Source organism: Puccinia triticina, chromosome 4A, assembly GCF_026914185.1.
Source record: "Puccinia triticina chromosome 4A, complete sequence".
NCBI classification, from domain to species: Eukaryota; Fungi; Basidiomycota; class Pucciniomycetes; order Pucciniales; family Pucciniaceae; genus Puccinia; species Puccinia triticina.
In genome coordinates this window covers 5,800,863-5,872,951 of record NC_070561.1, presented here as the reverse complement: position 1 = coordinate 5,872,951, position 72,089 = coordinate 5,800,863, and the positions used below count along the sequence as shown (strand labels likewise).

The window sequence follows — 72,089 nt, the reverse complement described above, 5'->3', positions numbered from 1 at the left end:
CATAGTGGCGGAGCTTGGCGGAAGCACTATTCATTGGCAGAGCTTGGCAGAGGCACTATTCATAGTGCGGAGCTTGGCAGAGGCACTGTTCATAGTGCAGAGCTTGGCGCAGGCACTATTCATAGTGCGGAGCTTGGCGGAGGCACTATGAACAGTACATGAAATATGTGATTGGGCCGCAGTGGTAACACCCTATTTTGTTGTGCGCAACTTTTCCTGCCAAAAAAATTGCATTCAACATGGTGCACGCCACTTTTTGACTAGATGCACGCCAAAAAAGTGGCGTGCAAAGCCTGTACGCCAAAAAAAATGGCGTGGAAGGTTTGTGCACGCCAAAATTCTCCCAAAGAAGAGTATTTTTGGTGTGCAGGGCTACGCACGCCAAACAAATGGCGTGCACTGCTCCTGTACGCCATTTATTTTGGCGTACAGGCATGCACGCCACTTTTTTGGCATGCATCTAGTCAAAAAGTGGCGTGCATTTAGATTGACCCTTTATTTATAAAAATATTTGTAAAATGTTGAGTAAAAGGAAAATAACTATCACATCCCAGCACACCACCGGGATTTATCCCAACCTATTACTTGGTGCCAAAAACATAACTGTTTCAAGTATTGATTGAGGCTAGCAAGCCTGATAAAGGCTGAGAGAACATGAAAAAAGAACGGTGCACATACCCTTATCACATTGCATCAGAGATGACAATTGCACATGGACTTGTTGTTTTGTGATCTGCTCCGAGCCTGGGGAAATCGCCTTTTTTGAAGTTTTTGAGAAATAAAATCAGAACAAATATGAAGAGTAGATGGTCCCAAATTGTATCAGAAGAAAGAAAAAATGTAAGCCTATCATTCATTAAATTTTTGAATTGCTAGCTAATCATCTAGGTTGAGTTCTGGGCAATCAAAGTTGAGTACCACCAAAACTCAGACTATTGTCACACAAGAATTCCTAATAGGGTGTAAGTCCCTCCCGCAAAGCCTCAGGCAGGGGAGGGACTTAGTTAAGTTTCCAGAGGTGCACTAATGGAGGGGACTTACTTCTATTGCTCCTTTGCCCCACGACTGAACACCTTAAAAAAAGAAAGATAACCAGAAGCAACCTTGATCCTCAAACAAGAATCCTGGTGCGTCTTGATCCACATCAAGCCAGGGGATTTGTTCTTGCAAGATGAGCGTCAACATGATTGAGCTTTGGCTCTATGTGAGTAAAAAAAATAAAAAAAAATAGGAATTATAACCGCCAAACGCCTCAAAAACACAGTCTCAGACTGTAAATCTTGAGGTCTCTGGTTTGATCCCGGCCTGAGGGATCAAATATGGAGCTACACTTGAAGCTATGCCGGTTGCAGCGCTGGGAGGGGAAAAGTGTTGATGTGAATGCCCTCTTGGATGGTCCAAAGAAGCAAGGTGTTGTATTTGAGTGATAGATTTTGGTGGGGTGGTTTTGAGAGTTCTCCGTGGTTTATATCCCTGGCGGCGGTTGTGTTTTATATTGAACGGATTCTTGGAAGGAACTTGGGACTCTTTGGACTCCAAAAAACTGATCTATAAAATTGATAACCCCCTGAATTTTGATCAGAACAGGATGCTTTGGCCTCCCACCCTCCAATTTTGCCTGGAACTTGGATTCCTGGAGGCCTGTTGCAGACAGATCATCATCTCCCCGCACGCCGTGCGCGCGTGCCCACCATAGACAACAGAGAAGAAAGCAAAAGAAAAACAGAACACAAGAATGAAACAGGAACAAGAGCAAGTGACAACCGGACACAAGGATGAATCAAAAGAAAATGAGAACTACATGAGAACAAGTAAGAGGTAAGAAAGAAGAGGAAAAGAGGAAAGGGAGACAAATCATAAATAAACCCACAGAATTCTGTGTTGGGACCAAGAAAGAGAAGGAGTGAGAAGGGAAGGGAAAGGGAAGTGAGAGTGGGGAGAAAGTGAGAAGGAGGGGGATCTTCAGGCTGAGCTTGAATTTTTGATCCTGAAACGTGTACTAGTGTGGCCACCACACCGTTCATTGAGAATAGTTCTACACCCTCTCAATGACCAGTTAACTGGTCATCAAGAGGAGTTCTACACCCTCTTAATTACAAGTCAACCGGTGATTGAGAAGGATCTTATACCCTCTCAATGACTGGTTGACCGGTCATCAAGGGGGGCTCTACACCCTCTCAATGGCCGGTTGACCGGTCATCAAGAAGGACCTTATACCCTCTCAATGGCCATTTGGCTGGTCATCAAGAGGGACCCTATACCCTCTTGATGGCTGGTTGACCGGTCATTGAGAGGGACCTTATATGTTCTTGATGACCGGTTGAATGGTCATTGAGAGGGACCTTATACCTTCTCAACTTCCAGTTGACCGGTCATTGAGGGGGACCTTATACCTTCTCAATTTCAGGTTGACTGTTCATTGAGAAGAGTTCTACACCCTCTCACCCTCTTGATGACTGGTCAACCAGTCATTGAGAGGGACCTTATACCCTCACAATGGCCAGTTGACGGGTCATCAAGAATTATACCCTCTTGATGGCCTGTTGACTGTTCATCAAGAGGGACCTTATACCTTATTGATGACTGGTTTACAGGGCATCAAGAGAGACCTTATACCTTCTTGATGACCGGTTGACCAGTCATCAAGAGGGACCTTATATCTTCTTGATGAACGGTCAACCCGGTCATCAAGAAGGACCTTATAACCTCTTGGTGGCTGATTGACTGGTCATCAAGAGGGACCCTACAACCTTGACCCATTGTTGAAAAGGAGTGATTGCTCCCCGTTGACTGTTGTATGTTGTTTTTGACCATCCATTGTTGTCTCCTGGGAGGGACTGCTCCCAGTCAACGCTGTTGTACTATTGCTCTTGGTCAACTGTTGAATAATGTTGTCAACTGGGAGGTCCTCCAGGCACAGTTTAGCATATGATGTCTTAGGCAACCCTGTATGTTGTGGGAGCCCAAGCAACCACCCAGTATTCCCCTTGTCCCAACTGAGGACCCATGGGGGAAATTGCTCAGCATGAAGAACTTGGATGCAATGATCTGGTGTGGCTTAGCACCAAACATTACCAGACCATGCTGAGCTAGTTGCATGGAATGACAAGGGAATAAACCAGGTTGAACTCAAACTAATATTATAGTAATTGCATGTCAACTGACACCGGTTTCTTGAGTTTTTTTTTCATAGTGCCCTCCAATTGATGACCACTCATCCCAATCATTGATTGGAGGGTGTGCGCTCCACTTTATGACTGGGATGACTGGTCAGGTCCTCCACTCAATGACCTCTCATCCAAGCCATTGGGTAGAGTACTTCCTCAAATTGATGACCGCTCATCCCGGTCATCAATTGGGGGGTGTACTCCACTCAATGACCGGTCAACTCAATGACCAGGATGAGAGATCATTGAGTGAAGTACACCCTCCAATTGATGACCAATCAACACTGGTCATCAATTGGAGGGTATATTCTAATGGATCACTGGTGTTGACTGGTCATCAAGCGGAGTATGTATACCCTCCAAGGATTGACCAATCAACACTGCACCCTCCAATTGATTACCGGTGTTGAACGGTCATTGAGAAGAGTATGTATACCCTCAAATGAATGTTGAGTGGAGTATTTATACCCTCCAATTGATGATTGGTGTTGACCGGTCATCAAGTGGAGTATTGAGGTTGCTGGGAGGTGTGAGGAGGGAGGAGTAATGTGTAAGTTGTGCAAGAAAACGGTTTCTGTGGTACATCAATTTAGGGGAACTTGTTTCTCAAGAAGTAAAAAAAATAATAGCAAAGTGCTTTTTTGATTCCCGCGGGAATCCATTCCAAAAAAACCCAAAACCTATGGTACACACACTGATTTCTTGTTTTGTAATAGGGGGGTTCACCATTGAAATTTACAAAACTTCAGGAGACATTTTAAGTTGTTTATGATCATATTTTTATGAATTTGATAACCTGCACTGATTGATCAGTAACACCTGCTGCTGTTGTGGAACTACTGAACAAACAGAATAGAGCTTAGAGGGGAAATACACAACTACACTAGTAATAATTTAGGTTGAAGCTATGGGTGCTGATGAGGCTGCCCTCCTATCTAATGCTGGAGTTGGTGAGAGTTACACTAAGAAAAAGAAGAAAGAAAAGGGTGTGGCTTGAGTTCTACTAATCCTTAGTGAGGTCTAGAATACTGAGTTTATGTATATCAATCAATGTCTAGTTGAAATACCACAAGATTGAGGATGAGGTGAGAGGGCATGAGGGTTATGAGCAAAATATGCAAAGGATGAGAGGTTGAGAGCAAAGTATGCAATGGGGTTCAATTCTGAGTTCAATATGGGAGGTGATAGAAAAATATGCAAGTGATGATAGTCTAGTAAAGAGTACAATCTGAGGAGAAGGGTTAGAGCAAAATATGCAAGTGATGAGAGGATAAGTGCAAAGTATGCAAGTGATGAGAGATATACTATGGGGGGGGGGGGGGGGGTAATCCAAAATAAACCAGCATGAGGGGGAAGTACATTGGCTGAGGGGAGTTTATCCCACTTTCTTAAATTCACACAATCCTGGACCTCAAGATCTAAGTTTTGGCGTATTCAATTTCACCAAAAAAATCCAATTGCTTCACAAACAATTTTTCTACACATTTTGAAATCCCCACAGACCTTGCAGCCCTATGGATGACCCTCCAGTTGTGCCGCAGCAACAAGCAAAAGTGGGCTGGTTGTTAATGTTGACGCTATCAATGCTTGATGTTCATTGCTCCTCCTCAACCCACTCTTAACACTTCCACACTCCAAATGTACCCCCCCTCAAACTCCACACCCTAACTACAAGATTTTTTGAAGGAAAAAAGAAAAAAAATTGAGAAAAAAAACTGGACGGGGAAATGTGAGAGATAAAATAAAAAATAACAAGACTGAGAGAGATAGATTAAAAAAATTTAAGGGAACATTTTTTTCATGGAAATTGAGTGGATTGTTGCCTTGACGGGTTTGGTCATGAAATCGGCTATGTTGGAGTCGGTTGAAACCCAATTGAGATTGATTTGATGTTCCCGGACTGCGTCGTTAACAAAGAAGAAATTGCGTTCAAGACTTTTCATTTGGCCTTTCAATGTGTTGTTGTCCAAAATTAATACTGCCGCTTTGTTGTCACATTTGATTGACAGCTTAGGATTCACGTCAAGTGATTTGATGATAGGTAAAAGAAAAAGGAGGAAATCGACCGATTGTCCCAGAGAGATGAATTCTGTTGTGCAAGTTGAAGTCGCCACCACCTTCTGTTGCCGCGATCTCCATGCAACCGGAGAGCCAAAGAGTGTGATTATAAAACAAGAAGTCAAATGTTGAAATTCGCCTCCACCCAAGTGACCATCTCATTGCCCGTTGCCAATAATGTCAACCTTTTTGATCGTGTCGTGTAGATGTATTGGACTAGATGTGATAGCGCGGTCCAGTGTGATTCATTCGGATTGTTGCTGAATCTCGCAAGGTAATTTACCGCAAAGCTTACATCGGGTCGAGTGCCCAAGGCCAAATAATTTATGGACCCAATCAGAGACTGGTAGAGCGTTGCCGATACCGGTTCCCCCCATGATGTCAATAGATTATCACCCGTTAGTGGAGTGTGAGTTGTGATCAAATTTGGATTTACTTCTTGTTTGTATTTTTCCACAAGTTGATCGATAAGCGCATGTTGACTGAGACAGATCGTGTTACCCTTGTATTTGATTTTAATACCCACAAGTTTGTCAGGTCTCGTATCCCATTTGAGTCTGAGATTCTTGTCCATGTTCTGCCAAAGTAGCTCAATGTCTTGTTTGGTGTTCCCAAAGACAATCCCATCATCGACGTGTATCCAGACAATGATTATTAAGCTTCCTTTCTTTTATCTATACAGACACTCCTCCACTTCATCACACTCAAACCCCCATCCATGTAGCAGATTCTTGAAATGTTTCCACCAGCATCGGCTGGCTTGTCAAATACCGTACAAAGCCTTCTTGAGTTTGAGAACCTTTCCTTTGAGATGTGGAAATAATTACACAGGGGGATCCACGTAAATTGTCTCTTCAATCGGACTGTGCACCAAAGCGCCGGTGATGTCGAAGGAATTTATGATCAATTTATTCCTTATTGCTAGAGCCAGGAGAATCTGGAGAGTTGAGAGTGAAGCGGTTGGAGCAAATGCGGACCGGACGTCCTTTCCAAGACGTTGCTTGAAACCCCTTACAACAAAGCAAGCTTTCAGTTTGTTGATCAAATTGTCCGCATTGCGTTTGATGTCAAAGACGAACTGCGTTCCAATGAAATGCTTGTCTTCCTTATCCAAGATGTTGAAAGTGTCAATATCCGTGAGTTGATCCCACTTGACAATGCATGCTTTTTTCCATTTGGCACCCGCCGGCGACCGAAGCGCACTTCTTAGTGTGGTTGGAATGTTGGCATCAGCTGTTGCCTGGAGAAGATTGAGTTGATTGTCCTGATCCTCACATATTTCCTTGGTACGTTCTTTGCCCAGTGTCAGAACTCTACAGGCAATCGGATTGTTAGCTAAAGATGTGGGAGTGGGGAAAAAAACTTTTCCTTGAAAGTCTAGAAATGTGGCACACTCAGAGTTGATTATCTTCTGAGTAATCAGATTCCAGAAAAACCACCCCCGCTCATCGTCTTGATAACCTACTAGGTAGCCTGTTCAGCCGCGCTGATTTAGTTTGCGGCGCCTGTCTTTCAGAATTTGAATACTGGCCCTTGATCCAAAGGGATAGAATGTGTCCGCGCATGGCTGTCAAAGGGACCACTGCTCGAGAGGAGTTGTCTTACAGCGTTGATTAGGAATTCGGTCAACTAGATAACACGCGCATCGGTACGCATGCGACCAGAGTTTGGACGGGAGTTCAGAGTGGGCCAACGTGGTCCATGCAATTTCTCCCAATGTTTGGTTCAATCTTTCAGCTTCCCCATTTTGTTCCAGTGTGTATGGTGACGTGAAGATTAGCTGACATCTGATCGACTCAAGATAATCTGACAGTGGTTTTGCGGTGTATTCCTTCACATTATTGGCGCAAATTAATTTTGGTGCTGTGTTGAAATGTGTGACTATCTTTTTCACTAGTGCAATGGTTATCTGTGGTACTTCGGATCGGGATTTCATAGGGTAGACAAAAGAATATGTGGTGGCATGATTGCGGATGGTGAGAAGAAAACAATTGCTGGAAACGTCGGGATCAAATGGACCCATGACATTGGACACAAGCAGATCAAGACGGTTTTTGCAAGGAATAACTTCAGGTAATGAGTGAAGCCAATGTTTGCTCTTAGTGTGCTTGCAGGTTTCGCAAACAAACAGTGTCCAGTTTTTCAAATCAAAGGATGGCACAAACCGCTTGAGAAATTCTTTTATAATGGAGTCTGAGACGTGGCCTAATTGACAGTGCCATTTGTAAGCCGGAGAAATGATTTTGTCAGACAATCTAGTGGCCACTGCGCGGATTGTCGATGGAAAAAATTGAAAAGATTCTGGGGTGATTATCCAGGAACGCTGACGGAACGTTGCAGTGATTGATGCAAAGTCAGAAATTAAGAGGATGTCGTGATTGGGAAGAAAGAATGGTTGAAAACAGGACTCGACCAATTGGCCAAGGCTAAGAAGAGTGCCGGTCATTTCTGGGCTGTACAGAACCTTTGGAATTGTGAGGGTGCCATCCCCATTGACCATCTTGAGGGATCCACTGTGTGTCGCCAACATGTAACCGGTGGAGGACGCCAGATTCATTCTCATGGGAGGCTTGATTGGATAGAGAGAAGAAAACATAAGGAAAGATCCGCTCACGTGGTGGGTCGCCCCAGAATCCAAAACAGTGCCTGTGTCAGCCGCACCATTCGCATCCGCGCCCACTGCCAAACAAACTGCCACATTCTGATTTGGGATGGTGGTTGGGTTGTTCAGTGGTGCAGCTTGACGGACGTAACCGGAGACGGGGCAACCAGGTAGAATGGTGTTGGGGGGCGGCAACTTGGCATCTCTGCGTAGAACTGGACATGAGGAATGCCAGTGCCCCTGCACACTGCAATATGAACAGGGTTTCCCAAAGAAAACCAAAGAGTTGGTGGGACATTGGTTACCCTTGCAAATGTTGTTAATAGCTGCCGCAACATCGTCAACCGTGGGATTGCCAGGTGTACTCACATTTTGCTGCTGGGGTGCCAATTGATTGGAGGGAGGTCCTTGCTGATTGTGTGGACAGCTTCCCAATTGTTGTTGAGGCGGTTGTCGTGAGTTTGTCCAGGATTGATTGGTAGGCAGTTGTTGACTAGGGAAGGATCAAAAGACCAAGACGGTAGACTGTTGTGCAGAGTCAAAACGGAGACTCTCATCGTAAGCCAAAGTGATGATTGTCTTCACCTTGCGTGCAGTAACCTCTTTCTTGGAACCAAGTTGAAGAGAAATGTTCTGAAACATTTGCAATCAAGAAATCAACGGGGGCACCGGGGAAACTGCTTGGATAAGACTTTGAACGTTGTGGTAAGCCAATCCTGATCTACCCAGAAAACCAGCAACCATCAATCACAAGGCTGTCACACCTCAAGAATAAATCCTATACCTCTGGCCCCCTTGTCAGCAAAGCCCAAGCCCCTCAACATCCCCACTCAATGGTCATACCCTGGATAATAGTATTCCCTCTTCCCACACTCTCCCTCTCTTGGATAAACCCTCTCCCTAGTCTCAAACATCTACCCAGATCACATGTTACCCCCTTCCTCTAGTGTTTCCTTAGAACCATGTGCTCAAAGATGTATAAGCACCCTTGAACCCTTCACCCTCCAAACCCAACATGATACACATTATACTAGACATAGCCCCAAACCCCACATAGATTATTACTTTCTGAAACACTTCATGAAACAACTGACTCCTCCTATCTTAGATCCTTAGATTACTTCTTCCTGAAACACTTCTTGAAACTCATAACTCCTCCTATCTTAGATCATAGAATATTCTACCCCTTTTATGTCTCACATATCCCCTCCTCCAACTAGGAAGATTGCACCATAGCCCCCAGAAGATGGCATCATCCCCACCCACTATTACACCATCATGTGACTCCTTGAACCACTAATCTGACCACATGGCTGTTTCATCCTATAGAAGTAGAATGTTCTATGCTTCCCTGTAGGTTATTCTTGTTTCCTCATGGCTCCTCTTTCTCCTGTATATAAACTGGGTTGTTTTCCTCTTCATTTCTTCCCCATCAGATCCTGTCAAAGTAATTCAGATCACTGGTCACCTATCATTAGCCTTGCTCATGCCAATAAATCAGATTGGACAAGCATGTTATCTGTGTAAAAAATATTAGATTATTAGAAAAGTAACCCTCAAGACATACCTCAAGAATCCTCTATAGCCACACCTTTCCATAAGAGTCCACACTCTTATATCTTTTCTTGTTCCCAGAGAGGCAGCCCATGAAAGCACCATTCCCTCTCCAGCTCTATTCATCCCAAGAGTAGTTCCACAACATCGCAAATGTGTCGAATAGTTTGTTGAAAAATCCTTGGACCTGGGATGAATCAATTGTGGGGCCCGTGATACAGAACTCGAGTAATTTGTCAATGAGTGTTATGAGCCGTAGCGCTGGCTCCGCAGCGCAGACTCACATGTACATAGACTACATGTACATGTCATGGACCATACTCAAGGTTTGAGAGGCTGGAGATCCAAGCCTCTTCCTCATCCTACAATCTACCATCTTGGATCCAGAACCCCCAGAACCCCAGAACCCAGACCCCATCTTCCTTTCCACAGAACAGACCTTAACATATTGCAGGATCTACTTAACGTAGACGAAGACCAAGAACCCAACAGACCAACAAGAACCAGATCGCTCCGACTCCAAAACCTTGAACATCCCGACTCCAAAACCTTGAATATCCCGCAATCCACTCCTAGAAACCTTGAATATCCTGCTCCGACATCACACAGCAATACGATGGATGGCTCCGAAGCCGCCAAACTCCAACAACAACTGGCGGACATTACTAAGAAGGCCAACAACAAGGAGGAAAAACGCCGCCAGGCCGAGGTCAAGTTGGAGGACGCACTCCGCACTCCAAATCCACCCCCCCCCCCAACCGCAACCAAGACCCCCAAGATCGCTCAACCCAACAAGTTCAATGGAGAACGCGGAGCGGTGGCGGAGACGTTTGCCCGCCAGGTTGGCATCTATATAGCTGTGAACAAGCACTTGTTCCCAACCGACACAACACGAATCCTTTTTGTGTCCTCGTACATGACTGGACCCGCGCGCGTGTGGGCAGCCCCGTTCCTTGACCAGGCAGCAGTGGAACCACCCACCCCGACCTAGGCGGAGTTCACGGCGGCCTTCCGGGGCATGTTTTTCAACCCGGAAAAGAAGGCAAAGGCGGAATGAGCCCTCTGAGCGCTGAATCAGACCGGTTCTGTGGCAGACTACACCCACATCTTCGTCCAGCACGCCTCCGCAGCGGGATGGGAAATCCCCACCCTCCTCAGCCAGTACCGCCAAGGTCTGAAGCGGGACATCCAGATGGCGCTCATCGTTTCCCGCACCGCATTCACACCCGTTAATGAGGTTGCTACCTTGGCCCTGGAGCTTGACACGGCGATGAGCGGAGCGGAGGCCGGAACAGCGCTGGCTAAACAGAAGATCGACCCCGACGCCATGGACCTATTGGCGTTATATGGACGACTATCCAACTCCAAGAAGGCCCGGATGATGCGGGAAGGACTCTGTTTCAGATGCGGAGCGCAGGGCCACATCTCCTGCGACTGTCAGACCAAGAAGGAGAAAGGCCGCGGAAACGCCAAGATTGCGGCAATGGAGGATCAGATCCAACAATTAGTGGAAGGGATGGCAACAATAGGCGGAGGCGGACCAGCGGATAAAGGCGGAAAAGGCCGGGCCAACTTGTCAAAAAATGGAGGTGCTCAGGAATGAAGGTTGTGCCTTTCCTGAGCGCGGCGGAGTTGTCTTGTGGTATTGGTGCTAGTCAAACTTTAACCAGAAATGAAATTGATCCCAGATGTTTCATCTCTTGCACCATCACAACTCCCAGAGCCACACCCCTGAACCCCTTACCCCCTGCCTCCTTGTTGATTGATTCCGGAGCAACCCATGATGTGTTGAGCAAGTCCTATGCCGCCGCGGCGGGATTACTCCGCAACACCACTGCCTCAAGGCGGACAGTGTTGGGAGTCGATGGATCCACATCCCGAGCGGCATATGAGATTGACCTGACCCTGAATGAAGAACCCCGCCCTTCAAAATTCATCATCACCCGACTGAAGGACACGTACAAAGGCATCCTTGGGATGCCATGGATCCACAAACACGGACACCAAATTGACTGGACCACCCGCACACTCCGCTCCAACCACTCCAACAGTGCAGCTGCCTCCGCAGCTTCGTCCCCTCCAAAAACATCCTCAACAGAGGGCCAAGGGCCCATGATGGGGAAAGCTAGGATTTGTGACAAGCGTGTGTGTGTTTTACCGCCCCTGCAATGTGAGTTTGTTAGAATACCCTCTTCCATACTCCCTGAAACGGCTGGCAAGCTTTTTCTCCCTGTAAAAAGTACTCCGCACCCCGACTGGAATCCCGCCCCCCCGCAGCTGGAATGGAACCCCGCCAACCCCGCCAACAATTTTGCTGCCGCTTTGGCGGTATCGTCCACTCCGCAAACATCCTCAACAGAGGGCCAAGGGCCCATGATGGGGAAAGCTAGGATTTGTGACAAGGGGGTGTGTATTTTACCGCCCCCGCAATGTGAGTCCAATAAAGTTTCTCTGCAATCATTTTCCAAAGCAGCTGGCAAGCCCCTTTCTCTCCTAGAACTGTACACTGCAGAGATTAGCACCGCCAAGACATCGTGGTCGACCTCCGCCCGGCTAACAGCGGCGGGAAAGGCCGCTATTGCAACACGGACCGTTGAGGAACTTGTCCCGCAAAGCTACCATCGATTCATTGACATGTTCCGGAAATACAGCGCTAAGAGCCTACCGCCACAAAGAAAGTATGACTTCTGTGTTGACCTAGTCCCCAGAGCCACACCACAAGCAAGCCAAATCATTCCGCTTTCACCGGCGGAGAACCAGGCACTCGACACACCGATTGCGGAAGGACTGGCCAGCGGAACAATCTGGCGGACCACGTCACCATGGGCGGCCCCAGTTCTATTCACCGGAAAGAAGGACGGAAACCTTTGCCCCTGTTTTGACTACCGAAAACTCAACGCACTGACAGTGAAGAACCGCTACCCCCTTTCGCTGACCATGGACCTGGTTGAAAGCCTGCTAGACGCCGACACCTTCACAAAGCTGGACCTTCGCAACGCCTACCGAAACCTCCGAGTGGCGGAGGGAGATGAGGATAAGCTAGCGTTCATCTGCAAGGCGGGACAATTCGCTCCGCTCACCATGCCGTTTGGACCCACAGGAGCGCTGGGATACTTTCAATACTTCATGCAGGACATTCTCCTTGGACGAATTGGAAAGGAAACCGCCGCATACCTGGATGACATTATGGTATACACACAGAAAGGCTCCGATCACACGGCAGCGGTCAACAGAATCCTGGAGACCCTGAGCAAGAATCAATTATGGCTGAAACCGGAGAAATGTGAATTTTCGAAACCGGAGGTGGAATATCTTGGACTCTTAATTGCGTGTAACCGGATTAGAATGGACCCCGCAAAAGTGAAGGCGGTGACGGAGTGGCCCGCACCGCGTAACGTTACAGAACTTCAGCGGTTCATCGGATTCTCCAACTTTTACCGCCGGTTCATTGACCACTTCTCGGGGAAGACCAGACCTCTACACGACCTGACCAAAGCAAAAACCCCCTTTGTCTGGGACGACCAATGTAACTCCGCTTTCAAATGCCTAAAGACCGCCTTCACCTCCGCTCCAATACTTAAGATTGCGGACCCGTACAAGCCGTTTATCCTGGAATGTGACTGCTCTGACTTCGCGCTTGGAGCAGTCTTGTCTCAAGTCTGCAACAAAGACAAAGAACTCCACCCCGTTGTTTACCTATCCCGATCATTGGTGCAGGAGGAGAAGAACTACGAGATCTTTGACAAGGAACTATTGGCCATTGTTGCCGCTTTCAAAGAGTGGCGGCAGCACCTGGAAGGAAACCCGCACCGCCTGACCGCCATTGTTTACACGGACCACCGGAACCTAGAAAGCTTCATGACCACCAATGAGCTCACTTGGAGACAGGCGCGGTGGGCGGAGACCATGGGTTGCTTTGATTTTGAAATCATCTTCCGCCCGGGCCGCCAAGCCACCAAACCCGATTCCCTCTCAAGAAGACCACACCTAGCCCCCGCCCCTGGTGAAAAACTGACCTTTGGACAGCTGCTGAAGCCCAATAACATCACGGAGCGGACTTTTGCAGAGATATTGGAGTTTGAATCCTGGTTTGAGGACGAATCAATTGACTTGGCGGAGGCGGAGCACTGGTTTTAGGTAGACGTACTGGGGATAGACGCGGAGCATGGAGCGGAAAATGGAGTGGCAATGGCTGATGCGGAGATCATTGCAAGAATCAGAGAATTGACCCCACTCAATGCCCAACTGACCGGATGGATAGAATCCTTGAAAACCCCCACAGGTAACTGGAACAGATACACGGAGACTGATGGCATCTTGTAAAACAAAGGGCGGATAGTGGTACCGGCGGACCCAGCACTGCGGACCAAGATCCTGAAGAGCCGACACGACACCAAAGCGGTGGGCCACCCAGGCCGATCCCGCACCCTTGCCCTGGTCCAACGGAGTTTTGTGTGGAACGGCCAGAAGAAGTTTGTCAACCAATACGTGGATGGATGTGATTCTTGTCAAAGAGTTAAAGCCTCAACGCAACAGCCATTTGGGACACTGGAGCCGCTGCCAATTCCGGCGGGGCCGTGGACGGACATCAGCTATGACCTCATCACAGACCTACCTGAATCCCGCTCCCACGACAGCATACTGACTGTTGTTGACTGTCTGAAAAAGATGGCACACTTTATCCCCTGCAGGAAGTCCATGAATGCGGAGCAGTTAGCGGACCTGATGGCGGAGCACGTTTGGAAACTCCACGGCACTCTGAAGACTATTGTTTCCAACCGAGAGAGCATTTTCGTATCCTAAATCACCCAGGAATTGGACAACAGACTTGGCATCCGCCTCCAACCATCTACGGCGTACCATCCAAGGACAGACGGACAGTCTGAAATCGCAAACAAAGCAGTGAAGCAATATCTCCGCCATTTTGTGAGCTATTGACAGGACGATTGGGCTCCGCTCCTGGCAACGGCGGAATTTGCTTACAACAACAACAATCACACGTCAACAGGGGTGTCACCATTTAAGGCAAATTACGGTTTCAACCCATTGTACAGCGGAATTCCATTGGCGGGACAGTGTGTACCGGCAGTGGCAGAGCGACTTCGCCAGCTTGCGGAGGTACAGGACAAACTGAAGCACTGTCTAGAAGCGGCGCAGGAGGCCATGAAAAGCCAGTTTGACTGCGGAGTGCGGAAAACACCGGAATGGAACAGTGGAGACAAGGTTTGGCTAGATGGGTGCAATATCTCGACAACACACCCCAGCCCCAAATTGGAACACCGCTGGCTTGGACCATTCCCAATAGCTAGCAGAATTTCAACCTCCGCTTACAAACTGACCCTTCCGCTTTCCATGCAGGGATTCCACCCAGTTTTCTACGTGTCAGTACTCCGCAAACACAAGCCCAACAAGATTGCCCACCGACAGCGGCGGACCCCGGAGCCAGTAACAGTCAACGGCGGAGATGAGTGGGAGGTTGACGGAATACTGGACAGCCAGCGGAGAGGGCGGACGACTCAATACCTTGTCAGCTGGCGCGGATTTGGACCGGCGGAAAATTCTTGGGAGCCAGAGGCGAACTTGAAGAACAGCGGAGACCTATTGGCGGAGTTTAACTCAAAATTTCCGGAGGCGGCGGCCAGGCATCAGAGGACGCGGAGAAGAAAGTGAGAGGGCAAGCTTTTTCCCACTGGGTTTTTTAATGCTGCCCGGGGACAGAATGCAGAGCCAAAAGAGGAGGATTTTTTTTTTCTCATTGACCAACCAGAAAAGGGGGTGGCTTGGGCATTAAAGGGGGGATAATGTTATGAGCCGTAGTGCGGGCTCCGCAGCGCAGACTCACATGTACATAGACTACACGTACATGTCACAGACCATACTCAAGGTTCAAGAGGCTGGAGACCCAAGCCTCTTCCTCATCCTGCAATCTACCATCCTGGATCCAGAACCCCCAGAACCCCAGAACCTAGACCCCATCTTCCTCTCCACAGAACAGACCTTAACAATGAGCTCCATTTGACAAAAACGGATCGTACCTTGAAAGTTTGTTTGAAGAGCATCAAACGCTTCAGTACCGGTGGTGAACCATCTGTGATTGACTGCAGCTCATCGTGGATTGTGATCTGAATGAGATAGAGAATACTGGTATTTTCTTGACCCTTCACTTTAGCGTAGTTGGCCGGATCATCAAAGAGGTTCGGTATGCTGAGCGTAAGTAACAAGACCCGGTTGAGACTTCTTTTCCACTTTGTGAAGTTGGAACCATCAGCCGCCAGGGTTTCAACATCCTGCTTGTAGATGCCTGGTTGTTGCAAAAATTTTGTCCTTGGGGTTGCCTTGGAACTTGTTTGTGACATGGAGAGACTTGGGGTTTTTGGAGTCAGAGATATTTGCAGGGTGCTAGATAAATCTTCCGTCAACAATTCGTCCGACGGGGAATTTTCTGGTGAAGTACCTCGCGGTACTTTGACTTTAGGACGATATTTGGGTTCCGGAAGAGTGGTTGTGATAGACAGTCCAAGAGGATTATGAACCACACAATAGTTGGAAGTTGATGGGGCCAATGATAATAGTCCGTTGTCAATGTGCCGGGTTAATGTCTTGGAGAATATGTATGAGATTGCCAATATGAAGGAAGAAGGAGGCCGATTGTGTTCTAAAGGGTCCGGCTTTTTTTTGACCGGAGATGGGGGTAACGGTGGTAGCTTGAGTAGTGCCTTATATGCCTTGGTTTGTTTCGGACGTTTTGCTCTTGTTGGTGGAGGTAAAGGTCCCGCTAGTTCAGGTCAATCTTGCCTAGTTGTCACCATCAACTGGTTCAAATGCAGCCAAAATTCTAGTGGTTAAGGCTAGTGTTGTTGATGGAGCGTTCAACTCTTAATCTGTTGACGCTATCAATGCTTGATGTTCATTGCTCCTCCTCAACCCACTCTTACCACCTCCACACTCCAAATGTGGAGTTTGCACACCCCTCACCACAACAGTTAAAAGTGTCAAGAGAGGGCCTACCCAAGCAGTCAGGGGGCTCTGAGGGAGGGGGTGGGACAAAACCAGATCCCCTCAGCAGTTCACACCACTTCACCCCTTGTTTACATATCCCACTTCCAAAGCTCTTCTGCCCTCAATTCAACTCCGTCTCCCCCACGCTTTGCCACCATTCCATCACCAGGTCAACCATCTCATGCCAACCGTACACAACTCCGCTGCCAAACTTGTGATCAGTAAACTTCACAGCAACCATCACTCAAGCCAGGTCAATATTTTTCCAACCCGATACGCCCCACTAGCCACACTCACCGGGTGTACAACTACCAACCACCACATTCACCACGGCAAGCCTGTTTGAAAGGTTAGGCCCTTTCAAACAGGCTTGCCTTGAGGTTGTGTTTTCTTATTACATTGCGGCAGCCAGAGAGACTGCAGGTCAGTTCTCTACTGAACCAGGGAAGAGAGGGGGACCAGACTACATAGCTCCTTGTGACATGTTTTGGTTCCTTGTAAACCCCAAAGGAGGAGGGGGGTTTACACTGGACCAGGTTCAAAGCATTTGACACAGTCCCATTGATTTCACACAATCAGCTAAACTTGCCTTTATTTTTGGTTTGCCCATGCCCTTCGAACTGTGACACTCTCCTTACACACGCTTCATCACAACACTATAAGCCAACCCATTGCACATAAATCTGCTCAACACTCCCCAGTAATCGTCGCCTCCATCCACCCCAACTATCCACTCCCACAACACAGCTTTCACCAACTTCATCTCACCGTCCGTTCAACTTTCCACACCGCATCCCCAACACTTCATCATGTCCATCAATTGTACTCCTAACCATCCTGCAAGTATGACCAGCCTATTTGAGCCTTTAAGCAAAGTGAGCACAATCTTACCACCCCCTCGCTGATTGCTGACTATTCCGCCAGTCTGTCCCCAAAGCCATCCGGGCAAACCAGTACGGCAATGTCACCAGCCTCAGCTATCTTCAGTGCGCAGGGCCTTTCAACACAAAGTCCAAAGACTTTGAAATAAGTTTGACCACCAATACAGCCCTCCACAACGTACTCAATCCTACAACAATCTACTATCTCAGCGCCAAATTTGTACCTCTTAGCAACGGTTCTACCCCTAAGCTGACTTATCTTCAAGAGATGGTAGCTCCCGTTATGCCTATTTCCAAAAACACCCTTAAAATTACCAACTGCGCAAACGTTAATTCCCTTGGCCTTGTCACGGAACGCCAAGAATTTGTTTCTGGGAGCAGAGAAGGCACATCAAACCTTGAAGTCATTGTTTTGCACAGTGATTGGGACCCTCAAGTCAGTCCCCCTCTACCTCATTGTTACCCATAATTCTCACTATGTTTACTTTCAGGAGCGCGCCCATAAACGCTTCTCAATGAAGTACATTGTACCCGGCTCCAAGTTAAAATTCAAAACATTCAACTTATTTGTCGTTGGCCGCAAGGTCAAAATCACTGGACGCTTGGTTGACTTTGAAATGGATACCCATATGGCAGTTGTTTCTTTGTCATGATTCATTGCCGTTCAACTCACCTCCCCCTTTCCAGGTTGCACACGTTGCTGTCACATCCGGCCATCAAATTGGCATGGCATTTAACCTCACATCAACCAGTGGCACAAACCTCTCAACCGTAAAAACAGGTCGCAGTCCGTAAGCATTCACACCACTTTACAACCCAAGTTTTCCTTCAACTCACACTCTCCCTGCAGTACCAAATTCACTCCTAAAAAGATTCTTGGCAATGAGCCACAAACACCAGGAAACTCGAAGAATGCCGAACCACCTTCCACCGCTTCACCACCAAAAGTTAAAGCCAAAAGCAAGGCAACATCACCTGACCCCTCCCAAGATGGAGAAACAGCATCTGAAGATGAGTTTGACAACAAGAGCAAAGAGGAGGTCATCCTTAAACGCCAAGGCCGCCCTTGCAAAGACATTCTCAAAGATGCCACCAAGCGCATGAAGCGCTCCTGATTTGGTTAACACTCCACGTTGTTAATCCTTCTCACATTTTCTGTATGCATTGATTGTGCTCAGCTCTTTTTTCTACTCAGCTTTGTTCTTTCACTTCCTTTCATCTGTAAGGGTTTCACCAAGGCTCCACCCTTACATAAGCTAAGTTGTAGTAGAAGCATCATTATCCATGCTTATACATAGAGCCCTGTTTTATATAGCTTTCATTTGACCTCTTCTCTTCTCCCCCCAAGCTGTTATTCACTCTCCTCTTCCTCTTATCAGCTGATCTCAGGAAATTACATTCTTTTTATAGACTTCTGGCCTTTGGCCCTCCGTCCCTCCGTTCCTTCCAGTGAGGGTTCACAGAACACTTACATCATCCCTCACCTTGCCACATCACACAGAACAACCTTTTTCAACGCCAGCATTGATGCAATTATTTTGTAACTCAAAGCCCCCAACTTCAACAAATCACAGCTGTGTCTTTTCAGTTGCCCCATGCTTTCTTGACCTCTCTACTACTCATTCAATTACATGATATTCTGTTGATATTGAAACACATTCCTCAAACAGATGAACTGCTACATTCATGTTCTGACTTCCCACTGCTTGTTAGCAAAAATGAAACTCACAACAACTCAACAGACCCAATTTCATTCATTTAGCCTCGTTCGAATACCCCTGTGCCACTAATGATTCCACATAACTCCAAAGGGATGTCACACACATCCCCCTTATCTTGCTTGTCCCCATTGCATGAACTCAATCCACCACAACCTCAGCTATAGCAATCCCAGCTTCCACCTTATTTAGCCTCCACTCTTATCTACCCTATCATCCAACACGCTTGGGTGATCAACCATCAGACAATCTAATCCTTCATGTAATATGTCAAAGCGTTTGACCGCCGATTGCCATCACAATGCGCAATTTGCTTCATATACCAATTGAGTGAAACTGTGCCTTTTTTTCCACTCACATCATTGCTTGCATCAATTCATTTTAACCGTCAAATTGAATTCTATTTCAAGCTATCCAAGGCACATCCGTTGAAATTTATTGCTTAACTTGAGGACTGCACACTCACTATCACATCAATTAACTCTCCTTTTGCTCACACAGCTACAACCCACCACGATCATCCAATTGCCTCCCATCCCCTTCTAACCATCCCACAAAACACACAATAAGCTTAGCTCCTGCTTCCGTTTCAAGTCAAATTTAACCCAAAACATAGTCAAAATCACCCCTCCCTCCCTAACTCGTCTGCATCACAGCTTTGAACTCCTTACCTTCCACTCATCACACCACGTCCGTCCCAATCCAAGACCATTCTTCACATTTGGCCTATTCTCTATCTCACCAACCCCTGCGCAAAAGATTCACATCTCCCGTGAGTGTTCTTGCTAATCATCTCTATCCACTCAATCTACTCATTTTCCAGTTGCTCATTGACCACTCATCATGCTTCAAAGGTACTTCTCACCTTACTTTTTGTCAGGATGCCTTCAATTAAAAACATCACTTTTGTGGATACCCCTGGCCGCGTTGTTACTCCAATTGCATCAAATATCGAAGCAAGAATTTCCGCTTTGACCAACTTCAAAATTCCTCACCGCTTGGGCTCATGCACGGTTCAATGTGTCAAATGTTGCGCCCTACATTTTTGCAAAGAGGGCGCTGTTGTTGACTCATCCAAAATGCAAATCAGTTTTTTGACTTGTTGCCAAAAGGAGAAAGTTTCATTGCCTTCCTTTGCCCCCAATGCACTACCATTCCCACCCAAACTCAAAGTTATCTTTGACGGCACAAGCCCAGGTGCGTTGAAATGTTACAGTGGCGGCAAGTTATATTTGACATGTGCGCTTGGATTCAGGCAATTTTGTTCAACTTATACGCATGTACAACAACACTGTATCATTCACCTCACTTGGCGCCAAAATCGACTCCTCTGTGCAAGGACCATTTGGAATCAATGTATTCCGAATGTCCGGCGGGTTGGTTCACCTCATCTTAAGCAACACTGCAAGAGCTACACTTTGCTACAAAAAGCGGTGCTTTTGCGTAGCAAAGCGGAAACACGCTACTCTGGATCCAGAATAGCGTTAGCGCTAGCAGAAAATTGCTACTTTGAGCGGTAGCAAAGCGCCAGAACCGCTACTGCAGTTTTGGCCTGCGCGTAGCAAAGCGCTTTTTTTTGCCGCTTTGCTACAGTATAGCGCAGCGGAAAAATTGATGTTTTTTGGGGCTTTTTGGCGCTAATAGCGCTTTTTAGCGCCAAAAGTGTAGCGAACCGGGTCGCTTTTGTGTCAAAAGGGTAGCGGGCATCTCTGCCTTTGGGTGGAAAATGCCAGAAATAGTACACAAACATCAATCCTCCATCATTTTATGATGTGCAGTATTGATGTATGAATGGTGCTATGGTAGCGCAGCAAAATCGCTACAGTAGCGTTTTTCCGCCACTATAGCAAGAAGCATAGCGAATTGCCACTACTCTGCGCTAAAAAAAGCGCACTATTTTCTTTAATTTTTTCCCCTTAAAAAATGTAGCAAATAGCAAAGCACCAAGTCCACTACAAAAAGCTTAGCAAAGCGGGGCTAAAACCGCTACGCTTTTGCTACTCTGCTGCTTTTTGTAGCGTAGCTCTTGCACTGTTGTCTCAAGCGTGGAACCTCTCAATAGCAATAACCCCAGGTTCTCTCAGATCTTTGTAGTTGGTGATCGCGGGACTAATGAAGCAGCTTTGAGGATCCAGAAAGCTCAAGGCTTAGGAGGCAATGCGGGTTGCGGGCATGGGATGCTTCTCTCTACAGTGCAAAAACTAATAGATTTTCTATACCATCATAAATCATACGCCATTGTTTTCAAGCCCGCCCGCAATTTACTCTGACAAACAAACTCCCTCATCTTCAAATTGCAAGGAGTTCCTTGCGCCGGATGCGATCCCAAGCGCTACAACCAACCAACTTGCGACAAAGTTGCAGTCATTGTCCGTGGCGCGGGAGAAATTGTTGAAGAACACCAGATTGTCCTTCACCGGGCTAATGGTCAACTCCAAGCAATATCCGATATATTGCATTCATTGTATTCCCCCTTCAGTACCCACTCTTCTTTCCACAGGGGGAACAACAGTGGGACAACTTGTATCAAGCCGTAACGTCCCGTGGTAAGCATCCAACTTTATCGTTCAATGCCAAAACTGACTCCATTACAGTTCAAGGTCCTGTGGTAGGCCCGTTGGAATGTTTTTCATTCCTCTTCTTAGAACACCCCGGCCACTTCTCCGCTATCCTCGCCAGCCGTGCTCTCCTCCAAGAACTTGTTTGCAATATGTACATCTGCGTTGAAAGATCACGCACTACTTTCATTGAATCAAACAAAAGCAAATTGAAAGCCAACAAGTATAACACACTCGTGAGAGGATTGGAAAACAGCAACGTGGTGACTGGGAGGAAAGTTATACTCCCATTGACTTTCATCAGGAGCCCTTGCAGCATGTCAGATTTGTACCACGATGCAATGGCTATTGTGCGGCAATACGGCCCCCTTCCTTGTTCATTACCATGACCGCAAATCCTAACTGGCCATAAATTGTTGCAATCATCACTGCGGGAGAATCAGCCATAGAACACTCAACCATTGTATCTTGTGTATTTCACCTCAAAATGAAGGCTTTAATGTTCCAATTGCTTAAAATGGGGTGGTTGGGAAAGGTAGTTGCATTTGTTTCCGTCATCAAATTCCAAAAGCGAGGTTTACCTCACCTTCACTTCATGATAACCCTTGACTCCCGAAGAAGTTGATTGGTTTGTCTCCGCAGAGATACCTGACAAATTTTACAAGCCACGTCTCTATCAGCTGGTGACTCAATTCATGCTCCACGGCCTGTGCGCCGGCCAATACTGTTGGACTGGCAAGCACTGCAAATCTGGCTATTCAAAAACCTTTACACCCTGCATGGTCATCATTGACGGTGCTTACCCCGCTTACTTGAGGCGCAATGACAGAGCAACATTCACTAAACACACAACTACATTCACAAACGCAAATGTTGTCCCTTATAACAAATTTCTGACCCTCATGTTCGAATGCCATATCAACTTTGAAATTCCTGTCAACACAACGGCAATTGTGAGCCTGTGTCTCTTATGTGACAGCAGGACACAAGGAAATGAAGGAGGAATAGTTTGGATTTCTTGGGATAAAGAAATACAAACTGAGAGAGAGGAAGAGAAAGAGAGAGAAAAAGAAGATCAGGCCTAGACTTTAAGTCTTTATAAATTGATCTGGGCTATTCTTAACCTGGAAAAGTTGAATGCCAGCTGTGCCAGGCCAAAAAGAGTGCAACAGCCTCCACTCACAACAAGGAAACGTTGGTGCGATTCAGAAGTAGGGTTACTACTCTGCTCTGGTTTTATAGGTCTTAACCAGAGTGTAAGGGGTGAGAATCCCCTTCACTGGTTGAGACAGATGAACCGGAGAGGAGCGCTTGAAGGGCACTGAAGATGAATTCTAGGACCAAACAAAGGGGGGAGTTTGAATTGCACTGGTTCAGAGAAACTGCTAGTCAGTTCTCTCTACTAGAAGGATGAGAAGAGAGAAACACAAGAGAAGAAAGAAAGAGACTTACCTGGTTCAGAGAGACTGCTAGTCAGTTCTCTGCTGAACCAGGGAAGGAATTGAACCAGGCTATATCTGACTATGTGACATGTGGGAGTCATCTGTGACTCCTTGTGAACCCCAAGGGAGGAGGGGGGTTTACACAGAGATAACCTTTTGATCTTTTATGATTGAAAGAGTTGAAGAAGTGAAGAAACAATCAAGAGAAACAGAGTTTCACTCTGGATAAGCAAGTTTCAGTGAAAGATTTTACTTACTGTCAATATCCTAGGCGCCTGTGACGGTAGGAATACTGGGAGTGTGGTGTTCTCTTTGGTGGTGATCCTGGGTTATCTGGGGTGTGGTTCTGGTGTGCTGATGTCTGTAGATCCTCCTCAGGCAAGGGGGATCCTGACTCCAAAAATTTATACAGTTTGCTTATGTAATTACATATGTACATGTGGTTTGGCGCGCCTGTTAGCGCTGACACGTCACAACTGCGCATGCGCGCCACAACTCAAGAACTCAGGGAAGGAGTATAGTTAAAAAGAATTGGTAGGTTGTAACTAGGGTTAAAATTGCATGAGGAAACAGAATATGAAGTCAAAACAATGCTATCTCTTCAGATGAAAAGGATATGAAGTAATTTCATATGTAATAAGTAGAAAAGAGGCAGACTTTAGGTCAGCTGTGTTGACTCTAACGCTAACAGCAATCATATACCTCTATAAATACATCAAAAAAGGCCACGATAGGTTTTATATGGCTGTTGATGTTGCAAATTGTTAGTTTTCAAGACCCGTTGTTGGATTGAGAAGAGGATGGAGAAGAAATTTTGAAAGAGGAGCTCTTGGGACTTGATTATCTTGATGGATCTTGAGGTGGTAAACAAGAAATAATGCTCTGACTCAATGGATTTATTACTATGACGTCAGAGTACTACTTAAACTAGAATAACATGTCACACTTGTGACAGCTACAATACAACTTGAGAAAAGAACTACACGTCTTAACACTTGAGAAGCTACATGTCTCAAACAGTAAATAAATTTGCTAGATCTACACCTCTCAACATCAAGAGCTACAAGTCTTAATATAATAAACTATGATAATTTTTATGATAATAACATTTATAACTAATTAATAAAATACTTTCAGGCTGAGAGTGACTAGAAATCTAACACAAATGAGGTCCAGGCCTATATTGATGCTTGTTACATAAGTACTCCAGAAGGTATGTCACAAACTCTCCTCTTTCTTCATGTGGCACTCAATCTGACTTCCACCCAGCTTGTTGGAGATTATTCAGGTTTCCACTTTCCGACCGATCACCCGCAGTAACTCGACTCGCAATCCACGATGCGGGAAAACAACTTGTCTATTTTGACTCCAACAAAGGTGCGGAAGGTCAAATTAAATCCGGCAAAGCGTCCCAAACAAACCTAATCGGTTACTTCTGGCTTAACCAAAAGAATTCAATTGGAGCCAAAGGCCAGGAAGCCCGCAAATTACTGTATGAAGAGATCCTGACCTATTTTTGGTGGCTCAAAGGCAAAAAAGCCCGGCTCCCATGCAAAACAAAGTCTGAAGCCCTTGGCAGAATGTATTCCGTTTCATTTCTTGCTGGCAAAAAGTTCCATCTGCGGGTTCTTCTTTTTCATCGCAAAGGCTCTTGCTCACACAAAGAACTGCGCACAGTCAAAGGACGGTGGGCAAACACATACCAAATTGCATGTAATTGGCTTGGGTTACTTGTTGATGATTATCTCTATGATCAAACTGTCCTTGAATCTGCCGCAGCCCAAACTGGCTATCAACTGGCTGAAATGTATGCCATGATGTGTATCCATTCGCCTCCTTCAGATCCCAAGAAGCTATTTGAACAACACTTTGAGTTGTTCACAGATGATTCACCTTGCCTTGACATGCAAAGCCGCTCTAGCCGGCCTCTCAGGCCCCAAAAAAGACGTGTGCTTGCATTATTTTGATTGGACGCCATTCTCTGCAAAATGGGTAGCAACTTAGAAACCTGCGGCATAAATATCAGCCGATCTGACAGGCAATCTTTAGCAAGACTTGAACACAAACAAAGCGGCAATGAAGATCTTTCTGCAATTTATTCCCGCCTCTGCGGAAACAAAGCGATCTTCAATACCGCCCAGTTAGAATTTTTCAACCAGGTCCAAAAGTCATTGACAAGGAATTTTCCACAAATTTTCTATCTCAACAGGCCTTGGGGGACGGGCAAAACTTTTGTCTTGAACTCAATTATAGACCTTGCTTTGACTAAGAGAATTCCTCAGGTCATTACTGCCTCATCAGGTGTCGCGGCCTTGCTGCTCAAATTTGGGCAAACGGCGCACTATGCTTTCAAGATCCCAATTGATACAGAAGTGAATGTTGAATGCCCCATTGATTCTGATTCCGCATTTGCTCAGAAATTAGTTGCTGCAAAACTCATCATTTGGGACAAAGTCGTAACAATCCATAAGAATTGTATTGATGCCGTTGACCAAAAACTTCAACGCTTGGCTAATTTTCCTCAGCCCTTTGGAGGAAAGACCGTCATCTTCTTGGGGGATTTCCGCTAAACCCTACCAGTGGTTAAATACAACCAGTTTTCTCCATTGTATGCAGCGACCCTCAGATCATCTTTGTTGTGGACACAAGTTATTGAATTCAAGCTTCACCAGAACATGCGGCTTGCAGCTGCGTTAAAGGGGGAAGCCACTGAAAACAACCGCATTTTTGCTTGGGCGCTCCTTTGCTTAGGCAAAGGTAAGGACCAGGCAAATGATTTCAGTATTCTACCCCTTGACGGCATGCAGATGAATTCATATTTGACCACACGGGAGATGAGCTTGCGGCTCGTGGAATTTTTATATGATCACGATATGCCAACATTTGATTGTACCCACACTTCTGAACTTGTACACTACTTAAATCAACGTTGCATTCTTGCCCCTTTGAATCAAGATGTGAAGCAAGTAAACAAGGAGATAATGAAAACTTTACCTGGCGAAGCAATTGAACTCATGTCAATTGATACGCCTGACCCCGACGGATCTCAATTCCAGGATTAACTGAGCATAGAATTGCTCTGAAGGTCGGCATGCCCGTTGTTGCAACACAAAACATGAACATAAATGGGGGCATTTGTAATGGAACCCAAATGCTCATTCTAGGATTCTCCCATGTTTATATTCAAGGTCAACTTATGACTAGTCCCTTCAAAGGGCAAACAATAATGTTACCTTGCGTCAAATTAGACAACAAAGGTTCGCCGCGGTCAGGCTTAAGTTTTTTCAGGTATTGGTTCCCAACTACTCCAGCGTACGCAATGTCTATCAACAAGGCCCAAGGACAAACATTTAACCGTGTGGGTGTTTTTTTGAGTACCAATGTGTTTTCACATGGGCAATTATATGTTGCTCTCTCACGTGTATTGAGCGTGGCTAATTTGTTAATTGCAAAGCCTACAGAGAGGAATGGTGTTGTTAATGTTCTCCATTGTGAAATATTTCAAAGTTGCATGCGTTTTCATAATACTTCTTTGCTTGTTATCCCCGCCCAATTCTCCATACTTAACTATAACACTATCCAACGCTGGTTATGATGATATTAGATTCCAAACATTCTCTGAAGTCAAATGCCATAATCATTCCTAGAGATTGAATTGAACCCGGCAATAAACAGAACGTCACCTTGCCCAAAAAAAAAGATGAGTTGTTACAGGTAATTTAGTCATCCAAATCTTAGAAGCTTGACCATTGCGCCATAAACTTTTGACATTTGTGACAAGGCTTTGAGAACTGTCCAGGTGGCTCCAAGAAACTTGTGCAATGTAATGTTATAATAAAGCATATCATTATTATTGTTTCAGCAACCATGACTACAGCTCATTGTAAACCTAAAAGTAAACTTTCCCCCCATGTGAATCTTCAAATTTGCCAAGATTTATGTTGTTCAATGTTATCAAAAACTCATTGCATGTTGTAAGGTGGATTCACTGCTGCTTGCCTTAGGTTCTACTCAATACCAAAATCAAAGCTTATTCTGTCTAAAAAACTTTCTCCTTGACTTGAGCTAACTGGACAAAATCACTTAACAGCTGAACCAAGTCGTTCAAACGTGCTTAGGAAAAACGTGCTGAAAAAGACGTAAAGTTAGGATTTAGAATTATCCAAAGATGCCAGCGCACCCGTGCCCAAAAAGGGTTTTGATTATTCTTAGCCTATTGCTAATTGGTAACCTCTGCCTTGTGCAGCAGGGAGTTTTAACCTAACATGTTTTTCAACTGCGAAGTGCATTTTGTTGGTCAAGTGGTTCGCCAAGGCAAAATCTATAAGCCGGTTCAATTTCATGTCCACCATAGACGTTTAGGCCCTGTTGCCACAATCGCACTCAACAAAGATGGCAACCAGTCCAGTTGTACAACAAGGATACCCATCACTGCAAGAAAAACGACAATTGTCAACATGGGCCTTAAACTTAGTATATGTTCCCCCATTTCCAGCCTATCCTTTAGTGAGGGTCCATCGGACCCTTGGACTTTTTTTTCTTGATCCAAACAAACCGATCACTCCAAGTTTTGGTTGAGACTATCGACTTTGTCATTGCCTTCTGACCTAGTTCTTGCTCATCCGCGTCCTCAGAACCATTGACCTCTGCCTTTGTCTTCCGCTCTCAACCTCTGCTTGCCCCTATTGACCTCGTATCGGTGTAATTGTTCACACCAAAATCCTCCTTTTCATTCGTTTGACCCCTTTCCTGTTTTTTCCTTTTATCTTCACACCACATCACTCCCTGAGCTGAGCAACAGTTCATGACCACAATAAACACCAACACGGGCCCTCTGCTTCCCATCTCCAACCCTGAAGAAATTCTCTGTGTTGCTTATCAACAAGGTCTTCTGGACGTTCTCGCAGCAGCAAATAACGCTGCAATCAATCAAGCGCTATCTGGAATCAAACAGGCCCCAGAAGGCAGCTGACCAGATACTCCATCTGATCACCTGAACTACAATCCTTCTTCTTCCGGCCCACCAATCGCTATAAACATGAATCCGGCTACAACATCAACTGGCCACCAGCCAGAGGAGGCAGAAGAGGAGCTATCAATCCAGGACTGCCTCAAAGCGGTTCTAACAATTCACAAGAACGCCGCCTTCCAGTTTCAGGCTGCCTGGCAGCAAGCAGAGGAGCAACATTGCATCAACGCAGAACAACATTGACACAATGCTGAACAGCGGAAAGCGGAGGCGGATTGATTTGCCAAACAACAAAAGATTGATTGGGAGCGCATCAAGGCTCTCGAGAAAGCTGCCATGGCCAATGGAATTAAACAGGGGACTACCCCGGGCCCTCCATCAGACCAAGTGGATCTACCAAAGTTCAGGACGTCTGACGGACCACATTTTAAGGGTCCGCTTCAAAACACGGAAATTTTTCTGACTTGGATTCAGGCAGTCATGATTTTCTTTTTGACTAAAGCTGTCACCCACCCCAAAGTTAATGTCTCATTCTGGGCTCCCTCATTGCGGATCCTAATTTGGTTGCCTTATACCAAGGTGAAAGCCCCAAATACGCTGGGAAAACCTGGGAGGAATTCCGCGACCGCCTTTTCAAATTCAGCTTGCCAGAAAACTGGCAATCGGATCTCCGCCGCTCTATTGTTTGCCTTGAGATGTCAAACTCAGAGTCCTTTATCAAATACAGTAGCGGATGCACGTACATTACAAAGCCTGGTAAATTTTGAATAAGACATGATGGACAATCTTGACCTTGCAGAGTTTGTTGTTCTAGGATTACCTCACGCTCTCCAAAGTAAAATGAGAGATTTCCAATTGCTTCTTAAAAAAACTATTCAAATGACGTCCAAAGGGGAACACAAAAATCAAGCATTTTCCTTGAGTTGAATCCAAATGGTGAACTATTTTCTTGCTCAACGGAATTTATTACTGCTGATCTTTTCCTTCATATTCAGGGAAAATTCCTCTTTTGATTGATAACAACAGAAAAGCAGTTAATTCACAATCAAGACCATTTTGTGTAATGGAATCAGGAGCTATTATATTAGTGAGTTGCAGCGAGTGGCGATTCACCAACGGGGCTCATGCTCACATTTCTTTTCCTTTGATACATTTGGCAAGTATTTATGCTTGGTGGTAGACATTCACAATAAACTGTGTTTTCACAATGTGTGCAAAAACTCTGAAATGGATCAGTGGATGATGTGAGGTTTATCACATCTTGGTCCAATGGTTGACTAGTGCATCCACTATCATTGTATGTCACATTCACATCATTCTGAGTTGTTGTGAAGTTTCTGAATTGCATCTGACCATGGTATGAATAGGTTATGCGGAGTAAAGGATATGTATACACTCAAACATTTCAAAGAGAAAGTAGTGGAGAATTACAATTTTATAGAACACCACTTAGCGGGTGCGGACGAAAGCAGCATCAAAAGATTCATTGCAGGACACGGGGTCAGGAAGTACTCCATCACAGATATAGTAATGTGGCCGTGGGTGGTAATTGATTTGACTCAGGAACTCTAGTGATAGATATGGCTGGATTCACCCACAAACCAGCCCGGACACAAGTCCGGGATGCAGAAGATACCGCGACTGCGGCGAGTCTTGGAGTGCGTAGCCCTCTGGGCTACAACACCCCCCCTCTCGCTGTAGACCCGGTATCCCAAACACCACAGAACAACAGAAAAGAAGGAAAAAAGAAAAACAATTGAGACAACAAAAAATTTGTGCAAAAGGAAACAAATGATAGAGCCTAGAAAAAAAAAAAAACCAAGCAGACATAATTTTTCCTCTCAACAACGTGAAGCTTTCTGCCGGCATGCACTTATTAAAAATATCAGCAAGTTGATCCTTTGTGCTGACCCATTTTAGCGCTGTCTTTTTCTGAAATAACGCCTCATTTGTAATATGAAAATCACGGTCAGTATGCCTAGTCCGTTCATTTGATGCGTCATCTGTAGATACTTTTATTGCTGATTGATTTTCACAGAACAGAAAACCTACAAAATCCTTCTTCAACACATCCCTCAGGAGGTGTCGGACCCACAGTGTCTGGCGCGTCGCCACACCCAGAGCCATATACTCTGCGTGGCACGTCGAGGAAGCCACAGATTGCTGGCGCCGAGACACCCACAGAATTGGGCAGTTGAGGAAAGTGATCAGCACCCCGTATGAGGACCTAGAAAATTTGCCTCCCCACGAGGCGTCTGCAAAGGTCTTAAGAGGTTTAGCATCATAGGAAGGAAACAGAGATAAATGTTGGTCTTTGCTCCCTGCCAAATAGTTAACCAGGTGCCTGACTCCCTTCCAGTGCGCGGCCCCCGGTTTGGCCGCAAACCTTGCCAAGTAGTTCACAGCGAAGCATATATCTGGCCTCTTCCCCACCGCCAGATAACTGAAAGACCCGATGACCGACAGATACCGTCCAGAGTCTGCCGGAACACCGTCTTTGTCTGTTGTCGCATTGAAACCGGCCATGAGAGGAGTGGTTGCTGTTGTCAATCCGTCCCAGTGTTCAGAGAGAATTCCCTCCACGAGCTCCTTCTGAAACAGTTGAAAACCTTGCTTTGACCGCGTAACATTGAGTCCCACAATTGAATCAAGACTATGGGACCACTTGATTTTGAGGATTCCTTTTAAGTCTTCCTCCAGTTTCTTCAAGAGGGCTGGACTGGAAGCAGTGACTACACCATCATTGACATGGAGCCACACAACCCCCGCTTCATCCGGATGACGCAGAATATACAGGCTGTTGTTGTACTGCAATGGTGAGTATCCGAATTTGTCCAGGACATTTTTCAAGTGCAGCCACCAGCATTGGGCGGCGCGCCTTCTTTAGGAGGAGAGCGTGACCAGGCGGCGTTTTCATCCCGTCCGGCGGTTTCACCCAAACCTCCTTGTCAATCGGTGAGTTAAGATATGCCGCCACAAAATCAAAGCTTTGAACTGGCCATCCGTGCGCCGCCGCAACGACCAGTAGCAGTCAAAGAGAGACAAATGTTGCTGTTGGCGCAAAAGTCGCATTGAAATCACTACCAAGATGGATGAATTTGCAATGTCGTATATTGATCAATATAGCGGATATTGATCATTTTTTTTTTTATTCCTCTTGATACCTTTTTCTGTGTTGCATGTCTCCTTAATAGTCTTCTAAAATCTCTCTCCTTCCCCCTGTGTTAGCTTCAAGCCACAGGATTTTTTTTTTTTTTTTTGCCTGATAACATTCATAAATTTCTACATACACCATTTGATTCTTCATGAAAAAAAGACATCGCAAGTTTTAGGATTAATCCAGGGTGGCTGAGGGGTCTCAAATTTTTTTTCTTTTTCTTTTTTACTTCAACAATTGATGTTTTCAGAAGTCTCCAAATCTACTTTTTTTCAAAAAAGGAAAAACAGTGACCCCTGACCTCTCTCATGATACCATCCTGCAAACATTGTTAATTTGGTTGGTTGAACTTCTTGAAGATATTGCACATCATACTTGAGGTGCTACATGCACAGAAGGCCTTTTTGAAATTAGTTTACCATGGTTTAGCATATTTTTGTTGGGTTCTTTGTTTTGTCTACTTTTGTTATCACCCACAGATTAATGAGGAATATTTCAACATAAAATTTCATCCAAAAATTGTTCTGCATATAAAACCCAGAGATATTGTGTTTCGGGACACATGCATTATGCAGCAGCTACAATCTGATCAGTTGGCAAATATCACTACTTTTGTAGTTTCTTGGTGTTTCTGCCACTATATCTCATCACAGTGTGGGAATTCTTCTGCCATATGGTTATCAAAATGTTTAAATGCCCCCAAACATTCTTTGTGTACCTTTACTCACCACAAAACCGCCAAATGTAGCAGCTACAGTCTGATCAGTTCACAAATATCACTACTTTGGTAGTTTCTTGGTGTTTCTGCCACTATATCTCATCCCAGTGTGGGAATCCTTCTGCCATATGGTTACCAAAATGTTTACGGGCCCCCAAGGATTCATTATGGACCTTAAGTCACCACAAGAACGCCAAATGTAGCAGCTACAGTCTGATCAGTTCCCAAATATCACTACTTTGGTAGTTTCTTGGTGTTTCTGCCACTATATCTCATCCCAGTAGGGGCATCCTTCTGCCATATGGTTACCAAAATGTTTAGAGGCCACCAAAGATTCATTATGTACCTTTACTGACCACAAGACCTCCAAATGTAGCAGCTAAAGTCTGATCAGTTTGCAAGTATCCCTACTATGGTAGTTTCTTGGTGTTTCTGCCACTATATCCCATCCCAGCATGGGAATCCTTCTGCCATATGGTTATCAAAATGTTGGCAGACCCCCAAACATTCATTATGTACCTTTAGTCCCCACAAAACCCCCAAATGTAGCAGCTACAGTCTGATCAGTTCCCAAGTATTACTACTTTGGTAGTTTCTTGGTTTTTCTCACTATATCTTATCCCAGCGTGGAAATCCTTCTGCCATATGGTTACCAAAATGTTTACAGGCCCCCAAAGGCTCATTATTTACCTTGACTGACCACAAAACCCCCAAATGTAGCAGCCACAGTCTGATCAGTTCCCAAAATCACTACTTTGGTAGTTTCTTGGTGTTTCTGCAACTATATCTCATCCCAGCGTAGGAATACTTCTGCCATATGGTTACCAAAATGTTTAAAAGCCTCCAAACATTCATTACATACCTTGACTGACCACAAAACCTCCAAATGTAGCAGCTACAGTCTGATCAGTTCCCAAATATCACTACTTTGGTAGTTTCTTGGTGTTTCTGCCACTATATCTCTGCCCAGCGTGGGAATCCTTCTGCCATATGGTTACCAAAATGTTGAGAGGCCCTGAAGATTCATTATATACCTTTACTGACGACAAAAACTCCAAATGCAGCAGCTACAGTCTGATCAGTTCCCAAATATCACTGCTTTGGTAGTTTCTTGGTGTTTCTGCCACTATATCTCATCCCAGCGTGGGAATCCTTCTGCCATATGGTTATCAAGATTTTGACAGGCCCCCAATAATTCATTATGTACCTTTAGTCACCACAAAACCCCCAAATGTAGCAGCTACAGTCTGACCAGTTCGCAAATATGACTACTTTGGTAGTTTCCTGGTGTTTCTGCCACTATATCTCATCCCAGCGTGGGAATAATTCTGTCATATGGTTACCAAAATGTTAAAAAGCCCCCAAAGATTCATTATGTACCTTTTTGTAACCATATGGCATAAGTATTCCCATGCTGGGATGAGATATAGTGGCAGAAACACCAAGAAACTGCCAAAGTAGTGATATTTGGGAACTGATCAGATTGTAGCTGCTACATTTGGACGTTTTGTGGTCAGTAAAGGTACATAATGAAGCCTTGTGGGCCTCTCAACATTTTGGTAACCATATGTCAGAAGGATTCCCACGCTGGGATGAGATATAGTGGCAGAAACACAAGGAAACTACCAAAGTAGTGCTATTTGGGAACTGATCAGACTGTAGCTGCTACATTTGGGGGTTTTGTGGTGACTGAAGGTACATAGTGAAGCCTTGTGGGCCTCTCAACATTTTGGTAACCATATGTCAGAAGGATTCCCACGCTGGGATGAGATATAGTGGCAGAAACACAAGGAAACTACCAAAGTAGTGCTATTTGGGAACTGATCAGACTGTAGCTGCTACATTTGGGGGTTTTGTGGTGACTGAAGGTACATAATGAATCTTTGGGGGTCTGCTAACATTTTGGTAACCATATGGCAGAAGGATTTTCACGCTGGGATGAGATATAGTGGCAGAAACACCAAGAAACTACCAAAGTAGTGATATTTGCGAACAGACCAGACTGTAGCTGCTGCATAATGGATGTGACCCCAAACACAATATTTCTGGGTTTTTTATGCAGAAAAATTGTCCGATGAAATTTTATGTGGAAATATTCCTCATTAATCTGTGGTTGACAACAAAAGTTGACAAAAAAAAAAACCTGACAAAAATATGCTAAACCATGGTAAACTAGTTCCAAAAAGGCCTTCTATGCATGTAGCACTTCAAGTATGATGTGCAATATCTTCAGGAAGTTCAACCAACCAAATTAGCAATGTGTGCAGGATTGTATCATGATACTGATAGAGGTCAGGGGTCAATGTTATTCCTTTTTTGAAAAAAAGTAGATTTGGAGACTTCTGATAACATCAATTGTTGAAGTAAAAAAAACAAGAAAAAAGAATTGATCCCCCTCAGCCACTCTGGATTAATCCTAAACCTTGCAGTGTATTTTTCCATGTAGAATTGAATGGTCTATGTATAAATTTATGAATGTTATCAGACAAAAAAAAAGATTCCTGTGGCTTGAAGCAAATACAGGGGAAGGAGATAGATTATAGAAGAGTATTAAGGAGACATGGAACACAGAAAAAGGTATCAAGAGGAATAAAAAAAAGTTGATCAATATAAATTGATCAATATACGCTATATTGATCAATATACGACATCGCAAATTCATCCATCTTGGTAGTGAATCTTCACCTTCAACTTGCGTAAAGACTTTTGCCACGTATATAGCCTTGAAACGGACCCCAGAACCATCCAAGTCTGCCTTTGTTGCAAAAACCCAGCAACCCCCTAGCGCTTTCTTGTCCTCTGGGTTCAGCTTCAAAATCCAGACGCGCATCTGTTCTAGGTTTGACAGTTCCACCGCGATTGCCTTGGACCAGGCTTCTTTTTCCGGGGAGTTCATTGCTTGTTTGAAGGTCTTTGGCACCGAGATCGCGTAGAACTGACAGAGGTCAATGATCTTGTCGACTATTAGCTCCTGATTCTTGAACTCAATTTCTTGTGAGAAATCTCCCAGATGGAGGAGGTTCATGATGTAATCTACCGATAATTTCGATCCAGTAGCTAGAGGGTCCTCAGAATCCGCGGCATTCGTAGTATTGTCTTTTGCTTTCACAGGTACATTCGCCAGGTCCGCTGGAAAATGCACCATTGTGGAGGAAACAAAGCGCTTCTGATCCGGGATCCAAAAGAGCCAGCCTTTGCTTTGTTCTAGATGGGCTATGGCAAAACCTTTCAACGCGCGTTCGTCAAGCTTTTTTCGCTTTTCTTTGGGTATGTGAACGTAGCCCATGCTGCCAAAAACGCGGAAATTGTTGTACTGTGGTTTCTTGCCAAAGAGTGCTTCATAAGGCGTCTTATCACCGCTTGCCTTGTTAGGTAACCTGTTAAGCACATACGTTGCCCAGACAAAAGCGTAGCTTCAGAACTCGTTCAGTAGAGGGCTGTCAATGAGAATTGTTCTTCCCGTGTCTGCCACTGTCCGGTTGAATCTTTCAATGACGCCGTTTTGGTAGTGATGATAAGGCAGTGCTTTCTCCGCCACAATGCCTTTGGACGTCAGGAAATCATTGAGCTTCTTGTTGGCGAATTCACCGCCATGATTGCTGCGAAGGGCTTGAAGACGCTTTCCAGTGGCTTGCTCCAGGCGCGTGATAGTGTCGATAATGTGTTGGTTGGCTTCTGACTTTTGTCTCAACACCTTGATGAAAGTGTAGCCTGTCGCAACGTCTTGCATGGTCAGTAGGTACTTTCCTCCGTCAATCGAGTCCACCTGGAACGGGCCCATCAGGTCGGCTGCTAGAATGTCTACTTGTTCTACTGTTCTAAGGGTAGAGGCTAACGGGTTAATTCTTGTACTCTTACTAATCGCACAGACAGGACAGTGAATTTTTCCACTTGGGATATCTTGTGGTAAGCCATTGCCAAGGCTTAACTTTATTATCCGCCTGATGTGGCGTAGGCTTGCATGGCCAAAAGCCCGGTGATAATAGAGCAATTTCAGCTCATCTTTGGTCAGCGCCTCAGATTTCCACTGGTAATCAGTTGCCAGGCCAAGAGGTTCCTTAAAAACCTCCTCAGAGTGGGACACATTAGTTCTGGAAGCCAACATGGAGATGTCATTGCCGCATAGAACAGGAGAGCCTGGCATTTTTTGAGAAAGAGACTTATCAACGGAAACAGAACACGGAACAGATGGAAAAAAGGAACTGGAGACAGAAATGGGTGGGTTAGGGGAACCAGGAAGACTGATAGGGAGTGGCGCAAAAGGAGCCTGAACGTTGGAGAACAAAACGTGGCAAATCTGAGTCTGACACCAGGAAAATAAAATAGTCAGTTGATGACAAGTGACATTACACCAGCTCCAGCCAGCTACCCACCATCTATCCAATATCTATCCACTATCTACTCCAATCTCCCAACCATCTCCTCAACTTCCAAAATTTACCAAGGAGGTCCTGTTCAGTTTTTGATGAGCCCAACTGATCCTCAGTTCTGTCCAGCTGATACTCAGCTTTGGCACCCAGCTCATACTCAGCTTTTCTGCCCAGCTCATAGTCAGCCTTTTCACACAGCTCACTCTCAGAATTGGAATAAAGCCGTTTGAACATTCCTTGCCCAGGTGATGCTCAGCTGTGAGCCTGTGTCTCTTGTGTGACAACAGGACACAAGGAAAATGGGGAGACTCTGGTTGGATTTCTTGGGATAAAGAAATACAAACAGAGAGAGAAGAAAGAAAGAGAGAAAGAGAAGATCAGGCCTAGACTTTAAGTCTTAATTAATTGATCTGGGCTATTCTCAACCTGGAAAAGTTGGATGCCAGCTGTGCAAGGCCAAGAAAGAGTGCAACAGCCTCCACTCACAACAAGGAAACGTTGTTGGGATTCAGAAGTAGGGTTACTACTCTGCTCTGGTTTTGTAGGTCTTAACCAGAGATAACCTTTTGATCTTTTAAGATTGAAAGAGTTGAAGAAAAGAAGAAACAATCAAGAGCTACAGAGTTTCACTTTGGATAAGCAAGGTTCAGAGAAAGAGTTTACTTACTGTCAATATCCTAGGTGCCTGTGACAGTAGGTATACTGGGAGTGTGGTAATCTCCTTGGTGGTGATCCTGGGTTATCTGGGGTGTGGTTCTGGTGGGCTGAAGTCTGTAGATCCTCCTCAGGCAAGGGGGATCCTGACTTTGCAAATTTTCACAGTTTGCTTATGTAATTACATATGTACATGTGGTTTGGCGCGCCTGGTAGCGCTGACACGTCACAACTGCGCATGTGCGCCACAACTCAAGAACTCAGGGAAGGAGTATAGTTACAAAGAATTGTTAAGTTGTAACTAGGGTTAAAATTGCATGAGGAAACAGAAAATGAAGTCAAAACAATGATATCTCTTAAGATGAAAAAGATATGAGGTAATTTCATATGTAATAAGTAGAAAAGAGGCAGACTTTAGGTCAGCTGTGTTGACTCTAAGGCTGACATTCCCTACCACCAAAAGGTTGGATTTCTGTAGGAAATTAAACCATAGGGGCAGACCTCTTCTCACTTCTGAAATTCCTTAGAAGGATAGCAGAGTCTGGAATGTCCTTCTCAAGGAGCCATTCATCATGATCAGCACTCAAGCCTTTGTATCTAGCTAAGTACATCATCACATCTCTGTTCTCCACTCTCAATCTTTTTTCTCTGAGGATCTTCTGTATCACTTTATTCTGAGGGTTCTTATCCATGGGGGGAATGACAACTTTAACCTTCTGTCTCAGGGGGAACTTGTCTGGGTTGGGGTCTCTGTAAGGTTTCACTAAGCTGACAGGGAATGTAGGATGCTTCCTGCTGAATTCTTCAGTCAGTATCACTTCTACAGCATTCTTTCCATGTAAAGCTTTCACTAGGAATGGTCCAGCAAAGGAGTCTCTCATCTTCTTGGGGCCAGATAAGTTGTTGAAGTTTGCTGTGGATATCAGGACTTGATCACCAACTTTAAAGGATGGTTCTTTATGAGTCTTGTCCCATCTTTCTTTGTTATAAGATGTAGCTTCTGTTATGCATTGCTCAGCATGTTTTCTAGCTTTCTCAAAGATTTTTCCATAGGCAGGAGCAGTAGGATGAATATCCACAGAGTCTTGTTTCAAGAAATTCCTGGGAAGGTTTGGCATCCAGCCTTTCTCCAGGATGGCAGGAGGTTTTCCAGTGGTTGAGTGTATACTGGTGCAGTAGGCTAGCTCAAGAATTGGTAAAAGTGAGACCCAGTCATGGGTGTACCCATCATTGTCTTTGAATTCTAGCCCATAGACACAAAATCTCCTGATCATATCTTCAAGTGTTTGGATCATTCTTTCAGCTAGGTCATCAGTCTGGGGGTGGTAAGCAGTAGAGAAGGAGAGTTTTGTTCCTAGCATACTATGCAAGCCAGTCCAGAATTCAGATGTGAATTTTGGATCTCTGTCAGAGATGATAATCCTTGGGATACCAGTTCTAGGCATCACTCTGTTCCAAAACAGTATGGCAGTATCCATTGCAGAGTCATCCTTGAAGCAGGGCACAAATATTGGAGTCTTGGAGTATCTGTCTACTATTACCAGACAAACATTGAAACTAGCAGCTCCTCCAGGAGATAAGGAAGTTACCCAATCCATATTGATCACATCCCATGGCTTAGAAGGTTCTTCAATTTTCATGAGCAGTCCAAATCTCTTGCCTGTGGCTTTATTTGCTTTCTGGCACCTATCACAGGAAGAGCAGTATTCACCAGTGTCTTGTCTCCAATTAGCCCACCAGGCAGTGTCTGCTACTTTCTCTAAAGTCCTGTCTTCAGAAAGATGACCAGAGTAGACAGTGTCATGGCATTCATGCAAGATGGTATTGATTCTGGCTTTGTCAGCTAGAACTAGCACAGAATTGTGTTTTTCTCTGAAGTAGATGAGGCCATCAAATAGAGAAAATCTTCCTTCATCATATAGCTTTCTCCAAGGTTCCTGTAGAGAGTTTTTCAGCTGGGAATCCTTGGTATCCTTCAGCAGGAGCTCAGACAAGATAGTAGTGTTCTTATCTTGTTAGTAACCTTCTCTTACTGAGTCAAAGAATTCATTCTTGAAGGTAGAGACATGTATGCCCATGATGGGGAATATATCTTCATCTTTATCTTCTGGGTCATAAGCAGGGTTACTTGGATCATTTGGTAAAGCCCATCTGCTAAGTCCATCAGCATTCTTGTGAATATTCCCATCTCTGTGGATGATGGTCATATTGCCTCTGTATTCCTGAATGGCAATCTGCCACCTGAGCATATGTCTGTTGGGAGTTTTCATGTTCAGAAGAGATCTCAAAGCTGTGCAGTCTGTTACAACATGAAAGACACTGCCATCCAAGTAGTAATGGAGTTTTTCCAGGGCCCAAACCAGGCATAAGCATTCAAGTTGACTAGCACCATATCTTGTTTCACTGTCCTTCAGTTGTCTGGATATGAAGACAATGGGCCCTTCTTTTCTCACTCCATTAATGACTTGGACTTGATGTAAAGCAGCACCTAGACCAGTCATACTAGCATCTACATATAGTGTGAAGGGATGGGCCCAGTCTGGGAATAGTAGCAAAGGTGCTGTGGTCAGTTTCTCCTTCAACAAGTTGTATGCCACTATCCTATGATGAGTCATCTCATATAAGACATCTATCCTTGTGAGCTCAGTAAGAGGTTTTGCTATCTCAGCAAATTTCTCAATGTGCTGTCTGTAGTAACCAGCAAAACCAAGGAAAGATTGCATTTCTTTCCTGCTACTAGGCACAGGCTTTTGGAGGACAGCAGCTACTTTGTTCTGATCTATTCCTATAGCAATTCCAGAAACAAGATGGCCTAGAGCTTTGATCTGGTCAAATCCAAAGTTAAACTTCTTCAAGGAGATCTTCATGTTCATATTGATGACAACTTTAAGTATCCTGTCTATCCTAGTAAGGTGTTCCTCCCAAGTATTGGACATAATGATAGTGTCATCAATATAGATAATGACCCATTTCTCATCAATTTCCTTTCTGAATTCAATGTCCATCATCCTCTGGAAATGAGATGGGGCATTCTTGATTCCAAAGGGCATCCTCAGGTATTCATAGATTCCTTTGTGCATAATAATCCTGAGCAGGTGTCTGGAATCTTCTGCAATGTCATTCTGATGAAAACCTTTAAGCACATCCATGCTGGTCAGAAATTTGGCTTTGGCCAGGTTGTTCAGAGTTTCACTGATTTTTGGAATGGGATATCTCTCTGAAGCAGTGTAGGAGTTTAAGGCTCTGAAATCTCCTACCATTCTGGACTTCCCATTGTGCCAGGCAATGATAACAGGAGTGGTAATCTCAACTACTTCATTATGGCCAACTTTCCTTAGAACATTCAGCTTTACTAGCTCTTCAATATGTTGCTCAAGAGCTTCTCTGCTTTTGGGGCTGGCAGGATAAGGAGGTCTTCTGAGGAGAGGGGGATAAGGCCTTTCAGTTGTCAGTTTGAGATGAACTTCATGACCTTTAATGGCACCAAGGGGCTGGTTAGTGTTAGAGAAAGCAAGTTTGTTATTATAGAGGACTTCAAACAGTTTCTCTTTCTGCTCAATGGTTAGCTTATCACTGAACTTGGCTTCACAGAGTTCCTCTGCAATAAATTGCTGGAGTTGAGGATGGGACTTCTTTACAGCAGAAATTTCATTGGAAGGACTCATTTTCTCCAGATGATGAGACTTAAAACTGAATTTCTTCCTCTTGTTCTCATTTCCAATGGTAAAGAATCTCTCTTTGCTGTTTGTGATATCAAAACCATAAAGAGACATGTAATCATTCCCAAGGATAAGGTAGTTTATTCTTGCATTTTTCATGACTACAAATTCTGCCAGAATTCTAATGGAACCTTTAGTGTGAGGAAAAAATTAAAGCCATTTCTATTATGCCCATTGGTTGTAATTGATCACTACAGCTGTGGAATTTAGCATGATTGATTGGCATGAGTTTGTTTTCCCATTCTGGTATTATAGAATCTAGCAGTTTGTTGCTGATGATTGAACAAGAAGCTCCACTATCAAGAAGGCATGAGTGTTCTCTGGATTCAATGAGGACAGTAGTCAGATTAGCTTTTCCAGTGAGATGAGCTTTTCCTCTATCAGGCTTACATTTCATGAGTCTGGCATCCTCTATGTGGGAAGATTGACAGGATTTGTCCCAAGTCTGGGGTTGATGAGTCTCAGCTTGGATTTCAGGAATGGAGAATTCTTGATTTATCTCACATTCTACAGCATGAGTTCCAAAATCAAAGTCAACCAGAGGATCATGATTGCTACCATTCCCATTGTCCATAGCAAGTATCATGTGGTTGGTTCTATGATTTTCTTCTTCTTCATCTAGCTCAGATTCAGACTTTGGTTGCTCACCTTGATCTTCTCCTTTGTCACTCTTGGTATCATGATCATCATCCATTCCCAAATTGTTTATCCTGTTCTTTTTCTTAGGGCATTCTCTGGAGAAGTGGCCAGCTTGTTTGCAGAAATGACATATAAGTTTGTCCTTATCAGGGGCAGGGACAGGATTCCTTTTTGAGGAGGACTCAGTTGGCTTATCAGCTTTTTCAGGAGTAGGATTATTTCTCCATTGGGATCTGTTTGGAGCATTGTAACTGTTTGTCACAGGCTTGTTTCTTTTCATTACTCTGTCTATGACTTCTTCAGCAATTATAACCATGTCCTCAAAGCTCATTTCAGTAGCATCTCTCTTGTATCTGCTTTTAACAGCATGCTCAAGATTTGGGGGGCATTGCTTTAGGATCTTCTCACAAATGAGATACTCACTGAGCTCAGGTTGATAGGCTTTCAGTTGTTCTCTTTGATTACCAAACCATTTATGGATTCTTCTTCCATCATAAGTAAAGTGATCACTCTCAAACTCCTGTTGCATTTTCCATTTCCAGTTCTCAGTACCAAATTTATTTCTGATGGCATTCTTCCACCAAGCCCAAGATTTGTTCCCACACTTATCTCTGATTCCAAGGTACCAGTTTCTAGCAGTGTCAGTCAAGATAATTGTCAGTCTACTAAGTATCATATGGTCCAACATTAAATAGTCCCTGACAAGGATATCAGTGTTCTTGATCCATAGCTCATGGCTGTAAGGTAATTCTCCTGAGAACTTCTCCCAATCACTGTTTTTTGGTATGCCTTTCCACAGCTCTTTCCTCATATCAGGGTCAATTGGTCCATGATCAATGTAAGGGAATTCATTATTGAAAAATGGACTGTTATGATTGTTAGCTGGTTTGGAGAAGTTGGGTTTATCTGATTGGTGAGAGTCAGGTATAGGAGTATTATCCATGGCAGGAGGTGGTCTGGGGGAAGTAAAATGAGCAGGATTTCTCAGATTATCTTGGTGGTGTTGGCCCTCACTCTGAGCATTAAGCACTGGATTATTATAGTTGAGATGAGGAGGACAATCTCTATCAGCAGGTCCAATCAATTGCTCTAACTTGGTATTGGTACTATTCACTACAGAAGAAATGTCACAGAGTCTCCTTTTGGTCTGCTCAAATCTATTGTGGCCATTAGATTGGAGGTCACTCATTTGATTTTCTAAAGAGGAAAGTTTGTGATACATTTTATCTTCCAATTCATCCAAATTCTTACCAAGTGAGTCCATATTGGAATGGTGTTGGGATTAATTTACTAGAATGAGGTCTTGTACTCCTTCTAATTTCTCTTGAACACCTCCTAGCTTCTCTTCAAGGAGTTTTCTCAATTGTTCAAACTCATTGGAATTCACAGCAGGTCTCTCTTTGGCGCAGTCTCTCATTTGATTCAGGAATTGGTCAAGCAAATGGGGCATAAATTCCTCTCTAAAGATATCAATGATGGAAACATTGAGGACTTCTCTGAAATTCTGGACACAAGATTCTAAAAGAGTACCAGGGATTGTTTCCACAGTTCCAGACAGTTCAGAAAGAAATTTAGAGAACAATGAATGTAATTTTTCTTCTAACAAAATGGGACCATTGTTAGACAAATCATTGTTAAGATGACTAAAGAAAATTTCTCTGCTGGATTGGCTAGAAAGATTATCAAGATCTAAACTTAAACCCATGGGAGAGGCTGAACTTATTGGTGAAAACCTCTGCCTCTCCCTCTCCCTCTGCCGCGGCCTCTCCCGTTGGACCTGGTCAATCTCATCAAGAACTCCCTGACGTTGATGATCCTGTGGGTATTCCCCAAGGGAGGGTTCCAGTTCCTCCCGGATCCTCTCGAGCCGTGAAAATGGGATTGATGGTGGTAATTCCCGCGCTGACCTCCCCACTGTTGATAATGGGGTTGAGGTTGATGGTAATGTGCGTTGGGGCGCTGGTAGGGATGATGGCGCGGCGCTTGGGTCCCATCTAGCTGTGTGGAAGCTGGTGGGAGTCTTGCCATTTGTTGTTGTTGCGGCGGGGGCGGGGGCGGCATTTGAAGAGCCTGATGGTCGTAGGGGGGTGGCATTGGCGCTTGTGGCACGTAAGGGGGAGTAGGACCCTGGTAACCGGTCTCTTGCGCTTGGTGTCGCGAAGTTTGAGGCTCTGGTGTCGGCGTAGCTATCAGAGGTTGGTGGCCTGGCTGTGGGGCTAGGGCTAGGCCGGTGTTGGTCTGCGCGGTTATTATCGGCGGTGCTCTGCGCTTGGCGTCTAAATTCTGCTGGTATAACGTCCTCTCCAGGGCGTTGAGGTCCTCTCTGGGGATCCAGTCCTGGCTGAGACGGATATCTTCGTCTCTCCCAACCATCTCTTCTATCATCTCTTGCATTGTAGCGGCTTGAGAGAGGAGGCGCCTCAGAGCTCGTGTGTTCTGCGTCTCCCGAGCGCGGACGTGCAATTCGTATTGCTCGTTGAGGAGGTTGACTAGATCTAGGATCTCTTGATCCTCCGGCGTGAGCTCCATCTGCCCGGAGGAATCTTGAGGAGCCTGGTTCTGAGTTGGGGGAACCAGGGACAGATCTGGCGGCGCTCCCGGTCGTAAACCCTCTGGGTTGGTAGGCTGGGGGGAGGGATGAGATCTCATCTGCTCCCTCTCTATTGGTCGCGGTACTGGCGTCGACCTGTTCGAAGCTAGGGCCAGGGACGTCTCCCTTGGATTGTACAAAGCTGGGGGAATGCCCGTGTCCGGCGGCAAAGGTTCCTCTCGAGGGAACACAAGAAAATCCTCGTCCAACAGCGGTAATGCCAACTAGCCCGTCAAAACCGTTCCTCTGCGGCTGGGCTGAGTTGGTAGCGGAGTCGTTGTTCTGCTGAGAGGTCCCTTCCATTTCTAAGATGGGGGGGCATTTTGTTTACGAGTTGTAATTAATTTTTTGTTGTTTTATTATTAGTATATCTATATATATATATATATTTTTTTATGTTTTATTTTCAGAAATAAGGAAATAAAAAGAAGTACCTGAAACCTTAGCTTTAGCGGAAAGTCTGCGGCTTTTACACGTAGTAGAAGAGACTTTCTTCTTTTTTTGTTTAGCTTTGGTTTTCGCGGGAGTTTCAGATGTCCAGTCGGCTATATTAACAGCGGCTGTGACTTTCCTGCGGCGGACTTTGGGATATGTAGTAGTAGCAATGGGTGTCCAAGATGTACTACTAATTAGATTTCCGTTTTGCGGAGTAGCAATTATCCTATTTTCGTAATCTTCTTCTTATTCGCTGTCCTGCGCCGTTGCGAATTTTTTTTTTACGGTCAATTGCGGCAATTATAGTTCAGAAGGCAAGGAATCTTTTGAGCGTACTCCGATTTTTGATATCTCCTCTTGATCTAAAGGTATAGAGGAGTCAAGGGAGGATAAATCCGACAAAGGGATAAATAGGTCCGCGGAAGAGTCGCAATTCTGCACTTTCACGGTTAGAGGGGACGTAAGAAAAAATTTTCAAGGGTTCAGTTAGGGATTTAACCAATATAGAACCAATTTGGGAAAGTTTTGAGAGAATTTCAGCGTTAGTAGTATATGTAGAAGAATTTTTTATGAATTTTTCGAATTTTTATGAATTTTTTGTTTGATTTAAACAGGATGATCAGTCCTTGGTTTTTAAGCTGTCTAGAAGAATGAAAAAGGGAGGATAATTCCCGATGAGGCCCCCAATTGTGAGCCTGTGTCTCTTGTGTGACAACAGGAAACAAGGAAAATGGGGAGACTCTGGTTGGATTTCTTGGGATAAAGAAATACAAACAGAGAGAGAAGAAAGAAAGAGAGAAAGAGAAGATCAGGCCTAGACTTTAAGTCTTAATTAATTGATCTGGGCTATTCTCAACCTGGAAAAGTTGGATGCCAGCTGTGCAAGGCCAAGAAAGAGTGCAACAGCCTCCACTCACAACAAGGAAACGTTGGTGGGATTCAGAAGTAGGGTTACTACTCTGCTCTGCTTTTGTAGGTCTTAACCAGAGATAACCTTTTGATCTTTTAAGATTGAAAGAGTTGAAGAAAAGAAGAAACAATCAAGAGCTACAGAGTTTCACTCTGGATAAGCAAGGTTCAGAGAAAGAGTTTACTTACTGTCAATATCCTAGGTGCCTGTGACGGTAGGTATACTGGGAGTGTGGTAATCTCCTTGGTGGTGATCCTGGGTTATCTGGGGTGTGGTTCTGGTGGGCTGAAGTCTGTAGATCCTCCTTAGGCAAGGGGGATCCTGACTTTGCAAATTTTCACAGTTTGCTTATGTAATTACATATGTACATGTGGTTTGGCGCGCCTGGTAGCGATGACACGTCACAACTGCGCATGTGCGCCACAACTCAAGAACTCAGGGAAGGAGTATAGTTACAAAGAATTGTTAAGTTGTAACTAGGGTTAAAATTGCATGAGGAAACAGAAAATGAAGTCTAAACGATGATATCTCTTAAGATGAAAAAGATATGAGGTAATTTCATATGTAATAAGTAGAAAAGAGGCAGACTTTAGTTCAGCTGTGTTGACTCTAAGGCTGACATCAGCTTTGTACTAGTCCTGGCGCAGCTGATTCTCAGCTTTGTGCCAGTCCTTGCTCAGCCTTCTCCCAGTCTTGTCCAAGCTGATGCTCAGCTTTGGCCCAGTCCTGGGCTAGCTGGCCAGCTGATGCTCAGCTTGCTGAGTATCAGCTGAGCCAGGCCAGGGAAAAAGATGGGAATCAGCTTGGACAGGACCAGAGCTGAAAATCAGCTAGGCTAGGGCCAAAGCTGAGCATCAGCTGTGCATCAGCTGTGCCAGGGCCAAAAATGATCATCAGGTAGCCAGTTCCAAAGCTGAGCATCAGCTGGGCCAGGGGAAAAACTGAGCATCAGCTGAGCCAGGGTAAAAGCTGAGTATCAGCTGGGCCAGGGCCAAAGCTGAGCATCATCTGGTTTTTCACATTGAGTGCTTTGATCCTGACACCTATCATGTGAGCCCCAGATTTGCTGGTGGAGAGGAGCAGCATTGGAGCAGTGTTGGAGCTGAAAACAAAGCTGTGTCATGTCACTTGCCATCAAGTGAGTACTTTTTTTTCCTGGTGTGAGTTTGAAGAGGCCTGTCCGATCTGATCATTGGGTATGGAATGCACCACCAATTCTTCTTTGGTTTGAAAACACATTCAAAAAGCAGTTCACCGGATTCACGAGATATTCGGAAGCTGTCTGTTGCATTGTCATAGTTAAAAAATGCGTTAGCCTTTTGGAGCGCTGCCATTGATATGAGGGTGGTCTTAGCTTGCTCACAGTAAAGCACTTGTCTGAGGACAATAACAGATCCATTGGGAGCCTGAAATTTCAGACTCCCCACCCCGGTGATTGATGACCCGGCACCATTGGTGCTGCGGATACGCCAATGGGTTTAGGGAGAAGTCAAAAGTCATGGAGAAGAGCTTTAGAACCCGTGAAACCGTGAGAGGCACCGGTATCACAAATTGCAACCTCACTCACCAAATCTTCACCTAGCGCCATAGAATGGAAGTCCAGGTCATCCAGATCGTCCGGGAGACCATTGACCTCAACAATGTGAGCCGTTACCCCCCCATTGCCTTGAGCTGTTGTCGTGGAGTTGGACTGGCGGTTTGATTGATTGTCGGGTCGAGTGCTGGACTGATATCTAGGCCGGTAGTGATCCACAAGGCCCCGCGCATGGACTTGGCTCCTTGAGGGGGGGTAGACTGGTCGGCAGAAGTTGGTTTGCGGGAATCTGCCCGAGTCAAGCAAAACACCACTGGGCAGTCGTCCATAGATCGTCCCAACAATAGTGCCGATGGGGTGGCCTACTCTCCGGTCCGGCTGTCTGGGTTGAGCGCGGTCCGGGCAGTTCTTGGCGTAGTGGTTCTTGCCTCCGCACTGCCAGCACTTGTGCGCAGTCAGCGCATAGAAATCGAGTGCGTCCACCCAGTCGGCCTCGTCCACATCTGCTAGAAAAGCTGAAACGTTGAAGTGATCTGTTTCTACTGCCGAGGTCTTCAGGGCTGTTGGTGGGTTGGCAGAAGTGAAACTGGAGCTTGCATTTGCCGCCGCATCAACTGCATGTTTATGCTGGTCCTTGCAGATATCAAGTGCCGTCATGATAGCCTCAAAAGTTGGGAATCTTCCCTTCTTGTCGTCCTAAACCAGTTGCTCAACTTGCAGCTCAAAGGCTGTCTTGTAGGCCGCTCCAGAGTCCATTACCGCTGCTTGTAAGACAAAGCTGAGATAAGCATTGATACCAAAAGCAACATTCACCGCCATCCATTCCGCGTGAAGATCCCGTAGAACAGATGCCACTCCGGTATTGTGACAGTCTGGATCTAACCTGAAGTTTCTGAATTTGTAAAAGATGTTCATCTGGGCCGCCCTTGAGGATGTTTTGAACTTGGCAACGAGGGCGGTGTACATTGCAAAACAAGTAGGTAGCGCTTGCATCTCGGCTACCAAAGATTGATGGATGCTGGCAATGAGGACCGCTTGTCCTATCTTCTTGTAAGTCGAGTTGTGACATTCTTCAAAGAAAAAACGGGGTCCTTTCAGGTTCGGACGAGCCACCTCGGCCAAGTTGCGATGCCATTTGCCAAAGTTTGACCCATCTGCTTTGAGGACGTTCTTGGGTCGGAACTGAGAATTTGCCGTCTGAATTGTATTGCCAACGGGTTTGCTCTGTTTGAGGTGAAACTCGGCCTCTTTGAAGTCCCAGATCTCTTTCGCCAAACGTTTGTCCAACCCCATATGGTTCACCTGCTCTGCTGGCCAAGGATAAAAATTGTCAGTCTGGCTATTTGGAGCAACCATTGCGTTTAAAGGAAGTCAAGGGTCCAGATGCAGGGGTAAACCACGAGGCAGAGCGCGGACTTCAACCGGGGCTGTTTCCTTCTTTTTGGACATCGGAGCTTTGCCCTTCTGTCTGTCCAGTCCGGTGGTCATTTCTGGGCTGGGAGGCAATTTTTCAAAATTTGACTGCAACAATGCAATATCTTCAGCCAGGCGGGTTCGGTGAGGTATGTCGTTGATGTGCCAATTCGATCACCTACTGATTTTGAGGTCAAGGCAGGATTTGGTGTTGGAGTCATGGATGAAAATGTGGAAGTCAAGATGGGGAAGAAGGGAAGGAAGGGGAAAGAGAAAATCGGAGAGGAAAAGGGAAAAGGTTGAGGGAAAAACAAAATTAAGGTGGATGAGGAGATTGAAAACGTAGGGATATATAAGATTAAATATATTTGGTAGATAGAGAAAAAACAAGACAAAAAACGGTCGGAGGAGGAGGAGTGGGATTGGTTGGCAGATCGGTTGATGCCTAGGACGTAGAAGTACCTAGAGCTCTTTTTCTCTAAAAATCAGCAGCAAACAAGACCGGGCCACAGTCTTGGATTCGGAAAGATGGCTAGTCTTCCTAGCTACTGAAAATCTTCAAAATCAAGCTTTCAATACCTCCGGCAAGTCCTGATGGGGTGTTGTCCAACAAAGTCGATCCAAAGAGAGAGAGAGGTGGAAAAAAAAAAAAAATATGCGACCTGACGAAAAGTGATTAACAGATCGAGTAAGCAAATTTATTAAGTTTGGCGGCCTCTCAAAGAGTTTGGAGATTTAGATATTCAGAGGATTAGTCGGAATTTATAAGCGTTGGGGGCTCATAACCTGATGTGACTCAGGAACTCTAATGACAGATATGGCTGGATTCACCCACACACCAGCCCGGACACAAGTCTGGGATACAGGAGATACCGCGACTGCGGCGAGTCTCGGAGTGCATAGCCCTCTGGGCTACAACAGTAATTGCTAAAACAAAACTAAAAAACCTCCTGCTTACAAACATGCTTTGACTGTGCTGGTGGTAGTTTGGTGAATTTTTGCCACTTGTGTGGCTTTGATGAAGATCCTCTTAAGGACCGTCCACATACTTTAGCTTGGTTCAAGCGTGTTGCTTCACGCGAAGCGGTTGTAAGGGGGTGCTCAAGCGAATATGAGTAAGAATAGCAGTTGATTCGCCTACAACCACCACAAGAATCCTGAAAATGTTGTCAAATGTGAAACAGATCCATAGTTTGAAGCCCGGCTGAGATATTGTTAGCCATAACTGAATTTTGAATGATCTGCTAAACATGAAAAAAACGGGGCTTCATATCTCCATTTTTCAACTGACAGGACTGAGGAGGCGGCAAGTTCTCTCAAATGGCCCACCCAGGTATACTTAGTGATGAGAATGTTGTGTTGTATTGTTCATCACCACACGTCTGGCTTTTGTGGCCTCAATGCTGCATGTGATGAATTTGATAAACATCTACCCACACATTTAATTTCACATATTGTTTTTTTTTTCTTTATTTGCCATTGAGGTGCAGTTTAATTCAACACGCCCAGGTGTTGATAGTCAAAAAAAGTTTAGTTAATAGATTTCAAATTGTTGGCTTGACTAAGATTTTATGGAGCTTATGTGATCACCAATTGATACAACATGTACAATTTAATTTATAGGAGATACACAGGGCAGGGTCAATTTGATTTTAATCAAAACAATGGCGAGTGGAAGCCTTCATCCCGCGGGTCATAAGCATATGTGTCAGCCTTAGAGTCAACTCAGCTGATGTGAGCCTGAGTCTCTATATTGACAACAGGACACAAGAAAATGGGGGGTAATATTTGGATTTCTTGGGATAAAGAAACTACAAATATAAGAGAGAGAGAGAAAGAGAGAAAGAAACTGAGCAGGATAAAGATAAGCAGATATTCAAGGTTATTCTGGTGGGAATGCAAGTCCACTGGCAATTCTACCTCTTCAGAAGAGTGCTGCCAAGCTGTGCTAGAGAGAGCTTGTCAGCTGGCTACTATGGCAGAGCCACCGTGACATAAAAATATACAAATAAAATATGAAAAGTAGTTTTACATATGAAAGAGACATTATTACTCTTACATATGTAAAACTACGCAAAAAACATTAAAAACACTTATAAATAATTAATTACTTAGCTTTGTGTAATTAATAAGTAAAATATTATGAAAGATTCTGATTCTACGGGTAAAATAACCTAGGGTACCTCACTTACATGTACCCTTAATTATTATCCCTTCCTTGTGTAAACTACCTTCAAAGTTTACGCAAGTGCATCACGCCCCGCGTGGATGCACTTGTATGCACATATATATATAAGTACATATATTTACAACCATTTTCAGTGACGTAACTGAGGTGTTGTGTACAGTTCAAAAGATAGCTTTATTTGTTGCGTGGCGCACCCAAGCCCGCGTGCTTTGTTGCCTAGAGCTCAAGCCCGCGCTCCTAGTGTAAATATATGCATAATGCATAAACTAGCCCGCAACCAAAGCGCTCAGGTTACCAATAAGTAAGAATGGGCCAGAATACGCCCCAATAACAATATTACATGTGTTATAGGGCTTGTACACATGTAATTAATCACCAAACAAGATGTAATTACCACGTCATTCAATATAAAAACATTCTAGACTGAAAAGAGCTCTTGCAGCGTGCACAGGAGACACTAGAAAGCGCCCCAGCTTCTCCCAAGCCTCACTACACGTAAATTACAACTGTAGTAAATATGTAGAAGGGGTCAAATGAACTGGAGCAATCAATAAGCGCCTCCAGAACATGTATAAAGCACTGCTTACACGTGTACTAGTACACAGAAGCCAGTTCTAGTACCTTCTGTGGCACATTTTCACGGAAATGAGCGTCACAGAACCCCCAAACCAGCCCCCATGACGTGTAAGGCACGTGTAAAATCACGCAGAACCTCTGTAAAAGGTCCTTGGCAACCCTTGTATCCAAGCCCCAAGGTTCCACGACCCACAGCGCCTTCTAGCGCAACCAAATTGCCTCAGAATGCGCCCACAAGTGTCCCCATGTCCCCTGGGCGCCCCTGGAGGCCTGCCTAGGCTATATAAAGGGCCCTTTCTCCGCCCAAAAGGAGATTCCCCAGCTTTACATTACCTATTAGAATTTTACCCGCCTTCAACAGCCTCATTAGCCTGTGATTTGCCAGGTAAAATACCTACATTCGTGATTTTTAGCCCCAATTTCCGCCCTGAAGCTGCCCAGTAACCACCCTGCCCTCAAGATTACCTCCTCTGAGCGCCTCCAACTGCCCAACTTCACGCCTGAAGAACCTCAAGTGCCTCTAGGGTCTTATACTAGTAAGTTTAAGCCCCTTCTCTTGAGATTCTCTGCCATTTCTTTCTGGGATTTAAACCACACCTGTTTACAGGCCCCAGTTCTTCATTCTAGAGGGATTAAACACCCCTGATTTATCAGGCCCCTCTTTAAAATTAATTATATTCATTTTATTACGTCAAATTGGCCCAAATTGGCCCAAATTGCCTTGTTCTTACGCCATAAATCCCAACAATTACGTTGGAATTAACCCTTATAACCTTGTCTTAGAGTTTTATAACTCTAATCTTTTGCTTTGCACCACGTGTAGCTAGAAGGATAATACCCTTGGCATCACGTAGGCTGACAATTGGGGGTCTGGCCGGGAAATTTCCTTCAAATTCATTTGAAAGAAAGAGCCCTTATAAATCTTAATTTTTTACGTCAAAAATTTCCAAAATATAATCTAAAAAAAATACCTAAAAATATTCTCACTACTCTCTGAATTTTTTACGCCTTTAAAAACATTAAAACTGACAAAAATCACCTTTTTTTCTACCTTCTACGCCAAAACCAAACCAAAAACCCTAAAAATTCATCCAAGTTCGTCATTTTCTTCATCAAAATTCATCTAAAATTACAAAAATATATAAACAAAATTTTAAGTCTAATTTCTGACTTTTGTAGCGTGTTTTTTCCAGTGAATTTGCAGGAAAACGCCGAATTAATTCAGTATTATCTGAAACTGCTGCGCCTGCGCAAAGAAGCCGAACTCCGCGACTACCAACCCACCCCGTGGGAACAGCTCACCCCCGAGGAACAAATCATCCTCGCCGCCTACCACGCCCATATCCGCGAAGAAGAGGACCTAGACACCCTCCTCAAAATCCAACGATACCGCCGAGAAGCCAAAGCTAAAAAGAAAGCTTTCTACGACGCCGAATACCGCGCCAAAAGTAAGTTCCTTTTTTCTACAGCTCTCAATTCTCCCGATCAACTTATTTACTCGAAGCTGATCTCACCATCTAATCTCATCTACCCTACAGTGTCTGCTAGCATAGCCGCCGAGACTACTGTCGATAACCCGACTCCCGCCCCGACAGCTTCAACCGCTGACAAAACTCCCACCGGTAAGCTCCTAACTCACTTTCCTACAAACTAAATCGAACACGTTCGCTGATCATGGTTAACAAAAAAACTAGGTCCACTCGTCCCGAACTACGAGGGCCACTCCCACCTCCAACGCGAGCTCGCGGCGGCAAAGGAGCTGCAAGACCGGGTCAAGAGGATGCAGGTCACCACAATCGCCCGCAAGGACCCGATGCCCGCTACCCCAGCTTTACATTACCTATTAGAATTTTACCCGCCTTCAACAGCCTCATTAGCCTGTGATTTGCCAGGTAAAATACCTACATTCGTGATTTTTAGCCCCAATTTCCGCCCTGAAGCTGCCCAGTAACCACCCTGCCCTCAAGATTACCTCCTCTGAGCGCCTCCAACTGCCCAACTTCACGCCTGAAGAACCTCAAGTGCCTCTAGGGTCTTATACTAGTAAGTTTAAGCCCCTTCTCTTGAGATTCTCTGCCATTTCTTTCTGGGATTTAAACCACACCTGTTTACAGGCCCCAGTTCTTCATTCTAGAGGGATTAAACACCCCTGATTTATCAGGCCCCTCTTTAAAATTAATTATATTCATTTTATTACGTCAAATTGGCCCAAATTGGCCCAAATTGCCTTGTTCTTACGCCATAAATCCCAACAATTACGTTGGAATTAACCCTTATAACCTTGTCTTAGAGTTTTATAACTCTAATCTTTTGCTTTGCACCACGTGTAGCTAGAAGGATAATACCCTTGGCATCACGTAGGCTGACAATTGGGGGTCTGGCCGGGAAATTTCCTTCAAATTCATTTGAAAGAAAGAGCCCTTATAAATCTTAATTTTTTACGTCAAAAATTTCCAAAATATAATCTAAAAAAAATACCTAAAAATATTCTCACTACTCTCTGAATTTTTTACGCCTTTAAAAACATTAAAACTGACAAAAATCACCTTTTTTTCTACCTTCTACGCCAAAACCAAACCAAAAACCCTAAAAATTCATCCAAGTTCGTCATTTTCTTCATCAAAATTCATCTAAAATTACAAAAATATATAAACAAAATTTTAAGTCTAATTTCTGACTTTTGTAGCGTGTTTTTTCCAGTGAATTTGCAGGAAAACGCCGAATTAATTCAGTATTATCTGAAACTGCTGCGCCTGCGCAAAGAAGCCGAACTCCGCGACTACCAACCCACCCCGTGGGAACAGCTCACCCCCGAGGAACAAATCATCCTCGCCGCCTACCACGCCCATATCCGCGAAGAAGAGGACCTAGACACCCTCCTCAAAATCCAACGATACCGCCGAGAAGCCAAAGCTAAAAAGAAAGCTTTCTACGACGCCGAATACCGCGCCAAAAGTAAGTTCCTTTTTTCTACAGCTCTCAATTCTCCCGATCAACTTATTTACTCGAAGCTGATCTCACCATCTAATCTCATCTACCCTACAGTGTCTGCTAGCATAGCCGCCGAGACTACTGTCGATAACCCGACTCCCGCCCCGACAGCTTCAACCGCTGACAAAACTCCCACCGGTAAGCTCCTAACTCACTTTCCTACAAACTAAATCGAACACGTTCGCTGATCATGGTTAACAAAAAAACTAGGTCCACTCGTCCCGAACTACGAGGGCCACTCCCACCTCCAACGCGAGCTCGCGGCGGCAAAGGAGCTGCAAGACCGGGTCAAGAGGATGCAGGTCACCACAATCGCCCGCAAGGACCCGATGCCCGCTACCCCAGCTGCTACCCCGGCTCCCTCCGAGATCCCTCCTCCATCCAAGGACGCCCCTCGTCCGACCGAGCCGAACGAGTCCGCTATGGAGATCGACGAGATCGACGAGCTCTGCCCTACCTCATTGGCTCCTATCCGCACACGCCCCATCACTCCCGAAATCAAGACCCTTTCGAAGGAGGAGCAGATCGAACTCCGGGCCAGAGAGCACGTGAGTACTTGGAAGCAGTACCTAGCGATCGCGAACGACGGAGCGACAGCCGGGCTGCGAGCTTTGCTCACTACGGCTCAAGAATCCCAGAAGGCCCTCCAGAAACTCATGGAGAACCACGAAATCGAGGCCCTCGTCAAGGGCTGGAACCCCTGGGAAGCGAAAAACTTCCACTTCCCAGCCCCGCCGAAGAAGACGGTGATGAAATTCAAGAAGATAGAAGGCGGCAAGAATCGCAGTTCGAGCTCGAGTTCGATCAACTTCGACGACCCGGCTCGGTGGAAGAGAACGACCGACCTCCTTCAAATCGCAGCGAATCTCTACAAGAACATCGATTAGATCTTGGTATACTCACTTCTCTTTTTGACTCCCTCGACGCTATCAACGTCAACCTTTCCACTTTAGATCATAATAGCGAAACCAATTTAAAATCTATTGTAAATAGTATTGATAACAGCTTAAAAGAAATTAAAGAAGCTGTTAACTCGAGAACTTTATCTGTCCTCCAAAAACTGGAGAGGCCACTGCCCCTTGAGTTGCCAAATAAGCATTGTGAGCTTATTGTTGAGATTGGAAAAGATTGTGAGAGCCTCAAAAATACCACCCATGACACTAAGTATGATGTGTCTGAGATCTTACAGTACTCCAGGAATTCTGCTGCCGTGCTCAATTCTACCGCTGATCAGATAGTGACCAGATTGGAAAAGGAACACTTTGCCAAACAAAAAGCAGAGAACTTTGAGATTAAGGAATTAATCTTACAGCTCAATGCTAACATGGATGGGAAAATTCAGGCTCTCACTGAAAATTTTACGTCTCAGATTTCTACGCTTTCTGCGGAAATCAAGAATTTGAAATCAACATCTGACATCAAAGTCCAAACCCCTTGTAATATTCCCCATATTGCGGAAAATTACGCTCCCGTACCTGAGTTGAGATGCAGTGATGGTACTCAGAGAGACATTCCTCCACATCTGAAGGGTGCCAATAATTATCTTAGTGATAATCAGTCTCCTCCCCCAGTGGCCCAGGAGCGTGGCAAAAATGCCTCATATGGCAGCCAAGCTTATCAAGAGAGAAAACAACAGTGTGAACCACACTACACTCCTCAAGCAGAGGTTCCCAGACATAACAACCCCTTTATGCGTAACTCTGTTCCTCCCCAGAATAATAATCCACGCCAGAACACTCCTTACAGAACCCTTGACATGGTTGAGATAAATAAGTTAATGCCTCCAATCAAAGATTGGCCCAAGTTTGACGGCAAAGGAGAGTATGATCATATGAACTTTATCAGGACCATTGATCATATGTTAAGATCCTACCGCGCAGATGAGGAAGCTGTTATTTCCAGGATGCCTAGACTCTTTGAGGGTGTGGCGGCAGATTGGTTTATCACCAAAGGAGAAGAGGTAGGTGAACAAAGCTGGAAGGCATGGAAAGAGCTTATCAAAGAGGAATGGGGAACCAGAATCTGGAGAACTGAAAAGCGCCAAGCTTTTGAAACAGACTACTTTGACCCAACCAAAGAAGCTGCCACAGAATGGTGCTTGCGCCAGAAAAAGAGGATAGATTGCATGTACAACAACCCATCTAAAGAAGAAGTTAATGATAGACTACTTAATCAATGTAGAGGACAAATAGAGAGCTTAATGAGATGCAGACTCAGTGATATGAATGTAGACCTAGCCAAATTTATAGGTATATTGCATGAAACTGTAGTACTGAATGGTCTTAACAAAAGGTACGTGAGAAATGGTGTTCCGGAAAAAAGAGATCTCCCCAAATCTGAAACACCCAAGCCTCCTACAGGAGATCCCCCTGTGAAGAGGACTGCAATCCCTGAATGCTACAATTGCGGGGAAAAGGGCCACAAAAAACCTGAATGTCCTAATCCACGCAAAAGGATTAACAATGTGGAAGTAGAAGAGGACTGTGACAGTGAAGAAGATACTCAATCTCAATTTGAGGTTGTTACTACTGAACCTGCAGACGAAGACCAGCCTAGGATACACGTAATCCAAGCTGATATTGGTGATGAATTGTCCATTAATTCCATTCATGGAGACTCCAATTTACCTCAAAAATGGGACTCTTCTATGAAAGTTGGCCATGTTTCGGACGCCAAATTACTAACCAACAAACCTGAAGCAGGGATGAGTTATACTATGGGTAAAACCAGCTATACCACGGTCTTGTTCCGTGACTCAGAGTTGAGAGCTCTGCTAGATATAGGCGCCTTCTGCTCCTGTGTCAGTAGTACCTTCTTGGATGATTGTTATCCAGAATGGGGAAATCACTTGCTCCCCATGCCAAAAGCCAAGTTCAGCAGCTGCAATTCTGCTATGAAACCAGTAGGAGTAGTAGTTATGCCACTAATCTTCCCGCACTCCAAGGGCTCCCTTAGACTAAATGTGGAGTTTGTTGTTTTACAAGATGCTGTGTGTAATTACTTGATCTTGGGTAATGATACATTCTGCATGTATGGAATAGACATATTTCAAAGTAAAGACAGATTCTACACCATAGGTGGAGACTGGAAAAGAAAGTTCCAGATTTGCAATATTAATATTAAGCTCCTGGACCAGCTTAATACTAATAACGTAAAGTATCAAGAGGAATTACACTCTTTTAAAGAAGAGTACTTGTCCCAAGCTGCTGTTAGTGAAATCCTGACGGAAGATCAAAAACTTGATGTTCTGAAATCTTGTTTCAAGCACAAAGAAGCCTTTTGTACTAATGAAGAACCCATTGGTAATATTAAAGGTCATGACATGAAACTAGAACTCACGGTGAGCAAACCTTATCCGCCTCAGCTACGGAGGCCTCCCTATCCTTCAAGCCCCAAGTCCAGAGAAGCTCTTGAAACTCACATCAAAGAGCTCCAGGAATTAGGTGTCTTAAGGAAAGTAGGACATAATGAGCAAGTTGAAGTTACAACACCTGTAATAATTGCGTGGCATAATGAGAAATCTAGAATGGTTGGAGACTTCCGTGCTCTTAATAATTACACTAGACCTGACTATTATCCCATTCCCCGCATAGATCACTCCTTGCACAACCTGTCCAAAGCTAAGTACATCACCACTATGGATGTGCTTAAAGGTTTCCACCAGATCCCTATAGACCCAGAAAGCAGAAAATACCTCAGGATTATCTGCCACCTAGGAATCTTTGAATACCTAAGAATGCCCTTTGGTATCAAAAATGCGCCCTCACATTTCCAGAGGATGATGGACTCTGTATTTGGATCCTTCATCAGACAAAGTTGGATGATGGTGTACATAGATGACATTATAATTTACTCTGATGATTGGGAAACTCATTTGGAGAAAATTAACCTAGTGCTGTCCACGGCCATAGAAGCAGGTTTAAAGATGTCCATTAAAAAGTGTAACTTTGGATATGGGGAACTTAAAGCCTTGGGACGTGTAGTTTCCGGACTATCCTTAGCCATTGATCAGAACAGAGTAGCTTCTGTCTTACTTAACTCTATGCCACAGAATAAATTAGAAATGATGTCATTTCTAGGTTTCTGCAGCTATTACCGCCAACATGTACCAAGCTTTGCCCATGTAAGTAAAAGTCTTTATGCACTATGTAATAATGACACCATCTTTGAGATGACATATGACAGAGTGCAAGATTATGAAGAGCTTAAAAGGCTTGTTACATCTGCCCCCGTACTGTCCCAACCAGACTACAATAAACCCTTTATATTGTACATTGATGCTTGCTTGGATGGTCTGGGTGCCGCATTACACCAAGAATTTGTCATAGATGATAAACCTGTTGAAAAACCTGTTCTGTTTATATCAAGACAAATAAAAAACTCAGAAAAGAGATATGGCGCCAGTCAAATGGAATGCCTAGCACTGGTGTGGGCCTTAGAAAAACTTCATTACTACTTGGAGGGCTCTAACTTCGTAGTAGTCACTGATTGTACCGCTGTAAGGACCCTCATGAATATGAAAACTCCTAATAGACATATGCTTAGATGGCAAATTGCAATACAACAGTACAGAGGACATATGACTATAATCCATAAAGCAGGAGCCAAACATAAGAATGCGGATGGTCTAAGTAGATGGGCTTTGCCAAATAACCCAGATAATCCAGCATATGACCCTGAGGATGAAGACATTTTTCCAATCTTAGGGATACATGCCTGTGACTTAGATAATGCTTTCTATGACTTGGTCCAGAAAAGCTATGACGAGAACAGTGAACTCCTCAAATTGGTTGAAATCTTGAGAAATGACAATAGCCCACCAGAACTGATTGCTAGCTTACCAGATAATTTAGCCCAACACTATAAACTGGGAAAATTCACGTTGCTAGATGGACTTCTTTACTTCAGACATAAACACTCTAGTGTTTTGGTACTAAGTAATAAAGATCAAATCAAAGACATCCTGAAGGAATGCCATGATAATGTGAACTCTGGCCACTTCTCTGAAGAGAGAACAGTGGAAAGAATCAAACAAACTGCGTGGTGGATTGACTGGAAAGAACAAGTACATGATTATATCCAATCTTGTGATGCGTGCCAGAAAGGAAACAAACAGACTGGTAAAAGATTTGGATTACTCCAGAAAATTGCAGAACCCGCAGAGAAATGGGAAATAGTCAATATGGATTTTGTTACAGGCCTGCCCCCAGGAGGACCCTATTCTTACAACTCAGTCCTGGTTGTTGTAGACAGGTTTTCCAAGAGGGCCAGATTCATCCCTAATCACAAAGATGACACAGCTATGGAAGTAGCTATGCTATTTTGGAATAGAATCATGGCTGACGTAGGAATTCCAAAGATTATCATTAGTGACAGAGATCCTAAATTCACTTCAGAATTTTGGAGGAACCTTCACGACATGCTAGGCACTAAACTGGCATTCTCTACAGCTTATCACCCCCAGACGGATGGATTAGCAGAGAGAATGATCCAGACTCTGGAGGATATGTTGCGCAGATTCTGCTCCTTTGGTTTTGAATTTAAAAATCATGATGGATACACTCACGACTGGGTAAGCCTATTACCAGCCCTTGAAATTGCATACAATAGTAGCAAACACTCCTCTACTAAAGTAGCTCCATATGTACTAGAAAGAGGATGGATCCCACGTATGCCCAAAGACAATCTTAATGACAAATTACCTCATCTGCACCCTACCGCTCTTGACTTCAAAAAGATGCTGGACTCAACTCACCAACATGCCAGGAAGTGTGTAGATGATGCTGTTGAATATAACAAAGGAAGATGGGATAAAAGCCATAAGGAACCGGAGTTCAAGATTGGAGAAAAAGTTCTATTATCCACGGTGAATTTTAATAATTTAGGTGGTAGCAGAAAACTTAAGCCTCCATTCATAGGACCATTCACCATTAAGCAATTGCATGGTAAAAACGCAGTGGAAGTCATTCTTAGTGAAGAACTATCTAGGAAACATCCTGTCTTTCCTGTGAGCCTGATCAAACCTTACAAAGTCAGGCCGGAAGAAGAATTACCCCCCCCGCAACCTGTCCCAATAGAAGAAACTCCACCCTCAGGACAGTTAAGAGTACATAAAATCTTGAAGGACAAGAAAGAAAGAATACAAGGTAAAGACACCAGACTCTACTTGGTCAGATATAAAAACTTATCCGCGGATAGAGATGAATGGCTACCAGAAAGTAATATACCAGATGGACCTATTCACCTGAGAAACTACAGAGCAAGTAAGAGATCAGCCTGAGATGGCCAAAAATTTTTCTAGACCTTTCTTTTTCTGAGCAGAGACTCATCTTAGGGGTAGGGAATGTCAGCTGGCTACTATGGCAGAGCCACCGTGACATAAAAATATACAAATAAAATATGAAAAGTAGTTTTACATATGAAAGAGACATTATTACTCTTACATATGTAAAACTACGCAAAAAACATTAAAAACACTTATAAATAATTAATTACTTAGCTTTGTGTAATTAATAAGTAAAATATTATGAAAGATTCTGATTCTACGGGTAAAATAACCTAGGGTACCTCACTTACATGTACCCTTAATTATTATCCCTTCCTTGTGTAAACTACCTTCAAAGTTTACGCAAGTGCATCACGCCCCGCGTGGATGCACTTGTATGCACATATATATATAAGTACATATATTTACAACCATTTTCAGTGACGTAACTGAGGTGTTGTGTACAGTTCAAAAGATAGCTTTATTTGTTGCGTGGCGCACCCAAGCCCGCGTGCTTTGTTGCCTAGAGCTCAAGCCCGCGCTCCTAGTGTAAATATATGCATAATGCATAAACTAGCCCGCAACCAAAGCGCTCAGGTTACCAATAAGTAAGAATGGGCCAGAATACGCCCCAATAACAATATTACATGTGTTATAGGGCTTGTACACATGTAATTAATCACCAAACAAGATGTAATTACCACGTCATTCAATATAAAAACATTCTAGACTGAAAAGAGCTCTTGCAGCGTGCACAGGAGACACTAGAAAGCGCCCCAGCTTCTCCCAAGCCTCACTACACGTAAATTACAACTGTAGTAAATATGTAGAAGGGGTCAAATGAACTGGAGCAATCAATAAGCGCCTCCAGAACATGTATAAAGCACTGCTTACACGTGTACTAGTACACAGAAGCCAGTTCTAGTACCTTCTGTGGCACATTTTCACGGAAATGAGCGTCACAGAACCCCCAAACCAGCCCCCATGACGTGTAAGGCACGTGTAAAATCACGCAGAACCTCTGTAAAAGGTCCTTGGCAACCCTTGTATCCAAGCCCCAAGGTTCCACGACCCACAGCGCCTTCTAGCGCAACCAAATTGCCTCAGAATGCGCCCACAAGTGTCCCCATGTCCCCTGGGCGCCCCTGGAGGCCTGCCTAGGCTATATAAAGGGCCCTTTCTCCGCCCAAAAGGAGATTCCCCAGCTTTACATTACCTATTAGAATTTTACCCGCCTTCAACAGCCTCATTAGCCTGTGATTTGCCAGGTAAAATACCTACATTCGTGATTTTTAGCCCCAATTTCCGCCCTGAAGCTGCCCAGTAACCACCCTGCCCTCAAGATTACCTCCTCTGAGCGCCTCCAACTGCCCAACTTCACGCCTGAAGAACCTCAAGTGCCTCTAGGGTCTTATACTAGTAAGTTTAAGCCCCTTCTCTTGAGATTCTCTGCCATTTCTTTCTGGGATTTAAACCACACCTGTTTACAGGCCCCAGTTCTTCATTCTAGAGGGATTAAACACCCCTGATTTATCAGGCCCCTCTTTAAAATTAATTATATTCATTTTATTACGTCAAATTGGCCCAAATTGGCCCAAATTGCCTTGTTCTTACGCCATAAATCCCAACAATTACGTTGGAATTAACCCTTATAACCTTGTCTTAGAGTTTTATAACTCTAATCTTTTGCTTTGCACCACGTGTAGCTAGAAGGATAATACCCTTGGCATCACGTAGGCTGACAGAGCTACAGCCTCCTCTCACCAAAGAAATGTGGAGGGGTTCTGGATTAGACAAGTTTAATCCAGCCACAATTTTTAGCTTCCTTCTGAATAGTCAAGGTTTTTTAAAGGGAAACCTATGTGGTTTGTTTCTTGCAAAAACCACAGAAAAATAATGATGTTAAGCAGGGACATCCCTGTGATCAAGAATGAGGCAAAGGCCAGCAAAGAAGAGCGGATCAAGCAAGACACAGAGTTGTACCTCTGAGACAAGCAAGGGTCAGTGAAAGAGGTTAATTGCTGTCAATATCCTAGGCGCCTGTGATGGTAGGTATACTGGGAGTGTTGTAAGCTCTTTGGTGGTGATCCTGGGGTTATCTGGGGTGTGGTTCTGGTGTGCTGAAGTCTGTAGATCCGCCTCAGGCAAGGGGGAACCTTACTACAAAGATTTTCACAGTTTGCTTATGTAATTTACATATGTACATGTGGTTTGGTGCGCCTGGTAGCGTTGACACGTCACAACTGTGCATTTGCAGAAGGAGTATATTATAAAGAATTGGTAAGTTGTAACTAGGGTTAAAATTGCATGAGAAAACGGAATATGAATTCAAAACAAGGTTATCTCCTAATATGATAAAGATATGAAGTAATTCATATGTAAAAAGTAGAAAAAGGCAGACTTTAGGTCAGCTGAGTTGACTCTAAGGGTGACATTCCCTACCACCAAAAGGGTTGGATTTCCATAAGAAATTAAACCACAAGGGTAGACCTCTTCTCACTTCTGAACTTCCTGAGAAGGATAGCAGAGTCTGGAATGTCCTTCTCAAGGAGCCATTCATCATGATCAGCACTCATGCCTTTGTATCTAGCCAATTACATCATAACATCTCTGTTCTCTACTCTCAATCTTTTGTCTCTGAGAATCTTCTGTATGACTTTACTCTGAGGGGTCTTATCCATGGGGGAAATGACAACTTTAACCTTCTGTCTCAAGGGGAACTTTTCTGGATTGGGGTCTTTGTATGGTTTCACCAAACTGACCTTAGGGCCAGACAGGTTGTTGAAGTTTGCTGTGGATATCAGGACTTTATCACCAACTTTAAAGGATGGTTCTTTGTGAGTCTTGTCCCATCTTTCTTTGTTGTAAGAGGTAGCTTCTGTTATGCATTGCTTAGCATGTTTTCTAGATTTCTCAAAGATTTTTCCATAGGCAAGAGCAGTAGGATGAATGTCTACAGAGTCTTGTTTCAAGAAATTTCTGGGAAGGTTTGGGATCCAGCCTTTCTCCAGGATGGCAGGAGGTTTTCCAGTGGTTGAATGTATGCTGGTGCAATATGCTAGCTCAAGGATTGGTAGAAGTGAAACCCAGTCATGAGTGTATCCATCATTGTCTTTGAATTCTAGACCATATGCACAAAACCTCCTGATCATATCTTCAAGTGTTTGAATCATTCTTTCAGCTAATCCATCAGTTTGGGGTGATAAGCAGTGGAGGAGGAGAGTTTTGTTCCTAGCATACTATGTAAACCAGTCCATAATTCAGATGTGAACTTGGGATCTCTGTCAGAGATGATGATTCTGGGGATGCCAGGTCTAGGCGTTACTCTGTTCCAAAATAGTATGGCAGTGTCCATGGCAGAGTTACCCTTGAAGCAGGGTACAAATCTGGGGGTCTTAGAGTATCTGTCTACTATTACCAGACAAGCATTGAAACTAGCAGCTTCTCCAGGAGACAAGGAAGTTACCCAATCCATGTTAATCACATCGCATGGCTTTGAAGGTTCTTCAATTTTCATGAGCAGTCCAAATCTCTTGCCTGTGGCTTTATTTGCTTTCTGGCATCTATCACAGGAAGAGCAGTATTCATCAGTGTCTTGTCTCCAATTAGCCCACCAGGCAGTATCAGCTAGTCTTTCCAAATTCCTGTCTTCAGAAAGATGACCAGAGTAGACACTGTCATGGCATTCATGTAAGATAGTGTTGATGATTTCTTTGTCAGCTAGGACTAGGACAGAATTATGTTTTTCTCTGAAGTAGATGAGGCCATCAAATATAGAGAATCTTCCTTCCTCATATAGTTTTCTCCAAGGATCTTGCAGAGAGTTTTTCAGCTGGGCATCTTTAGCATCTTTGAACAAAAGCTCAGACAATATAACATTGTTTTTATCTTGCTTGTAACCTTCTCTCACTGAGTCAAAGAATTGATTCTTGAAAGTAGAGACATGGATGCCCATGATGGGGAATCTATCATCATCTTTGTCTTCTGGGTCATAAGCAGGGTTACTAGGATCATTTGGCAAAGCCTGTCAGCCACAGAGTACATGTCACAGTACCTTATATGTACCAAGTACCTGCAATTGTTCACATTACTTATATCACATTCCTTTTACACCTTTATTACATATGTATATCATTAGATACAAGCTTAAGAATGTACTCTTGTTATACATCACATCACAGATAACCATAGTTAAATACAGTTACCATAATGTACTGTTGTTATAAGAGTTAAATTACGTGCAAACAGTAAGATTACAATACATTGTAATATTACTGTACACGTGAAATACCCCAAGACAGGTATCACTCATTTATCCCCTGTTACGCCTCAGTCCCTATTTACATAACATATTGGTTATGATATAAATACATAAACAATACATGATGTAATCCAATGCAAAAGAGCACTGAATGGAATCAATGATTAGTTATGATCAGCTAGTGTGCACTGCTACTGATCTAGGATTAGTACTGATCATTAAACTGCCTTGATCATTTCCAATGTTGATCCTCATGAGGATCTGCTTCCCTTGAGCGCTTCCAGTTCTTCCCTGTTCCTGAAGCGCCTCCAAGTGCCTCATATTCCCTCCTGCTATTTTCCCCTCTATATAAACACGCCCCCCAAGACTGTTTATCCCTCAGAATATTATTACAGCAAAGTTTAACCCATACTATAGTTAAACAGTGCTTTCATTCTCACCCATCTTTCAATTCAGGAATAACATCAACTCTTGATTACCCTTACCTTTCTGTAGGTAAAACCACGAACCCAAGTTGAGTTATTCCTTGGATGCCTATTAACACCCTGTGTTGATCTGGATGCGCCTTAATTGAGCAAGCCTCTCAGTCAAGATTACTGATAGAGTGAAACCTTTTACAGGTCTTACCACAAACCCATTGGCCCATCCTTGGCATCTTACACTATCATCTTGCTAGTAAAAACCCTCTCAGACACAATTAGTTACCTACAGGATGACAAAGCCCATCTGCTAAGTCCATCAGCATTCTTATTAATATTCCCATCTCTGTGGATTATGGTCATGTTGCCTCTGTATTCTTGAATGGCAATCTGCCACCTGAGCATGTGTCTGTTGGGAGTCTTCATGTTCAGCAGTGATCTTAAATCTGTGCAATCTGTTACAACATGAAATACACTGCCATCCAAGTAGTAATGGAGTTTCTCTAGGGCCCAAACCAGGCATAAGAATTCAAGTTGGCTGGCACCATATCTTGTTTCACTGTCCTTCAGTTGTCTGGATATGAAAACAATAGGTCCTTCTTTTCTTACTCCATCAATGACTTGGACTTGATGTAAAGCAGCACCTAAACAAGTCATACTAGCATCTACATATAGTGTGAAAGGATGGGCCAAGTCAGGAAACAGTAGCAATGGAGCTGTGCTCAGTTTCTCTTTTAACAAGTTGTATGCTACTATCCTATGATGAGTCATCTCATATATGACATCAATCCTTGTAAGCTCAGTTAGAGGTTTTGCTATCTCTGCAAACTTCTCAATGTGTTGTCTGTAGTAACCATCAAAACCAAGAAAGGATTGCATTTCTAATTTCCTACAACTAGGCACAGGCTTTTGGAGGACAGCAGATACTTTGTTCTGGTCTATTCCTATGGCAATTCCAGAAACAAGATGGCCTAGAGCTTTGATCTGATCAAATCCAAAGTTACACTTCTTCAGGGAGATTTTCATGTTCATGTTGATGACAACTTTCAGTATCCTATCTATCCTATTGAGGTGTTCTTCCCAAGTGTTGGACATAATGATGATATCATCAATGTAGATAATGACCCACTTCTCATCAATTTCTTTTCTGAACTCAATGTCCATCATTCTCTGGAAATGAGAGGGGGCATTCTTGATCCCAAAGGGCATTCTTGATCCCAAAGGGCATTCTCAGGTATTCATAGATTCCTTTGTGCATAATAATTCTGAGTTGTAAGATTTCAAAGAATCTGATGTAACAGCAATTTAATCCTGATAAGCGACGACGATGATGATGACTCTGACTCCCAGCACTAACACACCTGCAGTAACGCAGGGTTGATTTTATTTGAGTTTTTAATATGAAGGACGCGCAAGAGATTTTGATTAGTCTCTTCTTCACGTTGATAGTATAAGCGCGTAAAGTTTTATTCCAATGACATAAAAGAAAAATAAACTATTTAACAATAAGTAAAGACACTAAGCGAACCTGATGTAACAGCAATTTAATCCTGATAAGCAACAACGACAATGATGACTCTGACTCCCAGCACTAACACACCTAAGTAACAAAAACAGTTGAACAAGAGAAGAAAAGAAAAGAAGAATAAATGATCAGGTCAAATGATGAGAACAACGAGAATATGAAAATGATGAAATAGGGCATACCTGCGGTAACGCAGGGTTGATTTTATTTGAGTTTTTAATATGAAGGACACGCAAGAGATTTTGATCTGTGGTTGTATTGGGATGGAATGGGAAAAATGGAGAAGGATAGGGAAGGAAAAGGGAAAAAGGAAAATGTGATGTTTTTCAGCTATGTTGTCTTGTTGGTTATTCTTGAAGGAATTCCAATGAGAAATGTGCTTACTAGTCTCTTCTTCACGTTGATAGTATAAGCGCATGAAGAAGAGACCAGTATGGTTGCGCGGCTTAGTTTGGTTTTTATGGCGGGGGATTGATTGATTAGGTTAGGTTAGGGCTTTGGCCAATACTTTCCGGATGCGAGTGAAAATTTACTTTGCTGCGCATACTTGGTGCGTGGGATCGCGTGGAATTTGTCATCACTTAACATGAGTAGGTGTCTGGAATCTTCTGCAATGACATTCTGGTGAAAACCTTTGAGTACATCCATAATAGTCAAGTGCTTAGCTTTGGCTAGGTTGTTCAGAGTTTCACTGATCTTGGGAATGGGATACCTGTCTGAAGCAGTATAGGATTTTAAAGCTCTGAAATCTCCTACCATTCTGGACTTTCTATTATGCCAGGCAATGATTACAGGAGTGGTGATCTCAACTACTTCATTATGGCCAAATTTCCTTAGAACATTTAGGTTTACTAGCTCTTCAATATGTTGCTCAAGAGCTTCTCTGCTTTTGGGGCTGGTAGGATAAGGAGGTCTCCTGAGCAGAGCAGGATAGGGCCTCTCAGTTGTCAACTTGAGATGAACTTCATGCCCTTTAATGGCACAAAGGGGCTGATTGGTGTTAGAGAAGGCAAGGTTGTTATTGTAGAGGACTTCAAACAGCTTCTCTTTTTTGCTCAATGGTTAGATTATCACTGAACTTGGCTTCACAAAGTTCTTACAGATCAACAACTTAGACTGCTGGTGTGTCTTACCCCCCACCTTACATCTTTTTTACTGTTTGATCAGTCTCATCTGATTGCCATGCATCTGCCATTGCTCCACCATCTAGTCAGCATCACCAATACCTTGGATCAATTGTTTGGACATTGAAATCCTGCCTTTTGATCCTGTCGCTCTTTCAGGCTTGGGGCTTCATATTGTTCCTAGCAATTACAAGATTGTTACTACTGTCATCAGGTGATCCCGATCTGCTTAAGAACTTGGTTGGGCCATTTGATGATGCAAAATAACAAGAATGTGCCGCCAAAGAACTTTATGAAGTCTTGGGCCCGAAAGAAGTGTTGGTTAAATGACCGGCACTCAATTGTTTCACTCAACATCATCGCTACCAGATTCAATGGTCAGCGTATTATATGGTCAATGCAACAGTGTATAAAGCGCCACCTCTATCCCAAGATTAATGCCGAGAACAAGTCCCTGCCACACAAACCGACTGCAAAAGAACTTGCTCATGCTCAAGCTATTGTCGACGACTTTATTCCTTTCACTCATGGGAAAGTTATCTTAATTGACAGAGATGCTGGTAAAGTTGTTCCTGCAATAGATTTCATATGGTTTTCTTTCTACTTATGGAAAATTTCTTTTGATCAACAAAAATCCAGGGCAAGTTGTTGCTGTAATAGAGTTCATACCGATTTCTGAGCTCACTTCCACTGAGAAGGCGGAAATAAATTGCATTACAACTTTCCTTCACAAGTGGAAGAAGTTTGTCTATCCAATTGCAGCGGGACGTGGATGGGGTGGTAGGATGTGGGGTGTAGGTTGGCGCAAGTGTATAAAGGCTCTGGAACTTTTTGGACGTTATATAAAGTTGCGTGCGGCTCGGTTGTTTGGGCGTGAATACTTTCAACTTGCCATCCAATCCCAACTCGTTTCCAGAATTCTCGGCCGGATGTTTAAAAGCATGGGTAATATTCCATTCAAGTCAAACCGGGAGCTGATGGAAAAGCATGGCATTCCATCCTTTGCATCTGGCGAATTCAACAATTGTCTTTCCAAGTTTGACTGCGCCCCACACATTACATTTACGACAAACGGATTCTACAATCAGCCTCACTGCGACAAAGGTGATGCATCGGATTACGCCTTTGCGCTCTTTGTGCCAGTCAAAACGTCTGATGGTACACTTGCTGACCCCTCAACAGAGGCTGGAGCTTCTGGTGGCCGATTTGTCTTCCCCGATTACGAATGTTATATTGCTTTCCAGCCGCAAACTGTGGTTAAGTTACTTTGGACTGCAAATCAATGCACACACTGCACTCTTCCCGGATTCAAACCAAAAGGATTTACTTGCATGGGAATGTCGCTCCAAATTACAAAAAAAGCTATGAATATATGTAGTGCAATCAAGACTGGATTAATATATTTACGAAACACGTATCAAGAGAAGCAGAAGGTCTACTTTGGTGGGCATCGAAACTACATGGGAAAACCTGCCAAGTGACTCCGGTAAGTATTTTGATTTTTCAATTTTATTGGTGACTTCATTTAGATTATTGATGAATATTATTCCACTTCTATTTGATTCAGAGTTTTGATGTCTCATTTTCCTTGCTTGATTTCAGCATGCCAATCATCCTCTTCCAGCAAGTGAATTATTCTCTTTTAGCTTCCTGGTAACTCTCTATCCATGTTGACTTGCTTTTATACTTGCTTTCCATCCTCTTCAAACTTCCCTCCAGTATTCACATGATTGTTTTTTTCCTTATCTGATTCTCCATTAAACTTCAACAGAAAACCTGATTCTTAAGTTACAAGCCTAATTCTAAAAAAGAGTATACTTTCTGATGGATACATGTTGATATGAGGAAAAAAAGCTGAGAGAGCTGAGTAGGCTGACTGAGCTGAATGAGCTGAGATATCAGGTTGGAGTGAGCTGTTGAGGCTATTTTTTTCATTAAAAAAGAAAAAAATGATTGGAGGAGCCTACAAGAGCTGAGGGAGCTGGCCAAGCTGGCCTTTTATGTGCCTGAGCTGAGTGAGCTGATATTTTAGGCGGGGCACAGTGAGCTGACAGAGCTGGCTTTATTGAACCTGGCTGAGCTGAGTGAGCTGAGAATTGAGGATGGATGTGATGAGCAGACAGAGCTAATTTTTTCCAGCTTGTTTCAAACAAGGAAATAATGATTGGAGAGGGCTGTCAGAGCTGAGGGAGCTGGCAGAGCTGACCTTGTACCTGGCTGAGCTGCATGAGCTGATATTATAGGTGGTGTGTTGGGAGCTGGAAGAGCTGGCTGTCTTGAACCTGGCTGAGCTGAGGAGCTGAGAATTGAGGCTGGATGTGATGAGCTGACAGAGCTGATTTTTTCCAGCTGGTTTCAAACAAGGAAATAATGATTGGAGAGGGCTGTCAGAGCTGAGGGAGCTGGCAGAGCTGACCTTGTACCTGGCTGAGCTGCATGAGCTGATATTATAGGTGGTGTGTTGGGAGCTGGAAGAGCTGGCTGTCTTGAACCTGGCTGAGCTGAGGAGCTGAGAATTGAGGATGGATGTGATGAGCTGACAGAGCTGATTTTTTCTAGCTGGTTTCAAACAAGGAAATAATGATTGGAGTGGGCTGGAATAGCTGAGTGCGCTGAGGGAGCTGGCAGGAAGGCCTGGCTTTCTTGCAACTTTCTGAGCTGAAACTTTGGTGATCAGAGTAGTAACATTTTGAATTCCTACAAAAAAAACTATATATAATATCAATTGCATAAATAGAAGATCAATCTCATGTTTTCTCATCAAGCTCTGCTAACTAATTCATTTATTCTGCTACACTGGATCCAGTAAATAATTCTTGGGATTTAATCACCAGATTACTAAAAACTGTCAATTTAATCTGAATAGGCTAGGCTGGCATTTTGATGGTTATACTAAGCAGAAGTGTAAGCTTGTTTTACTATTTTGAAGTGGCCATTCTTTATGTCATCTAGCCAAAGTTCTTGGTTCTCATTTAACATACATTCTAGTCCAATTTCAAGGTTTTTGGAATTGAGCTGAGAACCTTCTAACTGCAAAATTTGGAGATCGGGATGTTTGGTACAGATTTATTCTGCTGGGTCCTTACGCATTGGGAATTTGGCCTTGACACGCCCAAGTGCTGTAGCTATGAAGAATGAGAATAAAAAGATATGTTCATCAAATTGGCCATCACTTCAACAGACAAACAGTTGAAACAAAAGACCCACCAAACAATTTGTTCAGTTCTACTTGAAGCTGTGAGCAAACCTCATCCAAATGTTTTCGTTTCTTATTTGAGGGTTGATTTGTATCAGAGCATTCTTCCACAACTGCTTGAACAGCCCGTCCATGACTATAAGCTTCAAAGGTCTCTTTGGATTTCCAGTTCTCTTCTTGGAAACCAAAAGCCAATATGGGTCGTTGCTTAACTCCTTGCAGAAGCTACCTAATCCTGCGCTTCGTGTTCCTGTTAACATGTAAAAAGTTAAGTTATAAACGTTTGCAACCGTGAAAATCTGCTTTGGAATTGTGAATAGTTAGTACAACAGTTTATAAATGGAGTATTGGTGGCTAACTACAGACCTTGGAGCTGAGACGAATTATTTGATTGAGCGCTTGTGGAGGTGTGCTTCAACTTTTGTCAATATCTTGCCCCAAAAGAAGCAGTACTTTCTCATTGTTGACAAGGTTCTCCTAAAGGGGTTCATACAGTCCAATTTCTTCATCACTGAGGGGCTTTGATTGTTGATTGTCACCATCCTCACTAGTTTCAGTTTTGTCTTCGTTGTCTGCGTCATCATCCAATCCACAACCAATCAGAAGTTTTGAAAAGTGACGAAAGACTCTTGCATCAAATACAGATTTTTCATCTTCAGTCAGTGATTTCCACGCATTTCCAAGGGTTTTGTTCCTCTCCTCCCATCCATCAGAGCATCCCTTGGGAGGAACTAAGGAAAAATTTCAGAATTGTAAGAGATCTGTTGAAACATCAGATGAAATTAAATGTTTACCGGCCGTCTCCCCACTCTTAACACTAAAGGCCAGAAATCGATTGTAGCTGCTTTTCTTTTGGCTTGGTTTGTTCTCCCCACTGAGGGAATAAATAAAGCCAAATTAGATCGAGAAATAATTTTGGTTTGATTCAACAAGACTCACAGCCAGCTATTGACAGTTTTCTCGGATACCTTTCCAAGAATTGTGAGAATAAGCTTGATCTTGATGTATTTGGTTTTGTGAAAGTTGAGCAGCTCTTGGACTTGAGGTGGGATACGGTTCGAGTTCTTCTTTCTCTTGGTCAATACCTGTCGGAGAAATGAAATGTTCCAAGAATCTAGTCGAGCCTCAAAGTTATCTAAGGTGAACGGAATTTTGTCCTCAGAGTCAGTTTCATCAAAGTCCTCGTCTCGTTCGTCAGCGATATTGTGTCTGTTCAAATGAGGATCGGGAGCTTCTTGTGGGCTGCCAGTACGATTGCGCTGGGAGATACCACCTCTACCCCTTCCCCCCCTTCCCCCCCTTCCCCCCCTTCCCCCCCTTCCTCCCCTTCCCGTTCCCCGAGCTGATGAGGGTTCACTTCCTCGTTTCAAGCTTGCTCTGCCACGGCGGGCTGGTGGGGTGTCAGCAGTTGAGCGATTGGAGCAAGTGAAGACCATTCTACAAGGTGAGTGGGGTTG

General features: G+C 44.1%; 1 protein-coding gene across 1 annotated transcript; it reads left to right on the top strand.

The window, feature by feature from the left end:
* Positions 1-20,122: 20,122 nt before the first annotated feature.
* On the top strand, positions 20,123-69,093 carry PtA15_4A659 (uncharacterized protein; the record flags this gene model as incomplete). Its single annotated transcript, XM_053168565.1, has 5 exons — positions 20,123-20,176; positions 67,480-67,521; positions 67,651-67,996; positions 68,076-68,913; positions 69,039-69,093. 5 exons carry the CDS (start codon positions 20,123-20,125, stop codon positions 69,091-69,093), a joined length of 1,335 nt encoding a protein of 444 aa, XP_053019762.1.
* Positions 69,094-72,089: the final 2,996 nt, after the last annotated feature.